General features: G+C 40.3%; 2 long non-coding RNA genes across 5 annotated transcripts; one reads left to right on the forward strand and one right to left on the reverse strand.

Annotated features, from left to right (window-relative positions):
- Positions 1–18,155: 18,155 nt before the first annotated feature.
- Positions 18,156–34,403, forward strand: LOC111251748 (uncharacterized). 4 transcript variants are annotated; one of them, XR_015328578.1, is made up of 5 exons: positions 18,156–18,296; positions 18,951–19,227; positions 24,538–24,746; positions 26,360–32,576; positions 33,020–34,403. It is a non-coding gene; the product is annotated as an uncharacterized LOC111251748 (long non-coding RNA). The 4 variants fall into 4 exon arrangements; XR_015328577.1 differs by lacking the exon at positions 18,156–18,296 and having other exon boundaries at positions 19,088–19,227; positions 24,597–24,746; positions 26,360–34,403; XR_002673950.2 differs by lacking the exon at positions 18,156–18,296 and having other exon boundaries at positions 19,092–19,227; positions 24,538–24,742; positions 26,360–34,403.
- LOC147755503 (uncharacterized) lies at positions 19,133–25,044 on the reverse strand. Its single transcript, XR_015328579.1, has 3 exons — positions 24,987–25,044; positions 24,565–24,818; positions 19,133–19,272 (listed from the first exon to the last, which is right to left on the reverse strand). It is a non-coding gene; the product is annotated as an uncharacterized LOC147755503 (long non-coding RNA).
- Positions 34,404–67,711: the final 33,308 nt, after the last annotated feature.

The raw sequence follows: 67,711 nt of genomic DNA on the forward strand, positions 1-67,711 counted from the left end.
TCGTAGGGGGCGAATGTATTATCGAATTACCCTATCGTTATTTGCATTGAGCAAGTAGCAGCGTCTACGGCGGAACCAATCTAATTACTTGCGATAAAAAGGTGTGGTAAAAGAGTTTACGGAGTGTGAGCAAATTGCATTCTGTGATAAAAGACAATTGTGTGACTAAGCATCCAGGTGACTATTTGATTACCAAACAGAATTGTTGCATCTGATGCTCAGTAGAATCCAGGGGGTAACAATAGAAAGTCTGCCTGATCTGAAAAACAGCAGTTCAGTATGTTCTCAACATAGACAGTCATTTAGCCGACAATAAATTCTACGTGTACGCTCAAACAGTACATTTTTTTTTTAAATGCAAATAAACTAAGACCTGAACGTGACATATACCCTCACGTTTGACTTTTAGCGGTCTGACGCATCAGTAGTTAGAGGTAAGAAGTACTTAGCAGTAACACATGTACACAGGCCATCCATCAAACGTAGATCCGCGAAACAGTAACGCTGTGATGTTTTTAAACTCGATCATTCTTTACGTTCGGTTGGTGTGCATTTTAAAAAACGTTTTCAACAAATTAATAGGTAAGCGTCGTGTGTACGTATAAAGCCTGACAGATATACTTTGCTCTATTAGCATTTATTAACTCGTTTTTTTTTAATGGAAATGAAAAGGAAATGTACGCAAGCTAATCCAACGATCCTTCTACTTTAGGTGCCTCACTGTTTTTTTTTAGAAGTTTGGCACCAAAAATAAATGTCTGAACGGAATATATAACATATATAAACTTATATATAAATATATATATAAACTTCTTTTAAGTACATTATCCAACATAACGGACCCGTCTGTGTTGCAAATGATCTATTATAGCTTCTTCTAAATTGGAATTGTTGTTCAAATTGAATTACAATAGTATTTACAATCTAACGCGTGATATCTGGAAGTTTTCTGTACCTTTCTCATCTTCTTCGGTTCTGCATCTATCGTATTAGCTCGTCCGGGGCTATTCAGCGGGCCAAAACGGGCTTGAATAACTTTTGAACCTTGTTCTATTAGCAAGCGCAATTCGATAGATATTCACACTCAATGATTACCTTAAACTATCGGTCCGTTGAACGTCATCAAAAAATAATAAAAAAAAAGACTGGGCAAATACGCTTTCAGCAAGACAACGGTTACTTCCTGCTGTAATCACTTTTAAGCTTGAACGGGGAGGCTCGAAGCATGCGTTATGAAATTTCAGCGAAGGGAGTGAGGGTCATGACAAAAACAAAAAACAGGTTTTGCCAAACTTGCGACGGTGTACTCTAGACACGCTTATAGAACCACCAACAATTCTTTCGTGGGTTAGAGCCCCACGAAAAATCTGCCACGCGAATTGTTGCCTTGAAATAAAAGAGAAAGGGACAGGCGTTAGCTTACTCTCGCACTCATATTAAATATCGCAGGCAGTGATTTTGCAAGGTATTGCTTGAATTGGAAACAGTCAATGTTGCCAGATATCTCAAGTTCGAGCCGTATGGGTGCGTAATGTACAATTCGACAACACATAATGTATCGGACTACAATGACGACCGCACCGCCAGTTACAGTTTGGGTAAGAAAGAAAATAAAAAAAACGCTCCATGGGCCCGGCTTTCATATGATCCAGATTTAGGTTCCTTTAGAGGTTTTCAAGTTTCCGACTCGTTAAATATAACCGGACAACCTAACAAGAGGAAAAAGCCGACGTGGATAAGATAATATAAATCTGTTCATTTTTATGCAAAGAGTTTGCTTTCACATTAACATCTGCCTTTTCTGTTTGGTTGATTGAAATGTTGTCAAAGACACTTGAAATAGATCCCGATGGTTGAGAGTACGATATCGATATCAGAGGTCATCTGGCATGCCCTGTCTCTAGGACGGTCTCTGAAAAATCTCCATTGCTCGCCTGCTAACTTCAAGGGATCGGCTAATACAAGTTTAAACATTGAATTAGATATGGTCAATTATGCAGCCACAGTAATGTGTTAAATGCTGAGGACGCAGCATCCGTTAAATGAAGATGCTAGCCTCTTCCTCGGGAAACAACTCAGATTACGTGCGACCTGGAAAAATTCATGTTCTATGCAGAAACGTGCGTAGACGAGTCCCATGAGTAGCACGCGTATTTTTAAGGCGGGCCTGCACTGAAATATGACTATCTACAAAAACTTACGTTAGTTTGGGAACTTACATAAGAGACTTCAACAGAAAAAGCCACACCTTTGCCCTTAAGAATGCATACATCTATATAAAACAGGCAGTTGACAGTATAAAAAAAGAAAAAATAGCGTTAAACGAAGAAGTCTTTCTATGAGCTGATGTGTCACCTCTATATAACCACAAAAGCGCAATTTAGACTTGTGATAGTTCACGGCATTTGTCTCATTCAACGTGTAATTCATCAAACGGGTTAAAAATTCTTCCTCGGAACAATCTGAAAGACAAGCATACGGCTAAAGAGGATTTAGAACTAACTCTGCTTCGTAAGCGAAACCAAACGGATTCGTGTTGTATCGTTTGTCTTGCCCTTTTGTTTTTTTAATGCGCCACCACAGCCCCTCGCGGATGCCCCGCTTAGAAAATACGGCGCACCTACGCTTGAAATTTACCAGAGCCCCTTGCAGCTGCATCTGCGGCTGAGCTTGTTACTTGCGTGATATTTTCCTTGTTGTCTGAAGTAACTGACAGAGACGTACTAGGCGTCTGCCTTCTCTGAAAGAAAAATTCAGGCGTTTTAGTAGGAACAGCTAAGGAATGCGTTAGCTAAAGGAAAAGCAGAGAGGCATGTAAAGATCGCGCATATGACTCCTTGATTGGCACATTCGTTGCTTTACCTTTAAGTATAGTAGTGAATGGCAGTCGCTCTTTATTTTGTTCGTATTGCATAGTATCTTCTTTTTGGAAATGAGGTAAAATTCTACCTCGGTCAAGCGAACAGTGTTGAAAAACGGCTTTTAAATCTTAGCGAGGGGTCGCTGGTCAAAACTATGTAACGATCCCAAAATCTACTAAGTCCTACACAGTACGAACCGGTACCGAACAGGTACGATACTTGTATAACAATCGACTATTGATACTGTTAAAATTGCTCAACGGTAAATATTTTTTCCTATTCGTAGAATTTATAAATCGTTTAGCAATTTGCAGAGAAATTGTCTTTGCAAAATGATTGGCAACGGCGAGATTTTTCAAGGAGTTGCTTTGAACTCGTCCTGATGCATAGTAAATTGTCTGTAAACGTTATTCTTGTACACCTACGTATACTTATATTATTATTCCAATAAAAGGTTTCGTACGAGCTTAATCTCCGGTTTAAAAAGTAGGCGCAAATCGGATCTAGTTAGCGTCAGGTAGGTTTTCGGCCGACCGGAGGCATTTCGATAAAGACACGTTGCGAAACAATTAAAAACTCATGGGGGCATTGTGTTTATGTCCGAACGATCACTTTTAGCGAAGGTATGTTGAGCGTTTCCTACCATACAAGAATTCCTTACTCGGCATATATAACGATGCAAAACAGGTGGCTAATGGTCATCAGCGTAGTGCAAAGACTAGCCTACACAAGCATTTTTGTGCAGGTCAGTGCTGACGTTTTTCTAGCCAGGATGAAATTCTTCACGTGTTGTGCCTGACACGTAACGGACGGTTTATCGCTCGGCCGAATCACAATGCGAAATGACCCCAGCTGTTGACCGTTTATTGGTAGCACAGCAATTTTCGAAAGTAGACTATTATTGAATAACGAAAAGGGCGTCTGCAGTAATAAATGTGGACTTGGTAAGCGACATACCTCTGGAATAAGAGTGCGGGTGGGATTTTCCTAAATAATCTACAAAAGCCCTCCTGAAAAGCAATGAGGACCAAAGGGCCACACCTTTCTAACCAACGATGTGCTGTTTCAAAGCAACAAAAAGGATAAATATGTAGCAGAACGTCGAGAGGTCATATAAGTAAAAGTAGTGTGGAAAACTATTAGACCCTTAAGAAAAAATCTAAGAACCTTAACAACAAGCCAGCTCAAAGTATTGGTTCTCTTCCACGTGCTGCCAGTCCTAAATCAGCTTTTGCTTCCCTAGTCCGATGTCGAAGTTGCTTATGTGTCAAATATATCGACTCGTAGAAAAATGCAATGCTGTTTAGGATAGGCTCTAATTTGACATTGAAAATCAGGTCTTTGTGATGAAACCATTTTGTCTGCGTTTAGTCAATCTGAATTTTTCTCTAGACCACTCTGATACTTCCATGTGCGTGGCCATGTCCCTCTGATGGCCCAGTGGTAACGGATTTGCAGACGGTAGGTTAGGTTCAAGGTTTGATGTAGACGCACTTCGCCTTCCGGCAGTCATCCCGTTCACAGACGTCTCGAGCTCAGAAGGTCTACTATTTATCGATTTATGGTCATGCTGCTTGAGGATAGAAGACGAATACTAAAAATCGTTCCGTAAGCTCACACCAGTTGACAAACACTTCATAAACTTCGAGTACCTTCGTTCGTGTGCGAAGTACAAATTACAATGATCGTACGCGGTTGTTCCGCATTTTAAAAAAACGAATTAGTGTTGTTTAGGTAAGGAAGCACTAGGAGAGATACCGAACATCGAACAAATACCGAATGATATATTAGACCAATTCAGGAATCTGCAATGTAACGTTATCATATTGCCTACCTCAAATTCATCAATATGATTACGTTCCGTTGTTTATCCTAGTTTCAGTTAAATATTATATTATACCTATATTGCTCGACAATTTTTCCCTGCACCAGTAGAGCGAAGTTGTTCTGCTAAAATAGGAAACTCTGAGTGACTAAATAAACTCATAGACGTTCCTGTGCCCTATACGACAATGTATCGTAATCGGCAATGTAACGTATTGCTATATATGAACCATATGCATGGTTGCCTTTCCGCTGTGCTATCCTGTCAACAATAACAGCATTCACTTCCCATTCTTTCGCCCTATATTCAGGTTAATATCGCTATCAATCTATATCCTTTTATCTAGTTAGAATATATTCGTAATCATGCATACGTTGCACGTTCATGCTCGTGGCAGTTTTTCCTCTTCCCTTTTCCATATAACGCCTCGTTTCAGTGTGATTCGTTTGCAGCTCTACGCTACAGTAGGCTGCTCCTACCTGGATGAATATTGTTCGAAAATCTTTTTTCTCTTGTTTCCAGCTGTTTGATCCTGCTTGTGGCTATCTTTCTCCCCCTTCGACCGCCGATCCCATCCGGAGTCCGGTCATCTTTTCTCTGAGGTTGTAGGAGCTGGATTCCCACCCTACTCCCAATTCATCCTGAAACGGACCCAATACCAATGGAGACTGAGGCCCAACTCGAACGGCATGTGAGGCCGCACCGCTTCTGCGATTTGAGTCGCTATCCAAAGAGGAAATCATCTCTCAGGGTAAATCGCCCGTATCGCGTCTGTCCCCAGCAAGATCGGCAAACGGCGACGAATCCACGGTCCGCAACTGCCATCAAAGGCGTTCGAAACTTTTGGCGAAGGCTTCAACCCAACGATTCGCGAGTCTCCGTCTGGTTCCCGAAATCCACACGGTTGTGATTTTGGATGTGGAGGAAAACAGAAAGAAGGGCAGGCCAACTCGGTGGGAGAAGAGAGTAGGCTGAGGGCCCTGCACGTTTAACGTAGCCGTAGGCTGGATTTCCGATTCTTCAGCTTTCTTCTACCACAATGCCATTCACACATACAAACAAACACGCAGCCAGGGAGAGCCATACTCCGTCGCCTCGTGCCATCTGACTGCAGTTCGTGGTTTTCCTACACACAGAGGCTAGTGGATATTGGTAGAAATAGCGACGTCAATGAAGCGAGATGATAGCAAAGAAGCTCTTGCCTAAAAGGCACCAAGCATTTGAAGCACTTCAAGACTTGGTACACACGCTTGACTGTATGGAACATAGGCTGGCTCTTGACTGTTCCAAATAGATAAAAAAAAAAGTCAAGGGAAATAATTTACGGAGAACTTCCCGATAGGTAAAATGGCCATGACGATTTTCAAGCTCAGTCTCAGAAATGATATATCCTTTGAAAAATAACCTGTGGTCAACTTGTTTAGGAGGCTATGTGTGTTAACAAAGATGATAGGAATAATTTGGCAATGTCCCGATATACTGAATGAATCGAATCGCACCCTTGTTCTGAAAGTGCTTGCACCCTTAGATCAGTATTTATTTAATTTCAGCCTTCTCTTTCCGCTCAATATTTTTTTACGTATGCATATCCAAATGAAGCATAGAGTTCAAATAATAAAACAGCAAACAATTCGATTCATAAAGCTTTTTTTTTAATTTTTGCATACATTTAAATATCTTTTAGGTCTTAGAGGAACTTTTACAGCTTTAATTTGGCACTCGTGTCTTTAAGAATTCATGATTCAGAAACCTCGACATAGAGATGCATTGATATTTTCGCACTGAAATTCGAAGCTGTGCCTATTTTCTGAAAAATTATCAATTTGTTTAAATGAACGTTACGTTTTACCTGAGAAAAAACGTCTTTCGGCGAAATTTTCTCTTAAACGGCAAAATTGCACGCGTCACAACGTGAAATTTCAGTGGCTCAGGAAGAAGAGTCTGGAACGGTTATTTTTTCAGTAGAAGGTAAAATGGCGAATTTTTCAACGTATGCGCCGCCGAAAATTTACTTATCATGTACAGGTGAAGTTAAACTTGTGTTAAAATATAATTTCAAAATCGAGCTTTTTTTATTTTTCAAAGGGAATATACATGAACTGCGCTATCGGATTGATTGTAATAGGAGAACTAGACGGTTAGGATAAAACAATCGGACAACTACAAGGAGAATAGAGGTTTCTGGGAGCCCAATCTAAATATAATTACAGAATATTTCTAGTGGAATAGCAGGATTAGTGCAGCAAAATAACCACCCATTAGGACAAGGTGAAGAAGTTACTGTGTCAAGTTAACCAACCGAGTTACTGATATAACGTGAGAAATTGGCTAAATCCAGATAATTTAATTTCTATAATCAGATCGTGGCAACAAAATGACGAAAACTGATACAACAGAGCCTCAGGATAACTGCAATCGGATATCTATAAAGATGTCCGTCTGCTATCGAGTAATACTTCGTTTGATTGAGTGTAACCGAATTTAATCGATATCAGAACAGACTAATAAGACAACCTCGAATAGGTAACGGGTAAGATAAAGCAAATAAGTTCTCGTGTAAAGTAAAGATTTGTGGCTTTCTTTAAGGTGAACGAGTAATAATCGAACCATAATTGGCAAATCAATGAAGGACAAAACAGACGCCGCCCGAAGCCCCCAGGCCCGTTGAGCCATAGCATCACATGACTTGTAAGGCCATTATACAGGTACACAGCCTGAGATACCTATTAATTTATCTTATTAACAATGGTCTTCAAGTAAAGTACTTTTACAAATACAAGTAGATTGACCAGTCAACTAACAACATTGAAACTTGAACTTGTATGCATATGCAGCCTCATGCGCAGTAAATGCGCTACAAATGTAGACTAACTATTACAAAAGCAATACTTTTGTGCATTTATTATTGCACGGGGGTTACACTCGAAAAGCAGACCCTGTTCTGAGAATCACGAAGCGCATAATTTCCATAGACTGTCCAAAGTCGATCAGTGAATAGTCTCTTGGCTATGAGGCGACTTATTCTATGCTAACCAATCACTTAAAGCGACACTGAGAACGAACGAGTCGCCGACTGCCGGGGAAAGACGGAAAACCCGGCTGTCGTTTTCTATGAGCTGAAACAGGATCTCTCTTGGCGCACAGTGCTTCATGAGCTGACGCGGTGGGTGTAGCAGTTATTTGTGTAGGCAATGAACCTACATGAGCCTTAATTAGACATTGGTAGTACGACTGGTACCAAGGACCCGGCTCCTTCGACAAAAACCTCGTATAGAACCACTTTCGCACTTATCCAATGCAGCGAACTGCACGCGTCATCCGTACCTTCTAGCCCGTAGGGTTACAATAACCCTGCATGCATCGGCCATTCATACACAGAGAGGAATAAACGCAACGAAAATGTCAACCTTTGATAGTCGGATAATGTCGGCTACTTTCCATTCTACAATCAGCGAAAGGATTTGCAGTCCTGAAAAAAAAATTCACAAGGGCCTCTAACAGCGGCCACGAACAAGAAAATGGTTCAATTCGGTTTACACACATTCATCGTAGTTAAATCGTTTTTAAAGCGAAACTCCTGTTTATATAAAATTTGTTTAATACTGTCTCTCTCTAAATGTTTTCGAAATGACATGGCATTTAAAAGCAGTAACAGCAGCAGCAGCAGCAGCAGCAACAAAGTCCATTGTACATACTGACCTCTGTTCTTTTCTTCGTCTTTTCCTACCGACTCTCGAAAGCCTAAACACGTATCGCTCGCATTCCATACCTCTGATTTACCCTAGTGAGCATCGAGTTTATCTTATCGACTCATCCAGTAAACTCTAACATCGTTTCCCTTTAATCTTTTTTCTCGACTTATAGAAATATAGCTAAGCACACAGAAAGCTTGCCACGGACAAGTAGTCGAAAGCACGCCTTGATATTTGAAGCACTCTCTGTTCTGATGGCTTCGAGTGGCCGACAGAACGAAGTTAGCCTCAGTGCTTCATAGCCTCTGACGTCTCCGCGTCCTCATCGAGTAGAGCCGGGAACCGAGTGCGGCGATCGATGGAGTAAACGTGCACTGCATTCCGACGACAAACGACCACTCAGGCAAGACGTGAGAGCCTGGAGACGGGCTACTCGTCGCGGGTTCGGTGTCATGGCTGCTGGTGCTGTTATGGTTGCCATAGTTTAGACCGATCGGGCTAAGCACCGGTGAAATGACTTCGCTAGTTTGCCAGGCATAGGCATGACGAGATCAACATGAATGATTCAGTCTGCTGAATCCTGTGCCTAAGGACAACTAGGCTAGCTTCATACGTATAAACAACGAACTTAGTGTGTCGTCCTAGAGAAATCGATGCGGTGACCATGCTTGAAACAAACTTCGACCTTGCTTTGGTCGCAAACGCGATGCATTCAACTACAGTGTTCGTTCCATATATACAACCTGATGATGCGATCAAATGGGGTAGCAACATAGCAGAAATAGAAAATGGAAAAAAAGAAATAAAAATTCATCATGATAACAACTTCAGCAGATAAATTATGGTATATTGAAGCCCGGCTTTAAGTCGAGAATAAAGAAGATAATAGTAAGTGGCCGGGATTGGCAGCCCGAGTGAGATTTGGCTTCGCAGCTGCAAAACAAATCATTTTTCCTACGCTTTCATTTCTGATTTCACACATTATTCGTAGGCGCATGTTATAAGCTCCAGTAATTTGAATATGCCCCTGTGCAGTTTAGAGATCGGGCTCTGGACATCTAAAGATGACCTCTTTTCTGGCTTATCGATTATGAAATGCCTCCCCCTAGCGGCAGCATCTGACTCGGGTAGGCACATTTGCACAAGGTGCGACTTCACTGATGAGCGTAAATCGGGGTCGTGCCTCATAAAGTTGTAGAGGGGAATTTACTGAATGCTTCTCGTTCACTATATTACGCTGGGAAAAATCATTTGTAACAGCTGTTAATCGGCTGTACTCCGCAAGCGATGACTGCTGATGAACGCAGTTGGGTCTTCGACACTCAGAGCAGAGATATCGTCGTATAACTTTACCAAAATACCTATCGGGTCAGGTGTACGATTATAGCCCAAAAATTGCAAAATTATAGCCCACTTCCGAAGGTGGAAGCGAATAGAAACATCGATCCGATCGCTTATTTGAATAATCCTCCTTCATCTCGTAATAAAGCAAATATTTTGCTCTTAAATTTGATTAGTTTGTCAGCAGGCTTCCAGCATTATAGATAATGTCACGCTTAACGGTGGGACGGATGCGATTAAGCAATAAAAACTCTAGCCGCTAGTCTATATATTGTTAGTCTCCGAGCAACGACCTAGACCTTATATACCCATGTATATACGTGCAAGCATTTGTCATGACTTTACGAGCTAGCAGCACCTGTGTTTCCCACGCAAAAAAAATGCGACGTTTATCTATTTTAGTTTTTTACTTTAAAATATTGTGATCCTATGTTATTTTAATTTGTCTGAGCCTATAGTTATACATCTAACCCGAATGTGTTTTGGAGAAGTTTTTGATTATAAGTTGACATTATCAAATCATGAGTATACTAGTTGGATACTAGTAAGGCACCTGTACATGAAGTTAGCTAATTGTACCTTCATTTTGATTAAATTTCAAAATAGTAGTATAAATTGTTATTTCTTTACAATGACAGTTTATTTGATACGGATTTTTCTTTTTTTCACATAGATTTAATAAGCGCCTTAGGAGCAGGCCCCTCACGTACTAGGTCAATCCGAGACACGGTACGCGATCGCCATTGGTAGGAACATCGTCACAAACGTTTGACATCGCGTAGCCATGGCGGTTTTACATCTTCGATCGAGATCAAGGAATTTCGATTTGTGGTAACATGCAATAGGTGGTGATGCTTGTGCAGCTCAGCGACTACGATTCCCCGAACTGTTATCAACCTTCGTGGCATCATCCTCTGGCCAAAGAAACAGATAACCGTATCTATCCATTTCCCATAGACGTCGCGCTAAATAGGTTACCATTACATGCCTAATTAGCCAGCATGTAGCAAAATCAAACAAGCACGAGTCTACTCATTTTTTTCACATCGACTATTAAAAGGAGCGAATATTTTATCTATGCATTGCTTTTATATCCCGACCGCCCAAAATCTTTTTTTAATATGTCACAAAAGCGCTCTTCACTAGGGAAAATACGAGAAACGTAATAATAATCATCTTCAAAGATACGTGGCTGATATAATTTGTTACAGGCATCTCGGAAACTCAATAAAATTCTGATAGAAACGAGTCTCTTTTTTGCACAGAGAGCACAGTTGCGTGTTATAGTGGAAAATTGCTATATTGTTATCATATAGAATTGACGTATAGCTATAATCACGCTGGTAAAACATCACATAACGTTGCATAATCTGCTTATATCACCATAGAACTCAAGAAATGTTTAAACTTTAACCAGTCCGAAAGCTGATAGGCTGGGAAGCGGCCAGGTGAGGACGGAATGTCCTATACAAATTTATCCCTAGTTAAAAAATTATATGCGCGTATCAGCTTCGGTTCCAAATAGGCTTGAACTCTTACTCTTCGCCAGAATTAGAGAACATATTTAGCCATAAAGATGATTTAGCAGAAGGACTTCGAACTCAAGCATTAGCCTAAATGGGTCCTACAATGGACGGATGGATGGAATCAACGGGTTGAATCGGTGCTACAGGGCTTCTTACGGTTTTAAGTGATGCTAGTACATGTTTCTCCTTTGCATCCAAATGCTTACAGAACTGCTTGGCTTTGACTTAGACGGGTGCCAGCTATAAATGTAATATTTCAAGCCTACTACGAAAAAAAGCAGGCCAGGAAAGTCACTAGCCAACCTGGCGTCATCCTATCACCAATTGTTTTAGCGTACATATAATAGATTTAGCCGTTATATTGAAAAACAATTGCCTATCATATGGACAACTGGCGTGCAAAGGGTAAGCACACAACTAAATTTCGATGGTGGTTTCGTCGGAACAGCACAAGTTAGTTCATAAAAAAAAAAGAACATTGTATAAGGACGAACACCGAATCGTAACGGCCTAATTTACAAACAGTTTCTTTTGGATTTACGAATAATAGCAATATGTTTAATTGTTGTTTCCTTAGGATTTAGCCATCGGGATCGTTGAAACACACCTTGTTTACGATTCGCAAAAAATACCTAATAATACTAAACGTAGACTCTGCTCAGTATCGCTAGATATAATCTTAACTTTGACTAGAATGAGGATGAACACGAAAAAAATCCTTCTACTGAATTAAAATTTATCTGATTTTTTAGTTTCATGCAGTAAGTTCGCGTCTTATTCATACCTATTTGACACTGCTCTATTTAAGATACTTCTGCAAAAAATTAACAACGATCAGCAGTGAAAGTTGAATGCTTACAATGTAAGCAAGGCCACAACGATGTTAGGGTCGTAAAAGAAGCGGATAAGCATGCGAGGAAACTTTGGATGCCCTGCTAGGACTGTGCCGTCTCTGCCGATAGGGTGCTTAGTCCCTGACGCGAACGGCGTCTGGGAGAAGATTTTAAGAACTATCAGCTCTTGTTTTCGTTTGCGCTTTCAAAGCTCTTCCTTTTGCGCCTCTTACAAAGTCGGGCCCTTGGGGCCCAACAAGCTCCACGTGAATGCCTGCTAGTACTGCCGAATCACGCTGCCTCTTTCGGTTACTTTATCCACGGTCAGCTCTCACAGAAAGATCAGGATAGCCCCTTGTCTGCCTGTAGTACCCTTCTAACGTCATGGGAGCCGCGGTCCTTGGTGTCATCGTAGTGGACTGATACGCTGATTTCTTTCGTTCATTGCAGATACGTTGGATGAGTCTGACAGTTTCTGAAGCTGAGCATCAGCTCCTCTCGACGTAAGGCTGAGACTAGTACTTTTGCAATTTGAGAGTTTGACGAAAAGCAGGCCATGGCAATAGATAGGCTCATACGACTAACTAACTTGGACAAAAAAGTAAAAAGCAAAGAACAGAGCAAACCGGGAAGATCATTCAAAGTAGCAATTCATTCAGCTGTTAGCTGGGTGCTAGCTAATTGAAGCTGAATGCAATAAAAATAAAGCCTGTGCTGTTTACATCTTCCGAGTTTGCTGCTCTCGCCAAAACGGTTAAGTAGGGTTAAATAATGTACTCTTAGAGGTAACTAGTTTTGCCGTGGTGCTCAGTGAAATTGGTGGGCCCGATGACGGTCTAAGTACGGACGTTTGTAACATACTCGTCTCACGTTTGACCGTACTTGTTCTTCGATTGGCTTTCAACTCGAGGTGCATTGAGCTTCTGTAACATCTCTTTCAAGCTACTCATGTGTTTAAATGGTTTATTGGCACTTTGATACTGTGCCTGAAACGACATGAAATACAAGAATGTGATGTCCTGCCAAAAAAAAACACCGTACGTATGAAACACCCGAAGGTCTTTGCTGCAATAGCCCGAAACAGGCGTCCATTACCCCTTAAAAGAGCGGACATTTTAACTGGATTGGAAATAAGACTATTTTTCACGAGGACTACAATGGTGATGGGGCTACACGAGGAAATACCTAAAGGTGTGCTTTTAATTTAAATAAAGACTGGAGTTATAGCACCATTTTAACAAGGGAACAAGGTATACTTAAAAAAAAAAACTAAACGTGACGTTTAATTAGATTCTATATTAGTTTTGCGTATAGCAACGCGACATTATGCTGAATCAGTCACCTCGTTGCCAACATCATATTTAACCATTGGGAGCATAACTTAGTCACTGATTAGTTATGATCGTACCATTTTAGGAAATGCGTCCAACTTTTTACAGGGAACAACGGACCTGTCATACTCATTTCACTTTCTTTGGCGCTAAGTTCACATGGCCACACTAGGCCAAATTCTCTTTTTCAATATCAATAATGAACTCTTAAACAATCAGTTTATTATTTCGGCAGGCGGATGCTTTAGAAAGCTTCAGCTTACTTCCCATTATGTGTTTCTTATCCAGTTAGTACATGTAGAATATCCTGTTGATCTTCTATTGGAAGAAGACGGTATTCAATAGCGAATTAGTTAGAGCGCGGTACTTATCGAGCAGTGCCGGGATTATAAATTGGTGTTTTTTTTTGAAATGACATAAATATTCTCAAAAAACAAATTATATCGAATATTTTTTTAACTTATTATAGTTTTGATTTGTTTTTTTAATTATTAGTACACTCCATACAACAAATATCATAACAAACATGGCTATGAAAAAAATCACTGTTTAAATAATTCGAAAGTTGCAACTATAATTGAACTTCTACCCCCCTTTGTTTCTCACAATGATTTTAAATCTACAATTGTCGTCCTTTGTTTAAGCCGCTGGGACTGTCACGTTATCTATCGTGTGACTTGTCGATATCATCAGCGTACGCTATAGAAGGAACTTTTTTGCCTGCCTCAAGTATCGTGCACATGGTTTGGTTTTCCTTGTTGTAGCGCTGTTCACTGTACCTAAGTCTTAGTTGTACAAAATAAACTTCATTTAGGAAAAGAAACTATAGTGGCAAAATATCGAAATTGGAAGTTCAAGGTGGTGTTCATAGAAAAACGGCAGACCAGACTAATACTTTCATCGAAGCGAAACCTAATAGTAAAAATTGTGACTGAAAAGCCCCATTTCTTTTGTACTCTTCGTTCGTTCTATGATTGCTTGCTTTTTCTCGGTATTATTTATGTTTATTTGCTTTTAGTAGCCGTACCTGTTCACATTACTTGAAGGTTCTTTGCAGAGGAACAAAAGAATATCAAAGCGCAACTATTTCGTGATGTATATAATATACCGGGAGTTACCTATTTTCCCTGTTCTATGGGTCCCACAGCACTATGGAAAAAGCGGTCTGCTGTAAAGCTTGATCTGCGCAATGCATTAACCCTTAACACTTCCTCCCCCCTTCAAAAGTCGTCGATAAATACTCCTTAGTACGTAACGTATTGTTATTGTTGTTATGATTCATAGAAAAATACATGTGCATTTCTCGAATTTTCGTTTAGGACGGTACTTTCCTAAAATGAACGATGATGTCAGTTATAGAATGGGTTTGAATGGCTACTGGCACAAAAGACTAGTTAGTCCACATTTGCGGCGAGTATTTATTTCATTTACGTGTCGAATAAGGTAAACATACGAAGCTACCTCGTCACATCAAATATCACACTATATGGATGTTTTAGCTTATCCGGAAGTTTTTACCGGAAGTTCCCATTTTGGCAACAAGTCAAGCACACGTATGACTAAGTACATTTCAAGCGCACATTCTAAGATGGCGCATGCTGATCTTGGACTATGCATGGGCGTCGTCATTGTACGTGGCGCTGTTCACCTAAGACCTCGTGGAGGTGGCCTGAACATAGCGCTGCTCTTGGGTCCTTGCTACGCAGTGCAAGGCGTGTCGAGAGGTATTTTTACTCTTGTCATGTATCGGTCGTGCCACCTGACAGTAATGTACGAACGTTCTTTGTTTCTGTAATTTCTCAGCAGTTTCTCTCAGCTTGCCGGTTCGGCCTGTTGAAGTGGGTCTGAGCCGTGCGACGAATACGTATGTATGCCACCGGTTCGGGGAGGAGAAATTCGCTATATACATACTCTCGCGTAGATCTGCTGTTTGGATAGATATATGAATGTTAGCTGGCGCATTAAATCGTAGACGGAAAGAAAGCAGTTTTATTGCGATGCGTATATTTGGGAGTATTTGCGCCATATCGTAACCGGTTCAGTACCGCGATGTTAAACAGGACTGAATTCCAGCTGAAGGCACAAATCGTTATTAGACATTCAGACCTCTTCAGCATCTTTGATGAAACGATTCACCTTGCAAAAAAGCGTAGTGATGTTTTACATATGTGTGGGTCTATGTATTGGTTTAGAGTGCTGCATACACGTCACGTAGCGGAACAGATGCGATTATGAAACGCAATTACGGCGGACGTCATTATGGGTACGTAATAGGACCTTAAGCAATAGCTGGACGCGGCACAACTTTCTAATACGTACTCTGACTATTCGCTACCTATATAAAATAGCTTCATTCTCGTGAAGAATGGCCAGCTATTTGCATTTCCGAGAACTTTTTGGGTGGTTAGTTGAGTGTGCTTTATAAATTGAAAAGAAACGACATTTGTTCATCTAGGACATAAACGGCGAGTAGCAAGAACCCTTCTACGCATGCATCTTTTTATAGACGACTATCGAGTAAACAAAGACTTTTTATATACTATACTTTTATGTATATAGACAAATTAATTTAAGGCCAACGATTTTTAGACCAATTAATTGTCTCTTTGATATTCATCGGCAATTTTTTTTCGTATTTTAGGTTCGGTAATTAAGACATCAGAAATTACCCCAAAGGCGGGCTTCCAGTATAACATGTGATGAAGTGTGTCATTGCTTGGATTCCAACAAAGGCAACTACGTGCCCCGTATTAACGCAGTAGGTAACGTATTTGCCCACTAAACTTAAGGGCACGTGGTGATCTAGGTTCGAACTTAGCCGTATCCACGCTTCGTTCTGTGTTCAGAGCGGTTCGCCTGACGTAATGTTTCACGGCTTAGGCACCGGACGTATACAATATAAAGACTATACTCAGATCACTGATACTCATACGCAGACTTAACGCAATTAACCGTCTTAAATTACCTCACCGTAGAATTACTGGCTTTTCAAATGAGAGACACCGTGGACTATTGACGCCGCGGCCACCAATTCTATGAGTATCTTTTTAACAGAGAAAAAAGAAAAGATGAGAGTATTGTTTCGGAAGCCGGATGCCCTTGTGATCCGCTGAAACCATACCCATAGATTAATTGTCGACCTTGAGTCTACCATAACTTAAAACTATGACGTTCGTCATCATGGAATTATACTGTCTCAGTTGCCGATTACGTTTCTTTATGTTTCTTCTCATTTCGGCAGTATAAACAACAACGGCGGTTTTATTTTTACGAGACCACAGGTACTATTCAGATAAGCCTTTTTTGTTAGGAAATGCGAGCAACTGCTCAGCAAATTTCAATATTTGTGTATTGGTTGCCTCTATCAGGAAAAACACGGAGCTCGCTAAGGGTGTGCGTTTTACTAGACTACATTTCGTAACTATGTCCATCAAAGAACACTAGCAATGGGACGCCCAAAACATACTTGGTATGATTTGTAGGACTCAACGATGGCTCTTTAATTGAACGCCCACATCTAGCGACCCAAAAATATGATGTACATATTTGGCTCTTTGGGAAAATGCAATAGTCTAACTCTGAATGAATTGAGTGTACTACAATGTATTAAAAATTGTACTATGTTAAGAGGATTCCTTAATATGGGCATCAAAAGACAATTCCGACAATTCATGGGTTTTAGGAAGCACGTGAACATAAAAACTCCTTTGGATGGAACCTTGGCTAGTTGCCATTGACACTTCCTACAAAACCAAATAGCTTAAGATTTGGTTCACTTCGTACAGACTCACATAATAAAGCAAAAAAAAAAGTGAAAGAATGTTCTGATTTTCTCCTAGGTATTCCAAGGTAGAAACCCCTCATCCTGCATGTGTCTCATACCATTCACTTTTCCCTGCATCTTAGCACATGCGGGCAACCAGCCCAAGCCCGCGCATTTCACTTATATTTGTCTCTTATTTTATTTCAGCTTGAACAGGATTACTTTCGGCTCGCCCAGAAAAAGCCCGAAGGTGTTGCCAGGGCGTTGGCCAGCTTGGCGGCGTCGTGACCGACGTATGAGTTCCTGTTTTGAATAGGTTACTCTTCAAGCTTGTAGGATTCGCGGCGGAAAATGTATTGTTCGCTAAAAAAATAATGATAGACCGACTCGTTACATGTTAGATCTGTTGTTCAATGATTCTCTAGAGGTATCTAGAGAAAGCTATTATATCCCGCAGAGAAAATCATTAACGCCTATAATAGCGTAGCTGGCGTAATAATGAAAAATCTTTCTCCCCACCGGTTTATTTTGTGTAAAAAATACTGTGATGGGTCAAGACTATATGCTCATCTTCGAAGCACCAACCTATTTTTTGCACTAAATAGGTGCGGCCACAAGCTTCGGAAAAAGTTACTGTAAAACAGAATAGAATGTCTAAACACCGTAAAGAATATGATTACCATAGGAAAATCATTTGTGATATTTTTTCCTGTCATCCTGCCTCTGTGATGGCTCTAGGACGAAAAGACTAGCGATTTATTTAAAAATCTTATCTGTGTCGACGTAACACTTTCTGTCGTTAATGGAGCGTTGGCGCATCGCGATCCCGTATAGATGGAAACGCTATGTAGACAGGGCACTATGTTTACGACATTTGACAAAAGTCGTGTGTGAGTGAGATAAGTAAATGGTTGAGGGTGATTTCAGAGAGAAAAAGGTGAACACAGAAAGAAGAAAAAAGGTTAAAAGTTGGCAGAGGAGAGGACTGTTAACCCGGTCTGCTGCTCACCAGACCAGACAGTATACTTCCTGTAGGCACAGGGTAACAACAAAGTAACGGTTTTTGTTGGAACATCAGACAAACGAGAGGTTTTTAGGTGACATCGATAGGCATCCGCACCGAGGTAGGCCCAGTTTTTTTAACTAACATACCCTTTGTGAACGCTGGGAAAGCTTTATCCAATAGGCCAATCTTTTTCATCGTGCTACACGTATTGAATTCTACCTAAATAACGGATGTGTTACTTTGTACGGAAACTTGTTCGGCTTAGCTAATCTTAAGTAACATACGAGACACATGTTTATACTAGACATTGTGTTTTTAGGTGAAAAATCTGCCACAGACAGAACTATTATAAAAGTGCGTCATTTATCACTCGACGAACTCCGTTCAGAGCCGAAAAAAATGCTACCAGAAAACATGCCTTCCTAAGCAGGATTTACCTATCAGAGTTGAGCTGAGGACGCTATCGATATTGTCAATTATAAATTAATTGGCTTTAATCCGCTTATCAAATCAAAAATCGATTTTTTTTTAATTTCAATTGGTGGCCGCATTTCTTAAATTGGAATTGTATATGTACAAACATATCAGAACCACAAGTAGGACACTGAGAACAATCTCAATCTCTTCAGTTTAAACTACATATGTTATAAAGACTGACAAAAAATCCAGAGAATCTTTGAGTGAAGGATAGGCAATTGCAGAGCGACTATGCCTACTAACGTACATACCAAATCCCCACTATAATCAAGATGTAAACTTGCGTGTATTACAGATAGTTTGAAGTGCCTTGTACAGTTTATGTGCACTGCTGCGTAATAGCCAGTTGAGATTTGAAGTGACGAGAGAAGTTGTGCTCCATTTATGACATCATTTGAAGAACGATAGCGTCGCATTTAGTTTTCAGCCAGCAATGCGTGTCTGGTTGACGCGCGGGTCAATAACAATAACTGGCATGAAGAGAAAGTTGAGGATGTACCGGTTTTTTTAATGCTGCCACCACAGACCACTATGGCCCGCAGCGTTCTTCCACTCTTCTTCCGAACCTATGGGTACGTAGTCTTTATGTGTCGGTACGACCTAGGGTATGGCCATGACTGAAAAATATCCGGGCAAGCAGAGATGGATTAATCAGGTTTATAAGCGTGACTCCGCGAACATACCTAGTAAGTGGAATATGTGTGATTCTTCGCTATTCTTAGACTATATAGTAAAGGGAAGACAATAGTTATTTATATTGAACTACGCAATGAAGCGTTTGTGGTCTTTTTCTTTTCTAGAAGGACCGGAATGCCATGGCTATGCTTCATAGACCACTTCGTAAACAAACTACTGATTTTCCGTGAAAAGGGGTTCCACTAAGACAAGAAGTTTAGTTCACATCCTCTTACTATACCACAATTAAAGATTTACATTTCCTAATCTAATAATAACACCCCTAGCAGAAACATTGCTGGCTAATATAAATATACGATATATATTCCATAGGTAAACATTATAAAGCAATGGCTCCTGCAGATTTCACGATAACGATAACGATAATTTTTTTTTCACTAAGCATGCTATATTCTATTATTATTATTATTATTATGCAAACAATAATATGTCCATGAATGTTATCACAGAAAAGCTCAAATAATGCTACTCGTACGGTACTTGTACTAATATTCTACCTCTTTAGCAGAGCAGTGTTAAAGTTAAGCTGGTAAGAATTCAACAACAGACAAGTTAAGCTGAACTTACTGCTGCTAGTCTGCCTACGCGAGCATGCATGGATATCGACATAAACAAGAGCAAATACAAATTTGGTGAGGCTTTTTGCGGAGTTCAATTGGTACTACTACCGCCACAACCAGTACTTCATATGCATCGCAAAGTGTCGCGAAACATATGAACTTCGAGGGAAGATGAGTCTTGGTATCTATCTATCTATAGAGCAACGGACAGATAGATCAGCGATCTAACCATGGGATGTTTCCTCTTTTTTGTATTGTTTCGTCAAAGGCTGTTAGACCTTTAGGGATGTGTATGGTCTTATGCGTGTTCTAGGAGTATATCCTTGAATAGTCGCTATCTGGTGCATTACAGATTGGGATATAGAAAGGATGGGTATAGGCGATTGCGTATCTCTTATTTCAGCCCTTGATCGTTTCTGTTGTTGCTGGCCGTTCAGCAAACATGCGTATCTTTGTGGAGGGTAGTATTATCATTCATTATTAGTGGTCGAGACGTGGGAGGTCTTTTGTAGTCATGAAGAACACAGTTACTTCTACCTCTATTCGCAAAGTACTTTTGCGTATGTCTGTTTATCGCCCCAGTGACCGGTTCGCTCATTTCTTTTTCTAAAGCCAATATAATAATTTACAAGTAAAAGCCTATGTCCTATAGAATCTATACAAATGCATCATTTATAGTCAGCCTCTTATCACTGTGTAGTAATTAGGTACTCGTTACCAAACATTTGCTTCGTTGGATGGAAGGCTGATACAGCGATGCCAAGGCCATGCTGTCAGCAGGACAGGCCCACCCTTTCCACTATTCTGACCTTTTCCTGATATAGGCCTGTTGAGGTGGGATATAAATGGCCTCACCAGGGTCCAGATCGGGGAGTTGCTTGCTCGGAGATAAGGGACAACAGCGCTGCATGGTCAAAGCAGTGATGCTTCACCTCGTAGCGCGCTCCGAACGACTGATCACCATCGAAGAATATATCCTTCTCTCTATCGTCTTTTCCATAATGAAGTAAACCACTTAGCTTCAACCGGTTCAATAATACATACTTCAACGGGCCCTACCGACCTCAATCTGCTTGTCCGTTGCATGCAGGGTTAATGTCGGTCCATTTGGTAGTAACCAGCAACTTTGAGGCCCTTCTCCAGCCACGGCTACCGACGTAACTAATCTTGTTTCTAGTTACTGCCGTCACGACATGATAGCGGGTTCTGCTTTTTTTTACCTTTGATAGCAATAGCAATGACCCGTATCTGGATGTGATATGGACAATATAGAATAGTAAATAACAAGGACTATTAAGATGCTTTCGATGGAGTCACGATTACTCCAGTGCCGAGATCCGACATTATTAGTACTATACCGGAACCTAGTGCAGTAAAAGCTCTTTATAATAGGATGGATACGTATTCATCTGTTTCTGTTTCACCTATCGTTGAGATATATAACGATGTATTCAGTCTTCGCTAAAAATATTACCCTTGAGCTGAAGGGCAATAAAGGGCTGTTCTTAGAACAAAATTGGCATTTTTTGTGGTACAAGAAAGTGAGCTCTTTTTTTTTTTTTGGAAAACACGATTGGATCGCAGGTCCTTAGTTTGATCCAAATATAAAACAAGTTTTTTGTAGTAGAGCGAAGGATGTATGATCATTTTAGAACAAACATGTTGTAGAATAAGAAGTTTATGCGTTTAGGAACATCATGCGACTAGGCACTGTCTTCAGAGCTCGATTTGTATATCTTTAAATACTATTGGTATTGTTTATCTATTCGAATATCTAAATACGTTTAACCAAAAAGCTTAAAGCTTTTCTGCGTTTTGTATATTATCGCTGTTCGGTGTTCGCTGGAAGTGTTAATTGCTAGCTGCGCTGATTACTAAAAGGGAGAAGAAGAAGAAGAAAGACGAGGAAAAGAAACGAAAAAAAAGAAAGGCCGTTGTTGTCTATGACGCGTTCATACCTAACGCTTTAACAGTGACCCTAACTATCTGCAGTACGAAAAGCCCGTATAATCTTTACTAATATTATTGTCTCACTCTATGTTGGACATGTTGTTGAATTCCAACATACACCTTATGTAATAGCCTCTACTGTAATATTAATATGTAATATTAATATGTTGAAACAAGCGGTTTTATATAAAAATCCAGCTGCGAGATAATTACCTATACAATAATGAAACTTGCCATTACGGTTTTCTCCTCCTTTAATCCCTTCAGATGATTTGTGAATGCACCGTACTCCGGATGGATTCACTGCGCTTCTTTGTGAAGAGGCTCCTTTTTTAATTGGAAAATCGATCCTAAGAAAACTGTATATCAGCGTGAGCTAGTCATTCGCTTGTACCAGTCGTCAGGCAATCCGGATATCTCAATACATTACGAGATAATTGAAAAGGGCACTGACACAGGATAGAGCGTCAGGTAATAGCCAGAGAAGCGTTAAATTGCTTTCAATCTTTGCCCAAAAGTGACCTTCAGTTAGAATAAAGCGCAGTCCAATTATATGTGTGTAGAGAAATCGTTGTTCGACCAGCGTGCGACCTATTTCATCTATGAAAAGGGTCGAATGGTTCAGATAATGACTTCGGGCAGAAGATCGCGTGGTAAGCACTAAACTCAAGGATCAGGCGCTGGGTTCGAGGTGCCACATGTTCATACCTAATGGTCTTTCGGAACAACGATCAGTATAGTTTAATTGTGTCCCGCATCTCTAACACAACAAACGGGCTGGTTGCTTATTTGCTAAGTGAAGTTCTTTTACTTTGGGAAATAGCACCGACGAAGCAGATATGCTCTTTTTGCGTCTCGGCAGAAGATTTACCTGGAAACTAAGTAGATCCCAATGACCAAATTTCGAAGCTGCCAAAGGCTGAGCTAAAAAAAAGTTTGTCACCCGTGTAGAGTCGCTAGAACAGCGCATCGCATTGCGTATCGTATTAGCAAAGCTGACTTTGTATTAAACTCTTACAACCCTTTCAATGAGGAACTTAGTCGTTCTATGTTAAATCTACATTGCAATCGTTTTAGTTTCACTTGTTTGCTGAGAACAAGGGGCAGGCATACTTGCATCACATAGCACATAATACTTGTCAATATGGTTATTTGAGCAGCTCGACAACACTTGTGCGCGCCTCAGTGGCACAAGGGGGTTAGAAAGTAGACTCCCATGCAAAATATTTTACGTACGATGATGGATAATTTGATACGTCATGAGTAGATGAATCCGCTAATGGCTGCCAAGGTTACAATTGCTATTCTTCAATCCTTGATAGGAAAATGGGTAAACAGAAATCCAACTATCCAAAAGATAGTCTGATGCCGTCTTTAACTAGCGTCTATTTCCACATGAATGCATCCATTCAAAATCCTAGCATAGTGCAGATCTATTCGCCAGCAGTACGTCGCCATCAGTGAACCTCGTACTCGACGCACGGGTTGAGGCAAATTTCATTTATGCGATACGCTTGTCGATTCCCTTCGATCAATATGTGGCGGACGTACCTCTGGCAGTAATCGCGATTACTAATTACGAACGAGCACAAGGAAAGAGATATGAAACAACAGCTCGAAAACATCTAAGAAGCTGGGAAAGCAGAGGCGCAATTAAAAGAGACGAATATCTCGTTTCGCCTGTGGGTTCTCGGGGAGATTAGAAGGGGAAGCTTTTGCGTATTGTCTGAAACGCTGACACGTAGAAGAAAAAGACAGGCTGTTCCACTGACCGGACAACGGCTTTTGTCATTGTTTTTCCCTACTCGAATGCAATCCAGATTTCGCTTGCCCTCTTGACCTCAGTCTGACGGTCAGCGCTCAACCGATCAATTGTCCGATTTAATATTGAATGAGCAAATCAATTATTTGACTGTTCAGGATATCTGAAAATTTCCAACCCACATCAATTAGTTGACAAAAACGCTATGATACGGTAGGGAGGAGGTAAAGCAGTAGCCCCGAAATGTTTGGGGCGTCAACATCATTTGTGGAGCCGAATAGCAAAGTGGGAAGCGGTTTTTTCATCACCCTATGGACATCGCATCATTTGCTGTTTCCGCAGTCTGCTGTTGAACCTGTTTTTTCCCTTGGCAGGGAAAGGCGACAGAAAGGATAGAGAAGGAAACTCATAATCATATTCTTATCTCTGTCAGCCACTCTGGCCAAGATTAGGTAACATCAGGCTCAATGTTTGTGCCTGCTATTGAGACATAAACTATTGAGCGAGGTCATAGCATTGATTTGGTTAGTACAAAGCACGAATAGCAAACTCAACCATCGAGTGACAAAGCTATTGTTGAGTCAGGATACCTAATACTAAGATTCGTTGAATGGAAACAGTTATTTCCAAACGCTGCCTTCTCGTAACGAATCGTATTGACATGGATAGAACGCTTGAAACTAGATCTAAAGTACTGTTATCTAATAGAAATATAGCTGTGTGTATTACTCACTGCGTAGGACTTTAACAGGCTAGCAGAAACTGGTCTAAACTAAATATTTATGTGCAATTTCTATAAAAAATCCTAAAACTCATAATATTAATAATATTAGTCATTGTAAGGTACCATATCCCACAGCATACAAAAGAGGACAGCCCGATATAGGAAGCGCTTTTTCTTTGTCTCATTACAGTTACGTGAAGATGGTTAGGCTACTCACCAGCACATATACGGCCTTTTTTTGCTTGACAGATTCAAGGACATTAACATGGTGCGCCGCCGCCGCCGCCCAGCTTGAAAACACCAGTGACCCAAATGGACATTATGCGTTACATTCTGTAAACTATCGCGCAATGTCCACATTATCGACACGGGTGTATACGTCATCTTCGCATCTGGTGGGTACGTTGTAATCAAAAACTACTTTTAACAGTCACGCATATTTAGCTTCCAAACGCTGACGTCACTTTGCAGCTGGAAAACAGAGCTTTCGTTAAAAAACGCAAAACACGTTACAACTATTTTGTTCATTATCCTCCATGCTCTAAGTGTCAAAAGGTTTTTTCTAGTTTCCAAAAACACTAAACGAAAATAAAGCGAATAAAAATGAAAAAAAAAACGATAATGCGAAAAACAACGAACGGTTTTGTATTTCTTTGAAACGTAGTTAAGCGAAACGTTTTCCGTTATAGCCCGTTTCCTTCACCTGATACGCTAGTCAACGGCGGCAGTACATAGATTAATAAGGGGTTCATAGACTTTCAAGGTCTTTGTGGCGGGCATTTTGAAATACAGATGATCAAGTTGTTTGGTTTCTGCCGTTTCAATGACTGACTGGCGATCAGTGAAACGATCTTCATTTTTGTTGTGGCAGTTGATTGAAAGACAACGAATAAGCTTAACGCTGCGTATAAACGATATTTAAATTGCTTTTTAAAAGATTCACGCAGATTCATGCAGTCGTATGCATATGAACTACCTGTCTTAGAGGATATCTGTACTTGCTCAAATCTCGATGCACTTTGAAGACCTACAATTGTAAACGGTAGGCCAAAATAAACCAAATTGCCTATTTACACTGGCAGCGGAGATTACTTTTCATCTAGTCGATTTCCTGAGCGAGAGATATTTTAGAGAAACATATTCACTAGTCTTGTCCAATCGTTCGTCTAGTGTCTGCGACATTTTTAAAATTAAAGAACTTATATCATAGGTCCTATAGTTGAAGTTAAGTCGTCCATAAGCTCACTCGGATAGATATCTCAATAAAATCGAATTTATCGAGCTTATTCCATCAGATAGCTCTCCCACACCTAGCTATTATTGTTCAGCATGATGGGGTCCGGCTTTGCTGTTATTGAAGTTGTACTTGACTAAATTTGTTCCTTTTCCCGAACTTTGACGTTGTGACATATGCGTCGTTGTACGTGTACCTCTACTTTGTAATGTAAGGCAAGCCGAACAATAGACCCTACCAGCATACCCCTGATTATTCAGAAAAGCCTTTATGAAGCTTAGCTTACAACGAGTAAAGACAATTTTATTAAAGTACGCTTCTCGAATGGCTTTTGATTCAATCAAAATATATATATATATATATATATATAGAAAAATTAACACTTTAATTACCGTTAGCCGTGCTACAACTATCATGTACGAATATTTTGTCTCATATACGTCTTACACCTACTTCTTCGCCCTTCGGACCTTTACGGACAAGTTAGTGACTATGCACTTTTTTACCTCTGGCCCTTGACCTTAACAGATGTCGTTTAGGAAGTTCCATGAGAATAAGGGATCTGTGTCGTTCACGAAATGTTCACAGTCTTCAGCGTGCTTGAGGGATGTGACAAACGTTGTGACAATTTAAGTTGTATCTGGCTAGCACACTCCGTTACATAGTAATTATTGCCATTCAAATACACGTCTTCATGTGTTTTTGAGGACAGCATAAGCTCGAAACGACTAGCTGATGTCTTCCAAAACGAGACTTTTACGTACTTTTTATCTTTCAGATGTTTATTTCTTCATAATATGAGATTTACATTTCTGTTGGGCATGCGACAACTGCACAAACTAAAAATGGGTATCCGGTGCACGAAGCAACGTCATCAATATGGTATCAACAAACGCCCGTCGTGTCCGTTCGAACGATTCCTTGCCAAACCGTTAAGAACCTGCAGCTGCGCTATCGATTCAAGACGACTATTGTTCCATAACTAAATCAACGGCAACCTGCGGGTCGATTTTCGGTCCGAAAGTAGTTTCGTGCCTTACTGAAATTATCCCTTTGTAGGCCTACAGAAGTTACTTGTATAATTATAAAATTTTATGCTGTAACTATGCGATCTACTGCACACACTTCCAATACTCAGACATGCATTAATAGTTTTGTCTGACTGCCAAATATAGCAGGACGCGAGACGTGCACGAAGCAAGGTGTGCGCAACTCAGGTGAACGTGTCAGCGATTCTATGTAAAAACCAATTTCGAACAATGGGCAAAAGATGAAGGTTTCTTTTTTGAAAAGTTCCCTTTTTTTGATGGCAGGATGCATTTATCGCCCCTAGTGACATCCTACGATCATAAGCTAAGCGTTATAAAAGGCATGAATAATTTTGCCCCACAAAGAATGAATGCACAAAATGATTTCTCTCAATAGACGCCGTTTAATTCCCAATAACTATATAGTAAGATAGAATAATTTGTTTATTTTTTAGCGTCACTTACAGAGCCGTCGGTGGAGTTGATCTACAAATTAGGAGACATGTTCGACTAGTTCTATTTCGCGTACAGGAAGTTCAATTTGCTGATTTAAGGTCAACTAGTGCTTCTGCCATGATCGGCTTCCATCGTACGGCAGAGTTGCCGGCCAAGTCATTTTTAGAATGTTCCAGGGAAAATTGTCACGTGGGAGCATAGTAGTCCTATTGTAGTGAACGGAACCTACCGACGCCGCTGCCTCTTTAATATAGAATGTTCATGTCCGCTAGCCTACAGACAATGATGCAATATTACAGGCAGGAAAAGACAAGTGGGAAAAGAGATAAGGAAAAATATAAATGTGTTGCATCTCTTATCGGATAGACTTCAGTCGTGTTCCGTTCACGTAATACTTTCCGCTTGTATATGCATAATATATATGTAGGCAAATCACATATGATTTGATGGCTATTTACAACATATTCGAATCATGTGTACGTTTGTAGAGTTGGCGTTTCCGTTGTACGGTTTTTTAGAGAGGTTGTAGATTTCTGAGTGTAGGAAATAGTGATGCTATAGCTTGCTTGACGTGTAGCGTTGTAACTATTCTGTGAACATCCTCTATTTTTCTACATCGACGTATATACACCATTAGATAGTAAGTAAGAAGTGAACTACGGGCTAAAAAAGCATGCCGCCCGTGAGGTGCACGTACAGGCTCGTAGTCACGCATGTGTCCGTATGAGTCGCCCTGGCACGTGACTGTCTGACAAGACACAAATCGAACAAACTGGCCTGCTTTATCTGGCCTCAAATAAGTGTCTCGAGCCGCATACCCCCTTCTCCCTCCGTCTTTCTGTTTTGCATAGTGATTCTGCCTAATGAGCACAATTCAACTTACGACTTGCTATCATATGAACTTCGCATATGGAGTACTGTGGCGTAATCCTTGTGTAACGTGGCCCGACTTAGCGGCGCCCTATTGCCTGTCTCACTTAGCTTAGAAACTAAGGGCAGGAAAATTAAGCAACTCCAATAGAATCGTATTTTAAGACTCTTGGCACCCATTCGGTATTATCTCAGGTCTCTCTCCCTTTTTGTTAATTGTGTCGGAACACCCCTTACTGCCCCAATTGCTTTTGACCGAAAGGACTCATAGTTTAGGGACGTGCGTGTTTTCCGAAATGAGCTTTAGTCGCTCTGACGGCGACGGCGGCGGCGGCGGCCTGCTAAAAAGGCAGTGTACTCTATATAAAGGCGGACCCCCACCCTCAATACAACTGACAAGTTCCGGCATGTCCCTAGCCTGTGAGTTTCTTTTGCAAATTGCGGAGTTCCACTACCAATTGTGTCACTCTCGGCGCTTTTCGCAGCAATGGGATGAAAGCTGAAAACAAAGATTTGTTTCTAGAAAGATGAATTGGCTCCTGCTTAAAGGAGCAACTTCAGCTCCGCCGCTTATGGTTACAGGTTTTGTTTCGGCTACGAACTTTCTCGAGAGCCGAACTAGCTGCTGGGGTCGTTCCAGTTTCAAATATCGGCTTCGACCTGTCCAATCCAGGACTACGTAATCAACGCTGTCGCTATCAAGGGTTCCTGTGTGCTTGATCACGTTATGGTCTCATACATGCATGTGCTTCGTACGGAGCACATTTATTAGCGTTTATTTGACTCGGTCGCTGTGGCCGTTTTACTTCTCAGTAAAATGGCGCGTATATAAACTAGACAAAGCGTAAATACCACTCACCCATGTTGACGCCAATGGTGATACGTGAATAAGCTCTCAGGCACGCAAAGAAGTGCTGTTGTAACACATCGATTTAGCAGTATTTGCTCAATCGTGCTATCTATTCACGTGCATTCGAGTCTGTTGACTAATAATAATAATAGTTAGTACCGGAAGAATGAGGAAAAACGTTTTGATCAATGAAGCAGATGGTGAAGTAGCGTCTGTGCGTGCGCAGTCATCCAAGGTGCCGCATCCTTACCATAACACAACCATACTCACAACCACTGTAATTCCAATATGTGAGAATTTTCGTACTTATATTAACTTCTGCTCACAACTACAGTATGACCGAAGCCGTCAAGATTTCAAATTTAGAACACGAAATATGGTAAAGAGTATAACTAAAAAGCGTCTAAGCAAAGGAAAAATACAAGGACAAGTAGTGCTATCGGGCTTAATTTGATCACTTGACTAATTGTTTCTTAATTTTTTTTTCTAAAATATACATTGCCGTTATATCATCTGCTAAAAGAGGTTTCGCTTTTGACGTTTCGAGAGACAATAGCTCTACGAGACGCAATTCGGACCATTGAAGCTAGGTTTACCCAGGGAATATTTCAGATCGCATCAAACATTTTTATCAAACCTGTGCTTTAAGTAACGGTCATAGTTTTAATTGCACCCCTGTGAATTACAGTCTGATAGAATCAATCTTGAGCGCAATACAGCACCGCCCTCGCAAAATTCTAGGCGCCATTCCCGGATATCGGACTAGGTTTAGAAAAGGTATGAAGTATTTGTTTGTCACAAACAGAATCTTTACCGAAATCAATCTAAGCTCCACCCATCGCTTCAAATACGAAAAGACAACTAAGTTTCCTTTGGGAAGTGTTAACTACTTTTTATTTGGAGGAGTTTTTTTTGTGCGAAATTGTATCCATTTATTATCCGTAAAACATTTTTCAATTACCTTAGAAAATCGCCTTGAGGCTGGCTAATATAATGGAAAAGGCCTTCAGCCGTAAGCTGATGCTTTTAAAAATTGGCTTCGCAATCCAAACTGCCCAGCATCTAACGGCCTTGATGAATGTAACACTTGTAGCAAATAGTTCCCTTTCCGCCTTCCTTTACGCATTGGTTATTACCACCTCTTCGCTGTGTTTCTGATACGAAATAGGTTTTGGGTTGGTTGTTGAATTGGAAAATCTGAAGAAACCAAAATGTTGAAATTGGCTTCGGATGAAGCCTGTGGAAGCTGGCAACCTGATGCTTTGTTAGCCTGCAACGTTCATGTCAAGAAGGAACCAAGAATATTTATCGTGTTTGCTGTTTACCTCAGTCGTCCTAAAAACATCAATAATGACGTACGGAGCCGGAAAATTAAAAGGGGCTAGTACGTATAACTTCATTGTCGAGCATTTAGGAAATCATGCAATCTTATGAAGTTCAAAAGAGCTACACACACACAGCCTGCATTTTTGTATCCAGTTAGAAAGGCGCACATTCTATGAGCTGACATGACTCTAGGACACTTTTGCGAAATCACGTCTAGCCCCTGTCCTCAGCCAGGAAGTTCAAACACATCTAACGGCTTTAAGGCTGAATTTATCCTGTTAATATAATGGTTTATCCTTCAAAATAGACAACCACTATAATGGTTTTGCGTACTTCTGTTTAGTGATCAAAAACAGTTCGATACTGAACAAAGATATATCTAATATCGTGTAAGAATCAAAAATATTGAAGTTGTCGGTCACATCTCAATGCGAACTTCGTGGCTCTAGCTCGATTTTGTACCAAAGTAAGATCCCATTAAAGACATCATATGTCTCTGTCCATTTACGTTAAATTAACATTTCGCATTTGATAACAAGGTTGCGCAGATCTTGGAAGCCGTTACGTAGCAAATTAGGTACGTATTAGCAAGTTACGTAACCGTATTCTAACTCAACGTTATGTCGATTTGAGCATGTTGAGAAGCGGTGTTACTTTTCCAACATGTAGCATTGCTTTGGCAACGCATCCTTAACTTGGCACGAAATTATAAGGGGTTGCGAAATTTTATCTGAACGCGTCTAGTAGCATACGCAACCCTCTATGGCACCATGTTCAGCACTTATCTCTATAGGAATTTTCATAGTTTTTGTAAATGACAAAGGGTTGTACGTTGAGGGGGTGGCGTGGCCTGGGTAATTAATGCACGTCTCTCTGAGTTCATTAACATAGTAGCCACCAGTAACAAGCACGCTGCTAATTTAAATCTCAAAATTCGTAAAACTAGCAATGAACGACTAGAAAAGAAAAAAAAAAAATAGAGAAAAATACAATAATAGCTGATTATATAACTGCAATGCATTTTCACTGCTCTGTTGGAAAAACCGCAGACAAGTCCAATAGGACCCACTCCCACTCCACGCGGCAAATCCTTCACGTTATACCTAAAAAAAGTGATTTCGGTAACCTGTTGACATAAAGACCATAAGTAAAAGCACCGAAAAGCAATGAGAACTAAACAGAGAAATATATTTAGAAAGGCGTCACTTTTGAATACGATGTACATGTGAGTAAGCAGGCAACAGCAGGTAGTTTTCATCGTAAAACTAAACCAATATTTTAATTTGAATTTCTGTTATCATAATATTCATGCCAATTTTGAATGCTTCCGGAATAGAAAATACAACCGTGGGTTTAGGTGTGTGACAGAGTCTGTCCTTCTTATAGCCTTACAGGAAATATCCAGAAGAATCTAATCACAGGGTCTGAACGGTCACTCGATATCATTGCCGTGCATCGAGATCAGTCGACTTAGAAACAACATTTCAAGCATATTGCTTGTTCCCTGCGTTGTGTGGCAAGTTTCCCCATCTTGCCAAAATCAAATGCTATTTGCGTTTGCTGTCCTAATTTCGGGCCGCAAAAAAATCTGCGACATGTTACGCTGAAAGCCGCCGCTGACTGCTGCTACCGTTCCACCATAATTTTCCAAGAAAAGGGCCGAGTCACATTTTCGCTTTACAAACCGCGGCACACAGTTACGTTTTGCGAATGAAGCAGTTGTCTGACATTTATTTTTGGACGCTCTGAGCCCCAGATGCGCCAATTTTTTATATTCACACAATAGCTACTTCGATAAAAAAATAAATTTCATCAGAGAAGATGACACTTGCGGAGTGTTGCCGTAATCAACTTATAGTAAGTTTTTACGAAACGCTCCAGAGCTACGCCTCAAGCTACTGCTGATTTTATCTTTCGACAGGCTGAATGCCTTTGTCAGCTCCCGGCCACATGAAGCGAGGAACGAAATCAGCCGGCAACGTCTTACGCACCCCATACTAATACACGAACGTTCCATTGTCCGCGCTGAACAAAAGCGGTTTATTGAAACCACAATCTATCCAACATCCATCTACAGAAATTGCCTAATGAAGCAGGCAACATTGAGACAACATTGTAATAGTTTCGGTATTTTCTTATTTCTCCAGTAACAGCAGCATCTTTCGTGATACAGCTCAGTGATCGTACTGAGTGCACCGTATTACTGGCTATAACGGCGCCACGATACGGCTGTGCCACGACAGTTGTTCTATCTTCATTCCTATAGTAATTCGTCGCGTAGTCCCGCCCCCTTTTTTCAGGTCCTTCGTTTCAAATTGATGTTAATAGTAAAAGCGGCACTAGTATTAACGGTAGCGGTAATGCCGGATGCGTCGACCCCTGAAGAGATCGCGCTGGAGGATCTGTTCAATGAGATCTGGCACAGAAGAAAACGATCCAGCAAGCCTGAGCTAAAAGACACAAAGGTGAACCTATAGTTTGAGTTGAAGGATAAGGTAAAATTGAACTATTGAAACTGTTGATAGGGTAAGCGTGCTGATAGTGTGTGGGGTTCCCATGCGCAAGCCTATGTAATACTAAATAAGGCTTGCTCTTGCTCTCTGCATTCTATGAGAGTTAAACTCCCTTATTTTCCTCTCTAACAGGAAACGCCAAGCTACTTCGTTCCAAGCCTCGAACTCGAGGGAGCTTGCCGTTGAAATGACGATTTGTTCCGACGAAGCTGTCACTTTGTACTAGGAAGGTGCAAAACAGGCAATGATTTCTATAGCTGACTAGTTATAGTATTTGGCTTAGTGAGAACATTAGTTGGGGTACGTGCAAAAATAGCTTTGTAAATGGTCACTGGCCAAGCGCTGTTCGTTGCACTAAATAGGATAACATCATTTCTCCCTTCTGGACCTCGCAGACGTCGCGGAAATACGTTGGACGACCTGGTAAACGTTTGTTTAAGGGCTTGACCGAAGGGACCAAGGCCAGCCAAATCTGCCGTACGATAGAGGCTGTATGTCAAGAATGGTCGTACTGACTATAAATCGTATAGTCGTACTGACTGTAAATTTAAAATGGACTAACAGCTGTCGGCTACTGAATAATAACAATTATTATTATTATTGTGTAAGTACTGAATATATTAACAGTTCGACGCGATCAATATAGACAACTTCAGGACAGAGCTCAAGTAACTGTACTAGATAGAGTTGTTTGTTTTTACAATTCAATTCAAATCAGTTGGGATAGATTAGAATTTTGAATTGGCAGTGTAAATTCGAAATTCTGAATTCGAGTTAACCGAGAATGAGAATTTTTAGGATTACTGATTTCAGGCCGGAGGCATAACCCCGAAAGCGAAAACGCCTTACGTAATAACTTGCATTTTGTAACAACACACAATTAAATTCATATATTTCTGAGTTTTACAAATTAGTAAATACAATAGTCCAACATATGTAAGTTATTTCTGAAAAAAAAAAATCGCTGTTTCCATCACTAAAGTTTCAAGTAGCAAGGTTAACCAAGGGTAGAATTCATGACCCGTTTGGAACATTATTGATTTTTGTATACTTTTCCTAATTTTATGTTCTTCTTATATAGTCGAAATATTTAGATTTATGTTCTAATCGCGATCTTTGCGTATGTGGAGCAGCGCTACAGTAGACTGTTCCACAAAGTAGATTAACTTTCAATGAGACCGAAAATATCTGTTAGAAAAAAAACAAAGCGGCACTAGAAAAATTTCGCAGGATTCGATACGCAGTAAACTAACTATGAGTCATTCCTCGCTGGGTCTGCCTCCATCAGTCCTAACACTGTTATCACGACAAGCATCAGAATATCCAAGAACGAAAAAAAGGGCATCTTCAAGTTTCATTCTCCTATACGAACAAGTAAAACAGATGAAACTGAACAGCTGACAGAACGAAAGGCTTAGGCGGGGTGCGCATAGATAGCCACTGAAAAAGATGCACGTATATATATATATATATGCATAAGTATGTATCGCTAAGTTATACGAACGCGTTACGTGCAAAACTGGCTGTAAATATCGCCTAGCCTCTATTCATGTTTTAGAATAGCGCGTGATTTTATATAGGTCTGAGACACTGGTGGTTTAGATCCGTCAGCTCAGATTTATAAAGAGCAATAGTTTTATTTAGTACAGCCTATTCCAAGGTCTACTCTATATATTATGGTGTATGGCGAGCCTCATGTTCTATAGAGATGATGCGATCTGTGTTTTGAAAGCATGTAATTTACTATTGTCAAATAAATTTGATAGTGTTTACCGTCGAGTTTTGATTCTTAAATATCTACATTTAGCAAATGATGGCGCTGGGTGGATCCTCTCGTTCCCGAAGCGTTCGAAAGCGATTTATCAATCATTTTAAAAAGCAGTCAATTCCGAAACGGGTCGGAAATCAGCGGAACAGCAGGCCACCTCTGTGACCGTCAACGGCACTCGCGTCTTGATCATTGCCATCGCTGGAGTCGCGTACGTAACTTTTCGCGTGAGGAAAACTAGATTTACTGTATATCTTATGAACGTTTATGTTGTACGTATAGGATCGTATTTTTGCGCTTCTTTGTTTATATGTGTATAGCTATACACTTGGGGTGTTATTTTTTGTATTCTTGTATCGAAATGGCTAGTATCTTAAGCGTTGTATATTGCCTTGATAATCGTAGTACTTATTATTTTTGCGCACTGTTTGTCCCGGCGATGGTTCGATGAGTTCCGCTGCAAGCAAACTGGCATGAGAACAAAGTTGGACCTTTTGGCGTGATTTTAGCTTATTTTAGAAGTAGGATTAGTTGAAGGCAAAATTGATTGTATTTTTTTTTTTGTTGAAAGTAACACGGACATGGCATATGCATGCGAACTATATGATTGTCAACTGGCTGAGACGTATGCTTTAGAAAAACATCACATATATATGTATATATCCGTACCTAGTATTAGCTTGGAGTGTTTCCGAAGCGATTCTGGAATGGGCTAAATGGGTATAAGCCCAACGCTTTCCGCTGCTAATATACAGAAAAGATAAGATCCTAAATCAAAGGCTTGTTAACTGTGATCTATAGGGTCCACCACGACTCGGTCCTTTTTCTTATAAGCCGTTTGTTACAGTTACAAATATAGCAAAGAAAAAGAGCCGTACCAGGAATAATATCGCCTGCTCAATTCGGTACTCAAATTTTTTTTAGAGCGACGTCACAAGGCGCAGTTGCGGTACTGAACACGTATAAAAGCCTCGTAATATGCACCACAACGATCAGTGCTTTAACAGGTTTACCTTCGCTGACTGCAAAGGATGATATCTGCCTGATGGCGTGCCATACTGGATTGGAAATAAAGAAGACCAAAGGCCTTTGTTCTTCATCACACGGTCTATTATGCTTATTATAGTTCTAAAACTACGAGCCAAACTACGATTAGCTCTAAACTCTAACTTCGGTCATGTAAGAACACGAGTACGAATTCGACCTAAACCTGTTCTGAAAACATTTACAATTCTTCTACACAACAAATCCGAAGTACGCTTCTGAAATAAGGAGCTTTTTTGCCGCCCCTTACTTATTCGTTTCTTGGCCTGGAATTAAATTATTTTGGGTTCTAGCGACGCGCTTCTCCTAGTTGAAGATGTAGAACGTTTTCGCTTTTTAATTTGAGGTTCTCGCATCTGTCTGGTAAACATAATCCTCGATGTTCACCGTGGTGAGTTCTCTTTGCCAACCCCCGTCAGCGAACCATAAACGATAGGCTTCATTGCTTTTATGAGAGGAACTGCATAGAGCTAGCGGAACTGTATAGCAAAGAAGTCTGCTTTTTCTCTTATGCTGGGACACCGTCTTTGAAATGGGTGGTCTTTATCTCGTAGATGACGATTGCTTCCCCTCCTTTTGACTCATTCCCAGCTGTTGTGAGGAGGCCATCAGGCTGCCCATATGCAGTGCTGCTGGGTTTGAGTAGCGCCAAAAGGTACATTCACATAACGACAGCGACGTACATACTAGTGCTAGACGACGTCAAAGGCCTGCGAATAGAGTGCCTCTAGCCGAATCTAGCTCACTGGCCCATCTATCTAAGTCTACTAAAGAGATAGACTTTTCTAGAGAGTACTGGCACAATCCAGCCTACTTCCAATTCGGCTACTATCCTCTTCAGAGAGGAAGTGCTCACGAGCCTACTATTATGATAGTCACTCCCTCCCTGTTGAGAAAAATCGTGCCAAGGGGGGATGTGCCAGGGAGGTTGAGAGATGCACAATTTTTCCTAACTTTTCTATTTTTCTCTCGACTTCATTCATTCTTCCAATGCGACAGTATGATTCGGCACGAATAGCGGGTCGCGCAATGAAGTCTGCGCGACTGACAACACGGACGTCGGCGACACTCGAAACAGAGCTAACTTTAGCGTGGTCTCAGTGGCACAGGACATCGGGGTAGAGGGGACTAGGTCTCAGAGAAGAAGGACGAATAGGCGACTGTATCAAAGACAAGCAGGCGAAGATATCCACACACTCTCAGCTACACGGACACATTGGCGCACATGCATCGAGGTGAATTTAGTCTGCAGTATACTCTGGTTGAAGGTCTTTTACTTTCGGCCAGTACGATAAATGAAAGACATCATTGTCTAAACATGCAGTAATGACTGACGACGGTTGGGACGAACGCGGGTGCGGTGAGTTGCTACATCACAATGATAACACAGCGGCAACTGTTTGAGACCTCTGTTTGTCGATGTAAAAGCTTGGATAGCTTAGCCTTGGTGCGGGTTATTCAGACTGCATCGTCATGCTGGCCGACTTTGCCGGCCTGCTGAAGCTTATGCGCCTACCCGAGAATGGAAAGCGTATATATTGTACATACGTATCACAGAATGAAGGCAGCGACCAGTGAAGGGTGCTGAGTTGCAAAGTAATGTTCCAAGCTACCTAAGGAGGCAAAAGCTGGAAGACCGAAAGGGGGTATTTCGGGGCGCCTGTTGTAAAAGACAGGAGTAGTTCATTAGGCCGCTTTATGCCTTTGTGGATGTGCCAGCATGTCCTGTGTGTGTAAAGTGCTTCATTCTGAACTGTCAGTTAATAGGGAGGGAACTTTTATAAGGGTCCCTTTCATTTTACGCTCTCCAACAGCACCACGTGTTGTGTCTCGTTAGTACGGTATCGACGCATATAGGAACTGTGGAACAATACAGCTCCGATAATAACCATAGTCAGCAGTAGTCGTACTAAGACTAGACGTCCTACGTCGTGCAAAGACGAGACTCATGGGTAGAATGAGGACCTGATTTCGGTTCAAAAGACATGAAAAATATTTTGAGTATATTGCGTTTGTGAAAAAATAGCCCTACGATTATTTTATAAGAGCTTTATATTACAACGTTTCTGCCGCGACACTTTATGGCGCTGTGTAATAATGGCTAAAGGTATACATGAAGAAGGTAGTTTCCGTTTTCTTTTATCATTGTTATGTATAGAGGCTAAAGTCTCCTTTGTATTAGTGAAATTTATGCATATAACAAAACATAAAGCAAAACAAAAGAATATGTCGCAATAAATTTTATAGCAGTTCCTTTGAGAGAAGGCCATTTATATAGGGCTAGAATGAAAAAAAATATGATTACTGAACCTGGCCAGCAAGAAGTAACCATTATGGCTAGCCGTAAACTACTTTTCCTTAAATCAGACGCATCTAGAGTCTGGAAAGTTGCAAACGCTAGAAGCCTTTCTACAGTACTTGAGCTCTTTTCGGTCGAAGCCTGTGGTATGGTCTCGTCCAAAAAACGAATGAACCTTCAAACGGTTAAGAGGTTAGGCATGTTACCTCACTAGGCAATGACATTTACAGCTAGCGGTATCACCAGATGTTACCAAAAGTTTCATTCATTGGCATAAAAATGAATGTTTTACCCGTGTTCCGACAAAACTTTATCAAAAGGTACGTTCCCGCAAGAAAATACTGATACACATATCCATTTGCATGCAAAATCACCACAATAATGACGGTTCTTCAGGGCAGTCAGAGAACCCATTCAGGTAAGTTAACAACAGCGCCATCACCACTGAATACAAAATCATTTCTCGTCGTTGCGGTTCATTATTTGATTTATCTAAAAGATCGCAATGGCCTTGTCTAGCAGTACAATGCGTCTAATTACAAAAACGCATAGAAAGTAGCCTGCGACAAGAATCGAGTTAAACGATTGTAAAAAGCGGTTTCTACAGATACTTGCTCTTAAAGGGCATGTCTACTTGTTACGTTGCACTGTCCAGGTGGCTTTACTTTAAATGGCTCTATGTTTTAGTCTTATCGAATACCTGAGCTAGGGTGCGATAGACGAAAATGTTTTCTTATTTGTTTAGACTCGCTTCGTCGCTGGGATCATCGTTATTGGGGTTAGAACGTTGTTACCAAGCAGATCACGGTTCGCTTAAAATGAATCAGCGTTAGGTCTATTCGAGAAAACTGTATGATTTTTTTCTATTGAGAAAGAAAACTCTATTAAACGATTACGATTCTCGCACGTATGCCCAGATATGTATACATACATAAGACAGAGGATGAGGGAAATTTTCGCTGATAAGGACATAATGAGGCATGATTCAGGTTAGCGGCAGGAGAATTATTGAATAATACACCTAGCAGATACCGCATTTGCTATGAAATAAGAGGAGAGACATGAGTCTGCCTTACCACTTGCAAAATATTAGTTAAATATAATTCCGCCTGCATTTCAACTCTAATTGGTGTTTCTTTTTAATCTCTTTTGCGGAAATTGTGTGTTGTATAACAACCACTTTATGAGCAAAGCTTGTTACCAATCAACCGATGTGGTCAGCGTCTACGACACCATCTTTTTTAGAGGTATACGTTTTTTAAGCTCCTGCATGAACAGATCGAATTGACCGCGCTGATACGTACACCTATAACTCTGACAGAAAATTAGTATACTTCCGATAATTTCTTACCGAGCTACAAACATATTTGGATCGCTATATTTTTTTTTCGGTAAATGCATACGAAGCACAACATTGGCGGTCTGTCAGTGTCGAAATTTAACCTGAGCTAATAATGAATAGTTGTCTAGTAGCTTCGTAAACTCGAAGGGAACTGTTTGCCATATGCACAAGCAGATCTAACTTGTCGTTCAAGCGAGATTCTGGCTAGCGACATTTGCGTCATGCATAGGAGTTCGTATCTGTTATATCTATCTTCCGTGCCAGCGTCTTGCGTAAGAACCTAAACTTGCCTATCGCTTACTTTGAAATGAAGTGAAGGAAATGTCATCTCGATGCTACCGTCACAAAGGGACAGTATTTTATCCACGGCTATGCATTTTAACTTCTACAGTTGAATTTTACTACTACGTCGATATCTTAGGTCGGTGCTGTTACAGTCGAACTTTATGATCGCATTGTCCGAACCATAAGTTTACCAACTGGTAAACTTTAGTAAAGTTTACCAGTTGAATAGGCTAGCGGAAAATACGCATGAAAGTAATACAGGTTCATGTGTGAAGTGTCCTTGTCGAGTCCAATATCTTATAAGGTGTGATCAGTTTCACTTAATGATGGTTTCACGTAATCAGATAATGCAGAAACAGTATATGGTCACAGTGATGTCGTTTCGAATAAATCAGTCGGGTACCCGTCAAAGTATCGTGCAGTTAACCTCACAAATTGGCCTCCAGGATCGCTGCTATCGACCCAGGACTGTATATTCATAGCAGTCCTTTCACCTCTGAGGCTGATTTGCACGGTGAGAAACATGTGTCCCACTTTATGTATTAACAAAGCTGACAAGCTGGGAGATTTGCCTAGAAAGCCGAGCCATAAAAGTGCTTAATAGATGTATGCATTTGATTTATTTAATATATTCAAATATTTATATGCACATACTCGCACTAAACTATCGTTATATATATATATATGCGTGCATCTATATTTCCGCTTGAAATTATCATTTTACGGCATTATCCCACCCTATCGCACTTCAGGGAAGTACCCTTTTTCAGAATCTATTTTCTGTAAACACATAAAACACTTACAATAACATCGAATAAGACGAAAAAGAAAATACAACTTTGTATACCACTGTTTATTTAGTTTCAAGCGGTACCTTTATCTTCCTTGTGTAGCCTAGGTTGCCGTTACCAATTTGTTCTATTGAAGAATTTCGGCGTACAGCATCCTGCTGTCATCGCCAGCTAAGTTCATTTGCTTCTCGGTAAGTTCATCCGAATTTCATTCGAGCACCGTCCCTATAATACCTATAGGGGCGATGCAGATGCTTCTAAGGTGACGAAATAAAGAAGCGTGCTAACGAAAACGTCTGCCAGACACGTTTTCCTAGTGTCACAAAGCACCAATAGTGGCAACGTTGGCCCGCTTCGATTTCGATAGAGTCGGTAGGCTACCGAGGGGCATCAAAGTGGGGTAATATATAGCGCCCTTTCTTAGAAGGAACCTAAAGCATTCTGTCTATGTCGGAGTGTCTGCGAAAAAGACCCCATGAAGAAGAAAAAGAACTATTGACCTATTTACATACGTAGCGCCCTCGTACCGTCTTTCCAGTGGCACAGGGCACTCGACATGGGACAGTTAGATGAACCAACGAGTAGGTAGCGAAGCATTTGACAGCGTTGCACGTCTTCCTTGTACCAGTAGTAGTAATAGCAGCAGTAGAAATTCAATGCAAATTGTACAATCGACACAGATGGGCTCTTTTTGATAGACGACATGACACCTACTTAGGACCTACTTTAGTCAAAGCCCTTCTAGTGGGAAGTCACATCTAAAGGCAAGAGCATGAGATCGGCTATGAGCTAAATAGCAATTAGTAATATATATAGCGAATAGTTAGACTTAGGTGGTTGGAAAGATGGTTTATTCGAATTTTAGATGGAAAGGTCAAATGGTTATTTGTTGACACATACGATAGTACAATGGTAATTCTAGGTGGATTTGATAGAAGGAGGCCAAGATTCGAACCCACCCGGCGGTTCGTTTAGGTCAATATTCTATTTTCTGATAGTGTATTCAGGTAGACTATTGATGAGTTTAAGCTTTAGATGCTAATGAGCTGTTTGGAACTAACGATAGAGTCCTGTAAAGTTATGTCCTTTTTTAGGTACTTATTTTCATATTTGCTGTCAGCCGACACTACGCCATTCGAATGCTTTAAGATCAATTAGGATAAGGGTTAGAATGTGGGATTTTTACATGGACGGGTATAATTCCATATCATTGATAATGGGCTGTGCGCCATTTAAAGTTTACTTAATAGCTAGCACTGGTAAATGTTGAATTTCTCTTCGTTCCCTAGAAGCCTATTGTTTATCTTTTTGCAAAAAGATTATTTCGGCTATGTATAAGTTTATGTGGATTATGTCTACGTACGAAGACGATTTACCGGACTTGCTATTTGTCACGTAATCATTGGATTTAATGTGCCGTTCAATCATGTATTTTACATATAAGACGCCCTCTATTATATCTACCTCATGTTATTGCAGTCGATTTTGGTGTTACCTACGTGAAAGTGCCTTTAGAGTGACTGTAATATAAATTTTTCAATTTACCAGTACTCGTATATAGCAGACGCTCTCTTTCTATTCACGTAGACGTTTTCAAAATGCTGGTATCAATTAAGAAACGATTCGTCTCCATAACTTCGCCGCTTCTCGTGCGCAGACTTAAATGAAGGCTGCGGAGGTGATCCGCCAGCAGCTATGGCAAAGGAAAAGGTAAATTGCATTGTATCGGACTTCACTGTATGAAGTAACGAAAGATTTCTACCAGATTTGTTTCAATGTACACTGTATATGTGACTAAATTTATGTGCATCTGTAAATACATATACATGTCATCTAAGCTGGGTTAGCAGAAAGTGCAATATGCTCTTATATTTCGCAGTTAATTTCGTTCAATATAGCTCAAGCAGTAATTCTACTTAGCGTTTGATGAGCAGTCAACAAGTACCTGCCGTTTAGGAGGGAAAGTTTTCAGGACTGAGTGTAAGTTATTAGAAAAATCAGCATAGCAGTGGGCATGCGTTGGCTTCGTAATGACGTACGATATTGTCTAAAGTTACGTCTACCACGGAAATACTGCGGCGTGAAAGGGATTTCCTTTCCGGTAGTTCTGCTAAGCTAGATGTTATTGGTTATCATACTGTTTCAAGTGTGGCTACGTACGCTTTGTAGCTACAAATGTAGAAACCTGAATATACATTTCGAGTGAATCTAGAACACATGCTGAATCATTGTGTCCCGAAATTTATCATTATTTATCTACTCTAAAGACGCTAGTCGATATTATAACGGCAACGGTTGTATGTATCTTAAGCAGAAATGAAATTTCTAGCGCCTTAAATATCAGATCGATTATACCATAAGCAACTCAATTATATCTGACTGAGTCCGTGGTAGAGAGATCCGATACCTAACCACTATCAGATTTTTGACAGAGTCGAAGTTACGTGAAGTAGCACGGTTTAGGCAAAGCTAATAACTTTTCACATCAACAGGTCAGGCAAATAGTTTTTAGTAAAAATTCGTAAACCGTGTGCAGATTTTTTGTTATGTGCTGAAGATTCTAGTAATTATTTTCAATAAAATCTATAGCTCATGGACGTATAATTACACAAAGGAGCTATAATTTACATACGGAACTTGCTCGGCTGAAGTTAATACTAATACACGTATCCGATGCACTCATTAGGTAATTAAAGCTAGATTCCTCTTTGATAAACAGCCATAATCGTTAACCGCTACCTAACTACGATTTTCCTTCAATAGAAATTTATAACTATCGAAATTTTACTAGACACTAGCGAATTGGGTTACTACTTCGCGTCGTTTAGAACCCTAGTGAAGCCTGAACACACGTACTTCTCTAAGTTAAAGCTAAACAAGAACACATGTCATAACGCAAAACTCAAACAGCGGCCTTCGGCTTCTGAGCAGGTTATCGACATCCCTTGTGTCTGCCTAATACACCGGTAGCCTATAACGGCTTCTTAAACCCCCTGTAGCGGTACGAATTATACGTTTTAGTTATGGACGCTACTGCCAAACCTGCTACCCATCAAACGGAAACAAAACTATTTTGCGACAGCTGGAACATGTAACGGTTCGTTATATGAACACAGACAGACCGTTCGCTGCAACGTTTCGGACACGCTTACAATACCCTGCTATGCGCGTTTGATATTAATTAACGATCCGGCGTAAACCATTGCACAAGATCGCCGTGACCAAAAAATCTGTTCTGGGCTGCTACGACTGAGTGATCTGACCTCTGTCCCCTCCGCCTCACTCGATGCTCTATCTGGTTCACGTGTCGGCCAATTTCTAACGTGCGTTATTAAATACATCGCAGAAATCGACGTTTTAATGTACGTAATGGCCATTATACCGGGAATTATACCGGAACAGGCTTTTATGAGAACGCGAGAAACTTACATGCTGGGCAAAATCATGGCTGGTCATGTTTATCGGGTCCAACGTGAGCGATGAGATGAAACATTTAAACTATACGAAACTGTTTGTTTAGTTGACACCCGGCCTTAGTGGCAATATTTGGTGTGAGGATATATAAACAGATAGCATGGCTTCTTTTCATTGACTTTGCATAACCGATGACTAACATGAATAAAGTGGTAAAAGGATTAACAATGTACCAACTTTTAATACGCTTTTTAAACAGCTGTATTTTATGAACCGTTAAGCGATATGTATGCACATGTCTATGTACGTACTAAGAAGTTAGTATCTGACCCGGCTTGAGTTGAAATCAATCAATCAATTGATAATAATGTAGAAATTTTACATGTCACACAACGACTTTCAATGATATTGAGAACATGTATTTATAATTCGGTGGAAAGCTTTTAAAAAGAGCCGTTTGTCGTCCATCTCAATGAAGATGTTCGGCACCTGTTGAAGCCTAAGCACCGAATTAGGTTATACAGCGTCAGGTTTCTGATCAATCAAAGCAATCAGAATTAGGTTTTCTGTGTCCAGATATATTGTATTTCTAGATCTTAAGGGAAACTTAGCATGTTTTATCTGTAGAAAGTAGTCAGTATTGAATAGCAGATACTTCTCGATCGAGGAAAATGCCCTTAATCATAGCTCCTTATTCGTTATTTTTTGCGTAAATGAGTAGTAGTTTGTGAGGGGTGCCTACATAAGAAATAAAAAATTACTGGAAAATACTTGAACTTAAATCGGTTTGTAATTATTTTTTACGCGAATAGCACGATACAACCCCACACTGGTACAGTCTTGCACAATAACCAAATACGCAGTAAATTTTTAATGAGTCACTGCACAGTGAAATTAAGTTGTAAATGCAAAATCGTAAAATAAAATCACAAACTTTATTAAAACCTAGCAAGCAAACTTAGTCTAAGTTCACACTAACTAATAAATACGAGGTGGTGCAAACATTCAAAACAGCTGGAGCGTGTCAAGGAGACGGTCTTTACTTCACCTTGTTACATAATCGTATGTTTGGCTCAACGCTATCCAAATGAGTTATAGGAAGTGAATTAATGAAAAAAAATCGAAAGAAAACTTCTTTTCAAGCACTCTACAACAATTACCATAACCATATGAACCATACCATATTTTCGTCCGCTTGAAATAGTTTAAGTACTTCAAATGAGAGATATATACCTCTACAATTGTGTCGAAGTCAAAAAAGCGCGGATCAGTATTTCCTCGCGCACATGATCGCGCATAAATAGCCTGAGAGTTAGGGCTTACTAGTTTCCATAAAATGAAGCATTTGATGAAGACGAACTATGCGGTAATATCGCTGGACGAGTTCGCATGAGCTTTCATAAAAATTGTTAACGATGGAATACTCATTCACAGATACATCAATATATTGAAATTATATATCGACTCGAACTGCTTTTTTTCTCCGTGTAACAGCGGCCTTGCCCCATTGGGGCATAGCGGTTCTGCCGAGCACTGGTCGAGAATCACAAATGGTTCAAGGCTGTTGTTTTGACATCGTACAATGATTTGCTTCTTGTGTACAGAGTGAAAGTAATGGTGGACTCTTAACTAAAGATTACGTTGTTACGTTCTTCGCAATGACAGACATGATCAGATGACCTAAGAGGGGAACTAGTTTAGATAGTTGGGACGCAGCGGTATGGTCACGAAATGCGAAGAAGTGTATACGAGAGCAGTGTGACCCAGTCAGAAACTTCAAGGGAATATCAGATCCGCAGACGAAATTCTGGCGTGTGAGGGGAAAGAAATGTTCAACGACTACTAGATTTATGATTGTCATAGTTCACCGGACCTAAACAGCTGCCAATTTAACAGGCTAGCTTTCATAGAAAAATAAACTTCTAAACCGATCATAACATCCGAATTGTTGCTCTAAACCATGTATCTGCTATGGTCTATCCTGGTATAATGAATATCTTTAGGACAGAGGAAAATGGCACAAAATTTGCAAAATCGATTATTTGTCGTGGAAGCAGGTCACTCCTAAGTTGCCATGCAAACAATGCGACGATAAAGACGTTATACAAACGTAAAGCTCCGCTGAGTTTACGTTACAAATCTCCGTGGCGGACCTAGTTACGTTAGCAGCTTTAGGGATCAGTCTACTCCCATGGTACATTACCAAATTATATGAAAAAATCCGAAAATGGCATAGAGAAACTGCTTAACTTTATTAGTTACTATTAAGTGTATTCATGGCCAACTGAACTCCTTCATCTCTACAAAAGCCTTCATTGATGGCATTACAATACCCCTCCAAATTAGAGAACGCTCCTTTATTTCCCAAGTGTCTTATGTGATCCCTTTTCACTTCCAGTCCCTTTTTCTTACGCCTGTAATTCTAATATTTATATCTATAAATCTCTATTTGTCCTTCTTTGTTTTTAGGCTCTGGATATCTGTAAGGCGCACCGTTAATGTGAAATTAGTGAATTGCATGTTTACAAGGTGACGCCCCGATTCTTCAGTCTTTCCTTACTTCTCTTCTCATCTGAATCGATAAACTTTACTTCATTTCCAAAAATTGATCCACCAGAACCCATTTTTGCACCAAACCTGACTGTATATTTTATCAGCGTATATCTTTCTAGAATACCGCTCTTGATATGCGCTCGATCTCGGCTAGCAAGGCCCGAACTAACAACTTCCCATGACATCCGAGTTTCTTCCATGGTACCTCAGGATGAACCTCTACAACGGGCTCCCGTTTTCTCTTTGTGACTTGACTCCTCCTTTAACTTAACTATCGAGCCACCCTCTTATTTTTGGCTTAAGCTCTTGAACCAATGCTAACCACATAAATATTAAGTATTCTCGATCGGGGTTCTATCGTATCAACGTCAAAGACTTGCTGTATTGACGTCTAATAATAAAATGTGCTTGTAATTGCATAAATAAGGTAGCGTGAGCTAAAATCGGAAGGGAAAATCGTTGTTGATTTTTTTCGGAATTCAAGTTTTGTACCTCTTAATGTTACAGTTAATGTCCAAACATTTTTGGCAGATGGCCGTTTATACTCTAAATGAAAGTTATCTGGATACGACTGCAGATGCCAGGGAGATTTCCACTGCAGCTGTTTTGGAGGGCTGTTGACTGAAAGGAATATATGCTTTACACTTGAATTTTCCTTTACGAGTATTAAATATGAGCCTCAGCCAAAACATTGTAATTTTCTTACAGCTCAGTTAGGAAGTTCCGCCAAAAAATTCTAAGAACATGTAAGATAGTCGAGACTTGCTGTTGGCGTAGGTCTCGAAGTGAGGGGAAGTGTTCTAATCAAGCTTTTAGAAAAAATGTTGCAATAATAATTTCTCGTTGAGCATTCTGGTGAGATAGAGTCATTGAACAAGTTATCTCAAATTAACGAATCGAATGGTTGATTAAAAAGTGTAAGTCAGGCCTCAACTATTGTAGAAAAACTATATTTTTTAGTATAACAGTGCGTCCAAATTTTATTAATGAGCAAAAAAAAGGTCCAGTGGTAAGAAAACTAAATAGATTGCGAACTGACAAATGATACTGGAAGCGCACAGTAACTTGATGGGTATTTCAGGCTACACTTCGCGTAAATTGGACTTAAAATAGCTGTGTTCTCTATGGCTGGAGCTTATACACAAAAAAAAAGTATGGCAGGCTGCACAGGTGAAAAACAGGGAAGGCTTTTGTTTACTAACACGCTAAGCCGGACGCTTGAACTCGTTGACCGAACTTGTAAATTCGGATATAGCAGATCACGCAATTGGAATTTGCGCATCAAGGTACAATTAGGCAAATAGGGAAGGGGCGTCTAGCGGAACTTCAAGTGATAGACTTCGCGAGCAAAATTCAAGGAGCTCTTGACAAGTCGCAGACCCTCGACGATTTGGCAGTTCTTGTCGCGAGGATATTACCCGAAGTCGTGCTCAAACGCTCCAGATTCGCTCGAAAGAACACCCTCAGGGCATGCGTTAATCTGGAGTATGCCTATCGGCAGCGTGGCGATGTTGCAAAACGTTGATACGCCAAAAATTATCAACAACGGATGCGACCGGGATCAGGCCTCCATAAATCCACAGACGTATAATATGAACCTTTGCGTCGAAATGGTGAAAATGAGGCGGCATCACCGATACCAGATTATCTGACGCTTTACACCTTAAGGAAATGAGACGAACTATCGATCCGATAAGCGGTCGAAGCCTGCTGTAGAATTCTGACTGGCTAATGAAGGCTAATTCGCCTGTCTCCTGGGGCACGAAGCTAATTTCACGGACGAGAAAAATTAGATGAACTCTTGCTAGGTCCAACGACGGCGCTAAATTCATAGGCATAATATGCGAAGGCGGAGATGGGGAATTAGATAACCGTAAGGTAACGAAGCCTGCCATAACAGTAGTACTACGCGACATGGATCCTTATCTAGGTATAAGTAAAATCGAATCCGGCCTACGAGCGAAATTAGTCTCTCATCGGCACAAAGTTTCGCACAGAAGAATACATAATGAAGAAAAGCTGGGGATGAAAATGGCTCATTAACCTTCCGTAGTCAGTTCACAAGAAACATTTGCCTCAAAAACCTACCAAAAATTATATCAAGAAATTCTAGAGGCAAGTTTGAAGATCAATTTTCTTCTCTTGGCGATTGAATATGCTTCAACGTTGGTTGTTACAGATGGCGGAAGGGCCCCTGCCTTTGCTCAAAACGACCAAGAATTGATTTCACAATCGCGGGCCCGGCTGTCCCCCAGGATTGATGGGATGACGAATGGCCCAGGTGGAGCTGAGTCACAGTGGTTACGAATTTTTGGTCTACGATCGATCGACAAGCGCAACAGCACCCATCGAAGTAAAGAGCACAAATGCTGAAACTCGACCACACCCGTCTCCACGGTGAGATTAACACGGGACGCAGACAAGTTGAGTGGGCCATTGATAAACAACTGCTTGAGGAATACTCGATGCCCGCAAAAAAGTAGCAGCAAAATCGATATAGACAGGACGAAAACGACCAAATTGTCGAGGTCCACTGCAAATCTATTAAACTTTGACAGGTATGCAGATGATATAAGTAAGAAGTAAAAGCGAAGACTGACGTCAGCTCGCAAAAGAATCTGTGCTTAAAATGGTAAAATAAGGTAATCGCAGAGATGGAAGGGGATAAGCTTGGCTTATTCTATTAAATCGATACGAAGAAGCTGAAAAGGACGGTTTCAAGGGGACCTACATGTATGATCGAGGAGGCTATCATGCATTTATTTCTCAGGCAACCGTCAAGAGAACAGATGCTCACTCCAATAAAAAGGGAAGACATTTCGGAAGTCACTATCAAATCGAAACAGCGAGATTGCGTATGGCATCGAATAAGGCACCATGCCCTGACGAAATCTCACCTGAGATCGCAAAAATATTGATGAAAGTCGGCCTTCACTACTCGAGGAGCTCATATCTACTCTTCAATGACGGCCGGTTAAATTAAAACAAAAAAAAGACAGGTCCATCGGCCTATCGCCCAGTCTATTCTCTGAGCACCACAGCAAAATGAAGACAATGAGCGTAAAGTGTACCCCGAGATTGATCAGGGGCATGGATGCGGATTCTAATTTCGAGCATCGTCACATGGAACAACTAGTCACACAAATAACTTACGTATGACATAAGCCAAATTCTGACCGGCTACGGCCAGTTTTAGGCATATATGATGAAAACAGATGGCTACGTGCGTTGTCTCCGTGGAGAAGAAAACGGGGTTAAGCATGCGATCTTCGCGCAGCAAGACGTGACGTACGGAAACCCATATTAGGCGACCATGACAAAAGACCCTTGGACCTTACAATGGACGATTTATGGAAATTAGTTCAAGTTTGCTAGATGCTTCTTAAGCAAATTTCCCATACCTCCTGAAAAACTGAGACGTACACTTTGTTTCGTGCTTAAGCCGGCCGCCTGAAGAAGCACTTCACAATAATATAAAATACGTAACTAGAAACATTTATTAGAGTGTTACTAATTAGCGTAAATACATCCCGTTCATTGCCCGCAATGCTAGCAAATCTTTGCTGTTTCCACATATAGTAAATAGTGTAAATCAAATAGCATTGTAAAGTTCAAGTTGCACCAGAAATAAGCTCGATATTTAATGGCCGCTAACGCTAAGAACAGGAGATACGTAACCATATTTCTAAGGAAAATAGGCCTTAATTAATATATTTTGGGTAAATCTCATTAATAATCTTATACAATTCACCGAAAAGTCTGCCCAATATTTCGCAGGTCGTCATAGTAGGTATACCGAAATGCTTGCTTGTTTGTTACTGACGAGAAATAATATCATTGAACAAGTTGTTGATATACTATGAAGCATGATGTCTCATGAGACTCAAACAACGCCCTTACAATTTGATCAAACTTACAGTTTATTGATAGACAAACAAAATGAAAAGTTTTCTATTATCTAGCTGATAAGTGAACTTTTGGAACCCAAAACATCCTTTGATGACGAACTATGCTTATGCCTTAATATTGGCTCAGAATATGCTTAATAATAGTATATGCTTAATAATAGAATATGCTTAATTATAATAGATAAATAAGTAAAATGTAAAATGCAAACAGTTCAGAATGATAAAGTCAAGGAAAGTGTCTAATGCGCGATACTACAACTGGTGATCTCTTTCGAATAGTTGTTGATAATTTTAACTTACTCCTCGATTTATCATCATCTATTCCCACTGTTCCTTGTATAACCCGTAGACACTAGCACACAACAAACTGGGAAATAAATTCAATACGCAAAACCATGATAATGTATTTCTCAAGATACTGCACGATAGTGGCAACCTATACGTATACAAGCTAGTTTAGCTAAATCGAAATTCAATCATCCAAAAGTTACATGTTTTCTAAAAAAACCCTTTAGTCTTTTCCCTATCGCGGATTACAATCCCTAAAGAAAACATATTCAGTGGGTGGTGAGCGGGGCAGGTACTTTTGATCTCAACCGTTCTGCGTTCAGTTCCTCCGATGAAATTTAGTAACAGCGGCTGTTTTTGTCGATGCCACGACAATTTTTTTCTGAAAAATACCCTTACATGCTAAGGGCTGTCTCTCGCGGTACTAACGCCGCATAGTTAAACAGACTCAAGCGTGTGCGGGTTTTGCGTACATTTGTTCAGCGATACGTTAAAATGGAACGATAGCCTGCGCACAAGCTTTGTGAGCCCTTCAAATCAGTTGCTTTCACTACAAAGACAGCCATGGGGGGGGGGGGGGGTATTCACAGTTCAGGTACAGGAGGCTTGGAACAGTGGGAGATTTGCGCGGAAAGGGGCGAAACCTATGATACGTTGAGGAGCTTTCATGCCGTACGTTTGCGTTACGCACAATTTACTTCGCAGCGTTCGGGCATCAGGACGATAGGTATCCTACCGATACGTACGAACTGCGCAGAACGAAAGATGCTGAAACAGAAAGCGGCAGATGCATCAAACTCAAAAATACAAATAGTCAAAGAATTTTAAGTCTTTAAGGCACATGGCTAATAGAAGGTTTTTCTTCTACTGAGCCTGCGCGGATCGATTTTATAATTTCAAGGTTAACGGAAGTACACAGAATGTATACTTTCGTCGCATTGTATGTTACATTTAAAAGCCGCTCTATAGCTTCTGTTTTTGTCGTAGGAATAATTGTGTTCTTTTAAACTTGGTTACCGTCTCTTAAGGTTACGCAGAGTATTTTTGGGTTGTATAATTCTGCGTTGGGCGTAGCAGGATAATCCGTGAGGGCTCTCTGAAGCTTTCTGACGGAGATTGGCCATCCTAATCTCTACCAGAACCATAGAGTACCTCTAAATAGTTGTCGTAGTATAAGAAAAGTCACAGATGATAACGGTGCGCCCAATCTTTCGCGCCGGATCGTCTTACCAACATTCGTTCCCTTTTCTCCAGCCTTCGATCGTAAATCGCATCGAACAATGATATTGGTGTTTACATCACAATAGAGTTTTGCGAAAGCACAAACTGGTCGGGCTTTTTTGGTTGGGGGTCATCGTTGGGGGGACCATATACGATCACTGAGCATTAGATGCGCACACGGTCAATACAGGTGCGTATGATATACATAGGTCTAAATGAGTAGAGGCTTGATTCATGCTAGTGGACTGCTTTTATGCTTCAATGGTTAGTGTTGGGATCGTCACAAACTGACAGATAATATTTAATGCTTTACAGTGAAAATGCTACATTTCATCCGGTGTGAAAGTTAAACGAGAGTTAAATCATCGAGTCGATTTAGTATATATATATATATATATAAGCAGCTTATAAAAAAGAGTATACCTAATAAGACCTATTTTAATAATCTTCTCACTACTAATGTATAGCTTTTATTGAACTGAAAACATGTCACTTTTATACCGATTTATGCGTATGGTTTGAAATGGAACAATTTTTTTGCTTGCCTGCTTCAAAATGATGTTTTATTTCTATCCGCTAACCTTCTACCGTGACCGTTGTGCCAGAATAGCTATAAGGCATCAGTCATCAGTGGTGTTCTTGCCGTGGCGGTAGGCTTTTGTGCGAACGTGATTTGAATCTCTTCCAACTATAGCGTATAACCCACGTGCCTTGTAGAACTATCAGGACTAAAAACGCGTAAATTACTTTTAGACGATATTGATCTTATCACCCACCAAACGATCTCACTGTGGCTGTTATCCACTTGCCAAAGTCGGATCAATCAATTCGAGTGCAATTTTACAGCGCGACGGGAAAAAGTACAAGCAAAGCCAAGGTAGAATTGACGACGGCAACTATAACCTCAGAAATGAAGTAAGTATAAGTCTAAATGGGCAGGTATCGTTTCAAATTATGCAGGGTGCATTTCTGTACTCTATGGAGCAATTTTGAAAGTACTGAGCTCAAGCTAGTTCATACATTAGAAGGTCTGAGTATATAATAACGATTCGGAAATTGCCTGTCACTAATGACGCGAGGTATAAAATATAGCGGTGAAAGCAAACATCTTTCTTGAGAATGATCCTCTCCTTTGTAGTCTTGTTTAGCTAATAAATAGCTCTTGGTCGCGGTGTTACGAACATACAAAGCAATATGCCTCCGGCCAGTAGCGGTTAGCAAATACAATTGTTTTGGGTAGAATTTAACTGACATTTGAGAATCAATAGAAGTCGTAGTGATGATGAAGCTGCCCCGCGAAGTCTAACCTATGAGCTAGCTATACCGCGCCTCGAACCTCCAATACCTACTTAGTTTGAGGCAGCCGGCCGCCCACTAAGCTTCAAAAGTAATCTGCATAAGCTTTCTGGCCGGTTGAGTTCACTTAAATGTCTTGCCAATTCCCGATCCGCCTCAGAACAGCCAAACGGTGACTATACAGCTTATTGTTGTTGCGCTTGCTGATAACGTAGAAGAACAGGATCGAAAGAACGCCATCATTTGTCCTTTTATTTACAGAAGCAATTAAGAAATCGGCTAACAATAAAAATAAAGGGTTCAAGTTCAAATTTCTGTCTTGATCATTTATACCTTCGAGCTAAGTTAAGTTTGTTAACTTTTGTTTTTAATTAGATTATTTATAGTTTATTAAGCTATAAGTCAAGTTTGTTCAACAAACCGATAGGCTAGCTGTAAATGCTATTCGTGCTCTCTTACGACTGAATATCACTTTACCTTAATGAAATGTTATCTTGATACAAAACGAATAAAATAGTTTGTCTAGATAGAATCCGAGCTTTAAATTAGAACCGCTTTCTAATTAAAATACAAGTTGATAAGCTACTTGCATGTCATTTCTTATCGAAGTTTAACAATCCTACTGAAAGAGTCAGGCGTTTTGGAAATAGGGGTGATGCAATCGCTAACCATGCTCAAATAAAATGCTCCTTCAAATGATCCTATACGGGTGGACGTATCGAAAAGTCAAACCAATGTGGCTGACTTCTTTTAGTGGAAAATTCTTATAACACTCTACACTTAGAGTTCAACTATGGGCCTGGGCTAACTATGTTAGTTGATTTTCTAGAACGAGGTATACCTATTGAAAATAAGTTTGGTAAACCCAAAACTGCTAACGTGGCCAGAATAAAATTTCACTCAACAGATTAATCTCGTAAGCGCTGCGTTACTGAAGTTCATATTTTTGCGATAGATAAACAAAGTGCGAAGGTGGAATCTTTGTATATTAATATAAGATAAGACTTTGTTTAATCTCTATTATAAAAGATGACATTACCCTTCTAAATAATAGCACACTTCTCATCGGTAGTACATTGATTGATCACTATTGTCACAGTGCTTACTACTGACCGTTGATGAAGCAATGCATCGGACAGGCAGGCTGAAAAACTTCCTTGCTAGGAGCCTATCGCATAATTTACTATTATTTTCCAAAAAAAAAAAAGAAAGCTATCAGAATCCGTAGGACCATCACATAGGTTTTTCTTCACTTAATAACAATCTCTGCGCTTCGCTCTTTTCTCAGTGTCTGTTATGCATTTGTAAGTAAATTGTTACTTGAAGAAAATAGTCCCTAAATTGTTTCAGCAAACGTTCAGCTTTTGTTGTCAGCCTAAGTCCATGGAGTTACGTTACTCTTCGATCAACCGACATACGTAAGTTCTGTTTCTTAGAAACCCTATGTTTGATAAATCTTATTGTTCACCTGAACTGGAGTGACACAATTGCCGTCGATTATCTGCGGTACATTATTGGCCGAGAAACACCGTATCGTTTGCAAGCAACCATTCCAGTCAGCAGCTTGCGTGTGGGACCTTGCGTTAGGTACAAAATCCTGGGTAGCGGGAGAAAGCACTAGTGGAGGCATTCGATCTCGCAATCTAAAGGATCTTTAAAACTGCCGAGGAAACTATCTTCCCCGTGCAAAATAAAGCGTTTTCCTTTTTCGGCTACCCCCATCGGCGGAAGAAGCTATCGAAAGCTGGAGTGGGCGAATCGAAGAAGCCAAACTAATACGATGGTGACGGATGATCGAACTATAGATAGCTTTCCCATGGGCATCTAAGGTTTCAGACGAATGGGGTTTCGTCGTCAAAGCTTGGCTTTTGCGGTACCTCTGAGCCTCAGCCATTCTAGTAGACGCGGTGGGTTTGTTACACTTTCTTGAGTTTACGCAAATACCAGAAGGAATCAGGTAGAGATGTCGTTGTAGTGAATTTAAGCGTCGACGCTGGTATATTGAAGGATGTAGATTGTCAGCTACAGTAAAGCCCCTTGGATGTTCTCAACCGTTTCATAAGCTGCATTCAAAGGCTCAGAATTCATTTGGTGTTTAACATGTGATCATAAACGTATTCGCTATAGTTGAAACTTTAAAAGTTATGATTTCACAATAATGCATATGAATGAGCTTGCCACACGCTTAGATAGAGCGTTGAAAAGCTATCGATGGAAAGATTCTGAAGTGACCTTGTCACTTAATGCTTTTAAGCTGATGCAGCAGGTCAAGATGCGATTCAGGTTAATCATCAGTTGACATTGCCGTTTTCGTTTGAAGAAAAAGCTAAAAAAAAAATACAAATGTTTTCCCATAGCCTTTAAAGTAACTGAGGTGAGATGCGGGTTATGTCGCAATTTTGTGATGGATACATAAAAATTATCCAAGTTACTATTAATCCTGTCTCTCTTAAGAGGGGTATATGAAAGTGAGCTCTATAGCTATGACGGACCCTTACTGCGAAATCAGATGCTACTATTGCAGTTCTAGACCCTTTTTTCGAGAGTTATTTCAAGCAGGATAAAGCTAAGCTAAAAAGTACCTGTAACAATATCAAGGCAGGTTCACAAGGTGGTACACACGTTACATAATGAAATAATCGAATTGATAATTAAAGAATCCTAAGGCGATGCCGCTCAATACAGTCAACGATGCGATGCAAAATGTGTGACAAGGTGTAAAAAAACAAAAAAAAAAATCAGTATTGTGCCAATAATCAAGACGAAATTAATTTTTTTACAGCTCTAAACGACACCTAGAGGTCGCGTGACTGCGGGGCCAATTTTTGCGTGCATTTTTTGCATATAACACATAAAGCATTAGCATGTCAAACTATTCTAAGTCCTTCAACACTTTTCCGCCTAATACAAGGTTTGTATGATGTCTTTTATTTCACACGAATTACGCAGTATGTATCAATGGAGGGGTTGAACGTAACGGCCTACGGTCTATTCCAATTATATACTTGGCAGTCCGGGCTATCGCGTCGACGGAACTAAACATTAATGCTATTTTTTCTTTATTTGATTAAGATTGGCTTCAGCGTTGGTTAGATCAACTACTATCGTCGCGATATTTCATAAAGCCATGTTTAGGCCTAATTATCCGTTTGAAAACCATTGTGACCGCTCATAGAGCTGCTGGTTTTGAAGCGATTGGACATCGCAAATGAAACTTCTTTTTCTATAAGCGATATAAGAGCTTTTTCAATAACTGGCTTGCTGGACCTTTGGAGATGAACTCAAGGATTCAGTCTAGTATGATCTCCCACTTTGTATTAGGTGTTTGTAGGAACGAATAGCCATTGAGTCCCGCTACGCTTTTTGGTTATTTTTATTTACCTGTTTTTACACTGTGCGACCGAATGGGTGCAACAATTTGATATCTGGAAAATGGCTGACAACTGCACTGTGAATTGCCCCTTTTCGACTAGGACAGCAACGCCTCCGTGACCGCGACTAAATAGATACGTGTTACTGCTGTAGCTGCCCCGGGACGTTTGCTAATGTCCAGTATCCACCGGATAATCATCTGAACAGCATAACCTGCTGATTCGATGCGATTGACTTAAATTTATACAGACCTTAGTCATATTCTACGTCTGTCACGAAGTAGAAGAGATCAGAGAGGCGGTTTATCTTCTAACGTGTGTATGCAATAAGTTATTTTCACACGATTTTCAATCCGCGATCACAAACAGTCGAAACGGTATCAGACATTGTCTAAATCAGTTAGTCCACTAGATTCATTGGTATCATTGTAACTTATTTGAACACTTCAACTTTACCAGGCGCCCATTCACTGTAGTCAGTATGGACTGCCTAACAAATGATGGCACAAATTGATTCTATCGAAACTAGCAGGAACGGCTCGACCGAGTTAACTAATTTCGGTTTTTCTTTTTTGTTGTACTGCGAGTCTACGGAAACGATCTGTTTCGCAGTCCCCATTAGCTTCAACGGCCACTACATCGCCTACGTCTTGATAGGCAATGTCGAAATTTCCTGTTTCGCTGAGACAAGGACGCGGTAAGAACCACAAATGATTACACAAAATATAACGCTGTTGAAAATAGAATGCTAGCTCTGTTCGTGTGTGTGCGGCACCAAGACCCTAAGAGACGTTTTTTTGAGAACGCCGGGAAACGTAAAGGCGCTGCCGATAAACTAGGTAACGTAAGCTATATTTCCACAACATTTGCTTGTGTTGTTACTCGATTTCAAACGAAAATAATTGAGTTCTCCTTCCATAGGTAGAAGGTAACGGCCAATATCTCAAGGTATCAACCGCATATTTCAGTTGGCCAGACCTGGAGCTATGCTAACACCCGGAATTATGTTTATAGACACTTCGCAACGCAAGAAACAATTACCTGGCACCTTTTCCTATCGCCTATTCTTGCGGATGCAGACAACACTGCGTCTAAATTAACAGGCAACCTCTAGGACAAATGCGAAATAAGAACAACAAGAAAAAAGCTATATTATTATAAAAATAAATCAATGTTTAATTATTTATTATTAAAATTACCTATTAATAGTTTTCAGCTTTATAGTGTTACCGGTATTGTATATGACGTTAGTTTCAGTACGTAGTACTAGTTTTTGCTATCGTATAACTTAATGTGTGTGTTTTTCTATCATTCAGTTCAGCTTAATGAGAGAACAGCACTACATTTGCGATAGCTTTGTATGTATCAGATACGAAATGCAAACGCGAACTGATGTTTCTCGCGCTGCGTCGTCATCATCAGTGCCTTTGTCGCACAGTCACGGCGCCACCTGCCAGTCCCTAGGGGCGTGAAGATAATGGAATTCTTATTGTGTTTCTCAGTCACTTATTTCGCTTCCTTTTTCATACATCTACGTCGAAGCTATCTACGTACGTCATCCATTTTCTCGCATCGTGGTATTACTGACGCAAACACTAGTAGTAGTAAGAATATCGGGTCTTGTTCCGGCCTGCAACCTAAGTACACAAGCTGCTGCTTTTCTTAAAGCAGCAGCTTGTGTATGTAAGAATATGTGAAGAGAGAAGAGAAAGAAGCTCGTATCTGGCTCGCTTTAATCAAATTATCCGGTGAAGAATAGCCTATTACAGTGTTGCTTCTCTTGCTTTATGTATTTTTGTATAACAAAAAAAAAACAATACTTCCAAACGTATTTACCAGGCCGTGATCATTCCTGAGATTGCTAAATTCTGACGGTCTTTAAACTTGGGCAAGTGATTTCATAGGAGACAGAGATATGTTTATGTATGTTATTCAACTACTACGAATAGTTCTTATCAGACAAATATAATTAGGAATATGTCATGTTAACTGATCGGATCAAGATATGCCAACCAGGATTGACTATGAGTTGCAACAACCGCTTAGTGCAAGATCTTTAAAGCCCTATTTTGTGCTGGGAGCTTTTAGTCTTCAAATATAATTTTTAAAAAAATGTAGCTCAACGGTGCGTATCACGTTCGTGTGTCATAAAAACATAAAAATGATTTAATTTTTCAAACTTAGACCTTACGACCCTTTTTGTGCGAAAAACCTTCTAGGCCTACTCAAGCTCTTATCAAGAGAGGTGCACCAGGCTTCGACCAATATCAATTTATACAGTCCAACAGTCACACGCGAGGGTTTGCATGCTCTTCTCGCACGAAGCGCCAGATTTTGTCTAATTATACTGAACAAACGTCTGCTTTAACCGCTGAGGAATTATGTGAAAATCCCAGAGTTATACACTGCTGGCCTTCAAAGAGACAAGAAGACACTAGCGATGTCCGGTGACTAATATTTATAATGCTATTGTATGCGGCGAGAACAAGAGCGTCGCTGCAAACCAACATGAACATATTGACGCACCCACAAGCACGTCTATCCCTGCCTCATGGATTCACAAGGACGTACATCTCTGCCTCATGCACACAGAAGTACATACATCTCTGTCTAGACGCTATTACTGCATGAGAAGAATGGACGGCTGACTAGCATACCACAGATTTAGCTAAATATCCTGATTTAGTTGAACTTCCGATGCTAGCGACGTACCACTAAAAACTAGCGAATTTTGTCCTTTTCGTATCCAGCGTCCGACTTTCGTACGTGCGTAGTCAAAAGGGGCATTCGACAAGCCTAAGCAAAAAGCTTTCAGAACGCGCTACTAACATGATCTTTCAGTCTTTAGTTGTAGAAGGCTATAGAAAAATACTTCTAGGGACTTTTAAAAGAGAGCGGATTTACATATAATAAGCCATATACTAGTCTTCTTTCGAGTTAAGTGCTCTATTACTCGGCTAATATAATATAATGTGTGCGTTTATATAATACATGTACGTATAACCAGTGCAGATGGCAGTGGACAGAATTTCTTTCAGTATGGTACGTTCTTCCCTTTCTATCTCTCGTTCGGTGCTTTCCTTTCGAAGTTATGCGGATGAAGCGCGATAGCCCCCTGGCACTGACTTCTATTTGCATCTCCGGCATCAATCAGGAGAAGCTGACTGCGAGAGAACCGGGCTAAAGCTTAACGTCAAAGCACTCATTTTGGTCCACTCCCCGCACTTTATTCTATCTACAAACTATGTACCGCTTCCGCCAGCCCCGTTTGCACACCATGAGTGGCCGGTAATAATAGTAAACGCAAGATGTAGCCGCGTATAGTGACCGCGCGTCCTGTACGAGCATATCCATAGGCGTCCAGTGGTTTGCTATTGCTAAGCGCAAGTGACTGGCATAGCACCAGGTATTATTGGACTGAACCTGAACTGAACACTCGTTTGGTTTGTCCCCAGTTTCTGCTGCTGTGTTTGCCACCGCTGCCCCATGAATTTATATTAGTGCTGCTTCGTGTAAGGGCCGTCGCTTTTTAAGTCTAAGCAGTCGCTGGAAGTACCAGTGAACCCATGACGACCAATGTTGGAATCAGTTTGTTAGGGAACACTCGAAACGCGCACAGCCTACCCGGCTTTTAGGGGCTACTACAAGATTCTCGCTTCATAGACGTAGCAAACACATTTCAACACAACAGGAACGGTATGATTGCTTGAAATGTTAGCAGTCTGCAAAGGGATATAAATATGTGTGTGGCTAACATCTGGGGTTGTGTCTGAACTGGGCAACCTAACATGTGCTGGGCATCGAAACCGGGGCAACTAACCAGAGCGTACGGAAAAGGCAAATTACCGCTATAAAGCGAAAAATGGTAGTAGTTTTGCCGAATGAACCCTATTCCCCACGGAGGCAACTCGGGGGCAAAGACGGAAAGGGAAGTTGGTGGAGCAGCGAAAAGTTGCAATTCGGAGAACAGCGCTATATGGCAGTGAATAAGGACAGGATACTGCCGAAAGCAATGGGCGCAAAAAGATACACTAAATACAAAGGAAGTCAAATCTGCTAGAGTATTGCCATTTGTGAAAGAGTTAACAATTTGTCGGTTATTTTTGTGTGGGCAGAAGTACAGCGGAAATGGTGATCAAGGTGCACCAAACTTTTGCCTGTTAATTATGCTCGTCACTCTAGGTGAAGGCCAGAGATAGAAATAGCATATACCTGCAATAAATAGCTTATAGCTTTTATAGAGGATTCGGGGGATTAGGTTGGGGAACTCAGTAGAATGAGCAAAAAGGATATAACAGCAAACCTCGAGAGGCTTGATATGACCCTTTACAGAAAATTGCGATTATAGTCACGCAGGTTAATTTCTAATAAATGCGTTTAGATTTCTAAAAAAGAAACAATACGCTACCAAAGTCTAGTTTTTGTAATATTTGCTTCAGTGCTTCACTATGTTTATAATAAGCAGTGTATTATCTAATTAGATTCGAATAATAGGCCGCGATTTTGCGATAGGAACACACCCCTTTGACGGAAACCAATGGGTAAGTACTGAGCAAAGCTAGGATAACAAAGCGGTATTTACTTTAGGTAAATACCTTTTTTACCTATTTATAAGAATAGGCCAAAGTGTAGTATCTGTTCCTATTGGCTCGATATGAAAGTAGCACTACAAGCATAAGCATAAGCAAAAGCGGCCATGGAGCGGCTTGAAGACTGGGGCCGGATAACTGCAACAGTCCGTGCGTAGTTCGGACAGTGACGTTCATTTTGAATTATGCCTAAACTTCAGTCTTTATTATAGCCTTGTATTAACACACGAAAATACCAAGGAAACTTTATATAAACCTGAATCTAAATGCATCGTTAATGAAAAGTAGACTACCACCACTTTCAAACTACTTGCGTTCTCGTCGCCCTCTAACCCAGCCAGTTAGAAATAGCTCGTAGGTATCACGATTTTTACGTATGAGCTACGACGCGACCGAGCGTTTGACTTTCGGTAAAGGCTGCATGATGAAAATCAATGAAAGGAAAGCGGTATTAGGTGTGGGGGACGGAAATTTTGTGCTGGAACTAGAGAGAGATAGGGAATCAGTCTGCGTTTAGGGACTTTCCGCAAAGAAACAAAGCAAGCTGGGAGTTTTGCACAGTTGTTATCTTACAGGCCAGAAAAATCTACGAGGCACTGTCAGGTGAATTAACGTAGAAATGCTAGACTATCCAAACGCCGAGAAAATCGCTCGTCGATAATTTGTTTACCAAACTTAGGGATACGTAAGGTGGTCTAAGTTCGAACACGGAATCGAGGCATTCTATTTCCTTTCAATTCTTTAGTAAAGTAATAGAGAACTTGAACTTTGAAGCGCTAGTTTTTAGGAAACCAAATAGAATTCGAAAAAATACGGCGCGTGATTATTGTTATGATGAAATCGAATCATTAAAAAACCAGCGCCATCTTAAAAAAACTATCGGCCTGGAAAAAGTTACGGTAATCTAGATTGCTTGAGAGAACAAAGGAAGCTATGAGCTAATAACCGGTTGTCTAAAGATTACGGCTGGATTCTTATGTTCAATAGTCATTTATTCGCGGGGTATTCATAATGTTGTTTTATCTTATCATTATCATATATAACTTGAAAAGATGTAAATAGATTTTACTGAGTTACCTAAGCCAGAACTGCCGTACTTACAAGGTTAGCAGTAACAAAAACTGATATTTCGAAAATGTAATATTGACAGATACTGCGATGCCATCAGTAGACATAACATTTTATAGGACAGATCGCATTCGATTTTTTTCGTTTACTTTTCAATAGCGGACGACACGATGAAATTATGCTTATACCGTTTTATATCCCGTCCCGGGCCCTGTATTTCTTCAGAGTTCCGATCATTCATAGATCGGTGACGGAGTCTTGATGTGGTGCTGTGCTAGAATATGCTGGCATTTCCACCATTCTATTCGCCCATTACCTTTCAACGTTAACTACTGCCAGACAGGTAACCATTTAGACGGCCCTCTCACTATTAACTAAAAATGCTTCACTCTGGATTTCAGCAACACTGCACTTAAGCGTACCCTGAAAAATCCTAAGGGCCACATGATCGCTGGAGGTACCGCCGTCAGCCTGTTAAGGAGCGAGCGTTCCTATTGCAAACGTGTTCTAAACGACTTCTGTGAAGAATCTTATATACGTGTATATTACAACACAGTTAATATTTGTGTATGTTTAGATAAATATGAGCACAGAGGCATCAACACAGTTGTCTGTATCAAGTGGAAATACTGCGCATACAGAATTGTACTAGTCGAACTCGCGAAATTTGTCAATCTTTGACTTTTTGTAACCATAGTGAAAATTAGGTAGTACATAAAGTTGAACTAACTAATCCCTAGTTGATCATTACCTCAAAAGAGAAGGATATTTCTTTAAAAATAGGTCGTTGTCATCTCATCCTTACCATCCCAGATATTCTATGTGACGCCAGCGCAAAACGCAAACATTTTCGCATTCAGCTAACCTTTACTACTTCAACGAACACAAATCGTAAGCATCGTCTATCAAATAATGAAATAGAAAAAACTAAATTGCAGTCGTGTATTAGCTTCAGGTCGGATCGTTTATGTACAGTGAGGAACTGAATCGTTAAAACCTAAACTAGGCCGTGCTTTACAAATAACGAGCAATTAATGACAACATCTGTTATTAACATTTGTGTTTAAATATCAAAGGACTATGAAAGGTCTTATGCTTAATGTAGATGGTATGATTTAGGGGCTTCAAGCGGCACAATCGCTATTAGAAGTTTGCCACCGAAAGAAGACAACGATAAATATCAAACAGAATAAACCGAAGCAGAAATGTCTTTTCTGTTATAGCTATCCCGTTATGCTGAAGCGGCGCGAAGTTGGATGCGTCGCCGAGTTCAATGATGAATAAAATAACGCCTACCGGAAATCAAAACTACATAATTCGATGTAATTCATGAGATAAAAGAATTGTGACCTTTTTTTCTACTTATAACATCCGTATAATTTTTTTGCCTACTTAAATGCATATTGCAAGTGCTACCGCTGGAATTGGTGCTAGATAATGCTTTAGACGGCTGGCTTCCGACATTAAACGCATGGCTCGACGCTCAGTCTCGCCCTTGGGCCGCCTCCCGTAAGCATTTTTCCATTATCTTGTAGCAGTTTACCTGTTTCAACTAAGTGGGATTAAGTTCCTTGTTTTCTTCAACAACTCCATGTCAGATACGAGATCGGATCTAAAATCTCAGTCATTCTGTCACTAACGATAGCAAATGAAATAGCAGAGATAATTTCAATGTCAAATCGCACCGTCTGACGGTGGTACTAAGCGTGTCTTTTAAATTATTTAATTTAGTTTATAAAAATGAGGGTATTTCCGTAGCTTCACCTGCCACTCGAGCCGCTCCGCTTCTTTGCTTCAATGGTTGAAATGCGGATAAAAAAATCTTTTGAAATTGTGCTAGATTCAAGGATAAACTCTGCTATTTTTCGCGAAACGCCAATGTTAAGGACAACCTGAAAACCTGTCTGAAAGGACTGAAATTATCTCCACTGCTGTCTCCGCCGTTCTCCTTTAATTACAAACCATTGGACTATTTAAGTAATATAAGGCTATTATATACTTGCTTAATTGTATAATCATGACTGCAGAGTTGAACAGCACAACAGAGCTTGACGTTTACAAAGCAACTTTATCAACATTTTGTTCATTATAGAGCTTCATAATGTGGACGTTATATATACATATTGTTTCCATTGATGGCCGTCCTCGTATCCAGCACAATAGGTTCATAACAAACCAAACAATGGCTCTGTACCTGAAAACTAAGATGAAGCCTGAAAATCCAATCTGTTCTCTACGCAGGAAAGCGAGATCGTAATAGATCCGGAAATCAATGCGTTTTAACGCTGACAATGGAGCAGGGATCCGATTTAGGCTGATCAGTCGATCAGTCTGGATAAGCAAAACGTCAAAGGGAAACATTTTAAAGAATGCAAAAAAAATGAAATGCGAAAAGAACCCATAAAGAAATAGGCGGCTTACATGAAAAGGGAAATAAACTTTTCAGGTCTTGAATAAACTAACGGAGCGAGTTTGATAGTGCTACACGATTTGCCTAGGTCTTGGCATAACATCTGTTTTCTTTATGAGCTAAAATTTTCTCAAAATTATAACCCTAGTTATTCGTACAAATGAGTATACGTCGTTTGAATAGTTAGATTTTGTAGATGTTCTTCGAAAAATGATGTACCGAAAAACAAATCTGTAAACAGTTCGCCTAGGGTCAGTGGGTACCTGTTTCTATAAGTCCAGCAGCTTGTTAAAGGCCTCTTAAGCCTGTAGGCTAAGAAGGAGAAGAAGCAAGACTGTGTAAGCCCGGCATCATTCGTTTGATCACTATATACATTACCTGATAGCATATATTTCGCGTGATGGATTACATCTAGCTCACGATTGCGGTTGCGAATCGTTAACCCCGGTACCAGCTTCTCGTTAGTTGCATTTCAACATATTTTGTAGTGGTTCTAGGTAGAAACATTTCCGTTCCTCTAGAAGCGCCTCCTGTGTAAGAATAACAACAATCATAAATTAACTCATTGGACTAGTTCGCACCCCCTAGCGAACAGCGGATAGCCATCTAAATATTCTCTAGCATTGGTTTTTACCAAGGAAACAATCGACTTTTTGGTGGGGTCCTAGCGCTTAACCATATAAAGCGTGTGCGACCAACCGTAATTTCATAGAGCGTAGCCGCGTTGTTTGATCGGGCCACGCAATTATATGTTAGCCATGCATGGAAGCACCCGAAGCCATCGTTCAGTTCACGATGAAAAATTCCGGACGTTGGATGGGTCTGCTGTTCGTTGCCGCAACATCTCATCATTCCAGAGGGTTATATGAGGACAGCAATATGTATTAAATCCCTTAGTCATATGGCTGATATAAGCAAATATCATCATATTGCACTATTGTTTCTGTTGAATAGTAATAGAGTAAGTAATATATCGAAACTGTTCTCGCACCTCGGATGGCTGCTAGACGAGGAGCACTTGCGTTCACCGATTTCGTATGGCAGTAGCCATTGTGAGTCGAGTGCTCTTGCTTGAGCCATTATCTTTCAGTCGTTAATGGCTAAACCTGATCACGTTCCGAATCGAGCATCCGGGTCAGCGGGCTCAGTACGGTTTAAGATGTGTTGAAGTTCTTGAGTACTCCCGCCAGACTTACTTATATTTCGGAATAAGACAGAGATGGCCTATCGAGTGCACAGGGCACCTCGTAAGTTATTGAAGATTCCGACATGATTTTTGAACTTTAAACTTATCTCTTTTTCGAGGGTCACATCCACGTGTTTAAACAGAACGTTGTCCACAGGTTGCAATCTTTGTATAACGCAGTTGCATCCCTTTCATTAGCAAAGCACCTCGTCGTTAATATTATGACTTCAGGAAAAGAAATAATATTTTTTGCTATAGGGTTTTACTGTGATTTGTGTGTTATTTTGTGTCTTAGTTAAATGGCATACTGAGGTGTTCATGAGACATACCAGATAATCAAGAACAATTTCCGCAAGGAAAATCTGCTAAGTAAGTTTTCTTACAAAAACGAAGGTTTTCGCATGGGCATGTACCCACCTTATGTACTCATTAGTCTAAAGGGAGCTGCCTCATCTGGCTTCTGAGCGGCCCCTAATTAATGGATCTTCTTTTGTGCATCTTCTACTAGTCATTGATGCTTTTTATGTGTAGTTTCAATAAGGAATTGCCAAATTAGATATCTTATGTTTTTTTTAAAGAAGGTCACTTAACATCACGTAAAAAATATACGCAAGGTGGAGTATTGAAATTCGGACAAACTTTATCAAACTGTTTGTCACAGCGGGTATCCATTTATTCGCTATTTTTATGTCTAAGCTCTTTTTAAAACAAAACCCCAAACTTATTATGGCGGAAAAGAACGCGTCGCTTTTGCAACTTTAGCGAAATTGGGTTAAGATGCAGGTTTCTCACGCAGCACGACAAGGGAAATTATCTCAGCTTTGCCCAAATTGTAAAAATTATTAGCAGCTCCTATGTGACATCCTATGAACCCCAGGAAGATTTCTATAAAAAAAAAAAAACAACCTGGATATCTTTAATAGAGTTTATATTTAAAGAGTTCGCAACTTTATCCAGATGACTCAAAAACCGATTCTTGACACATTTAGATCTTCTATATAAAAATTAGCGGCCTTTTATAGGGTAAAATATCAATTGCCGATAAAGGCGTCCAGATAAGTTTCAAGGTTTAGTCTTTTTACAACCTTTCGTCCTTTTTTTTCACCTTCCTGAGTTTATGGCCGTGTTAAGCCCTTGCACTTATGTAACGTTTTGCCCTATCCAGAATTTAATTCAGCTGGAATTTTTTGTATGCAGCTTATTTGATACTTCTACGAGTTAACGTCTGCCAATGTAGCTTAACACACGACTACTTAGAAAAAATTATTTGTGGATTTAGGCAAGAGCATTTTTAAAATGACTAATTAGTGGTTCAGGTCCCGTATTGAAGCTTTAATTACGGCCGATAATGGTTATATCGAATAAACATGGCTGTAGGAAAAACACTGAGTATATGGCCTGAGAAATAGCTCTAAGAGAGAAAAAGTCCAGCTTCCTATGCCCTATTGCGTGTGTGTATATATACATATACTTAATTATAGATCGATGTTAACTGTCTACCGAAGTTTTTCTACTTGTGAAGTGATTCTTAGATACTGGAATACGATAACCTACATTTTACACTTAGAAAAAGAGACCGTAATTTTAATTTATTGTTTTAAAAACAATGGAATTAAAGGCAACATCAAATGACTTGATGCTTTAATCATAATACAACTTTGTTCGTCTTTCCTGACGCCCCCATGTCGTTCTGCCACTTCCTTACGTGATGTTGGTAATTACAACCTTTTGAGGAGAACTACAATGGACGCGTCTAGGATCACATATATTCGTATTGTCGGTGAAGATAAGAAACTAGCAACAAGCAATTGCCCGGTAGACAGCAGAGAACGGGGGAGAATTAAATAACATGCGGTGAAGCGGCGCAGAAAATCGGCCAGAGTCTCAAAGTCCCACACTGCATTGTACCGCCCGTTTTGCTAGTTGTTAAAGTAACTTCGTCCCCTACCAGTGACTGTCGCCGACATTTGGTGACGTCTCGACGGGATGACAAATGAAACACGCGAAAAGCTCCCGCAAATGCGCCCACACTGAGAGTCTTTCACGTGAACTGGAATGACGAAGTTAACACAACGGGAATATCCTCAATGGTGCCCGCATTACAAATATATGCAACGGTTACATAGCCGTTATCAGTAACAAAATCAACGGCTGAAACGGAGTTATAACGGGCCGGTTTACAATTGCGCGCAGGGTGAATTTCCTGTCCACCCAGTAAGATGTACAGTTCTGCCTTTCCCCAACCGAATTGTCT

This window comes from Varroa destructor, unplaced genomic scaffold (genome assembly GCF_002443255.2).
Source record: "Varroa destructor unplaced genomic scaffold, Vdes_3.0 BEIS01000005.1, whole genome shotgun sequence".
Lineage (NCBI taxonomy): Eukaryota > Metazoa > Arthropoda > Arachnida > Mesostigmata > Varroidae > Varroa > Varroa destructor.